We start from the raw sequence: 72089 nt of genomic DNA, 5'->3' as shown, positions 1-72089 counted from the left end.
ATTTCTCTGAATAAGCCTGATGCTTATTTTTCCCCCTTGTCTTTACTTAATTTAAACTGTTTCATTTTTAACAGATGCAGGAAATTGCATTATTATCTATTTGTCCTAACTTTTATCTATTTAAATCATGACAGCTGTAGTGTGTGAGTCAGGCAATTTCTGTATGACGGTATAATACAATTTTTGTATGACATATTTTTAAAAATTAATACATGATAACCACTACTATAAAGCACAAACAGGAAAATTATAATCATAAAAGATTATGGTTGGATGAGATCTTCTGATATCACACCCAAATCATTGATCAGTAGCAGGATCCATCTGTCCATTATTATGTGCCATAAGCAAAGGTCAGAAGTGACCAAGCTGGCCAGCAAGAAGTTCTTGAAGAACAGATAATGTAGTTTAGGAAGACCAAGGTATCCACAGGGTTTAGCTTGAACCTGGAACATTAAGTCTTCGCTCAGAACTCATTTTATATACTAGGGAGGACCCTCGAATATGTGAATCACAGGTGTAAAAAATAAGGCCATGAGGCTTTACCAGGCCCTTTGGGGTCCCCTATATAGCACAAAAGCACCTCTACTTAACTCTATACAATTCAATCACGTTTAGAGTGAAGAATCCACAAATGGCAGTCTGGTGTTCCTCATCACAAATTGATCCATTGTTGAAAAGCAACATCCATTATTTCTTGTGTTTGAAGCATTAATGTTCGTTGCATTGTGGAGAAGAGGGAAACATTAAACTAACTAACTAACTAACTAACTAACTAACTAACTAACTAACTAACTAACTAACTAACTAACTAACTAACTAACCTCTCTCAGCCCGTTCCTTCCACATTCCCAGCAGCTCTACCTGCCATCCACCCAGACTTCTCTAGACAAATAAAAAGAAGAGAGGAAAAGAGGCCCCATCTTCAGTAATCTGCTGCTTTAGATGCTATTCTGGGGTGAGAAGGGCAACAGTAAAGCATCGGTACACTTACCTGAACATACAAAGCTGCCTTATATTGAGTCAGATTGTTGTTTCACAACTCCCTCCCCCCCCCCCCACACCCCCAGTCTTTTATGTCATCTAGTATTTGATATGTTTAACTGGAGATGCCAGGGGCTGAAACTGGGACCTTCTGCATACAAAGGAGATGTTCTACCACTGAGCCATGGATGTTGCTTGAGATTTCCTGACTATACTAGTAGCTTCTACTATGTTGACAAAACTAGTGCTGCAGTGATTAATTCTGAATTCTCATACATTTGCAATCAGAATGTGCTGCATTATGAACCATGTATGGATGCTTTTAATTCCTAAACATGTAAAAGTATTCTCAGATATAGGGCACCACTCGTCATGATACACAAAAATAGATACATAGCTCCTTAGTCAATCTAATAATGGAGTGAGGGTGGGAAATCTTGAGCAATGAGTTTTTTCCTGCAGTAGAAAAAACTGCGTCTGGTCTTTCCAGACATGTCTTTTGTACAGAGGCCGCATAGTGCATTTGCTGAGTATGTCACAGGTGATGCTCCTCAGGGAGATATTCCCTTGCAAGCTCACACTGCTAAAATATAATATAAACAGGCTGTTCTGTATGTCATAATTATCTAAATGTTTCTTAGAAGTTTATCTTGGAAGTCACTTAGGGACAATGATCACATGAAATGATCACAAGCTAGACATTTGCTTTTTTAAAGAGTTGGGTCCATTTTGGGTTCCCTGCAGCCACACAACAGCTGTGGGGAATGTCTATAAATAAATCAGGGCCTATTGGGGGATGGCTCCCACCTTTCCTCAAGCTCTTTTCCCACTCCAAAACATCGGGGTGGGGGGAGGAATTATTTCTTTTGCTAATTCACAGGGAGTATTCTATGCACATGGAACAGCAAAAACAGAAATAACTCTTCTGCACTTTTTGGGCGCAGAAAATGGGTCAAGCAAGGCAGGAACCCTTCCTCCCTTCATAGGGACATTTCAAACCCAAACTGGCTCTGATTTATTTTATGTATAACCATTCCCTGTGGCTGCTGTGAGGCTGTGGGGAAAATAAGTCAGGTCTGGTTTCCCTGGACCCAACTTTTTAAAAAACAAAATGTCTAGTTTGGCTCTAAGATTTATTGCTATATCTATTTTCCCACCATTTTCTCTCTCACACTCGTACTTGTTTTCTTCCTTAAAATTTTTTGGCTAATTGGCACTGCTGTGGTGCTTTCTTCTAGGCCTGTGAGAGGGATCTCCAGTGTGGAGGTGGGACATGCTGTGCTATTAGCTTGTGGCTCCGTGGGCTCCGGATGTGCACTCCTCTAGGGCAAGAGGGAGATGAATGCCACCCCATCAGTCACAAGGTATTTATAAATAACTTCATCCCTTTCCTGGCTAGCCTGTTCCAACTGCTCTGGTTCCAGTTCCTCTTTGGAAGAGCTACTTTTGGAGAACGGCTCATTAGGCTAGAGGAAAGTTTCAAATGTTGCTGAGAAGAGTGGTACAATACAGGCCGCTGTTCTGTGTCTACACTAAGAAATGAGAGATATGAATTAAAAATGATTCCTAGATATTTAAACAATTCAGTTTCTTGAGAACTCTTAAGATGATTTTTCACCTTTGTATTAGCTTCTTATGTCCATTGTGTGTGCTCTGCCCTCCCCTGTGTGGGGTCTTACAGGAAAATCTGTGTGTGAACAACAATACATATAAAAATGCCAACTAGCGTCTAGCAGCCATTCATGTGATCATTCACCTCTTCATGTGCTATTTATTTCTTCCAAATGCGAGATACTTTAGTGGGCCTCGAAGGTTGGACCCGGAGGTTATGAAAGTAGCAAATGGAGCTACTGTTAAGTAAAAGTGAACCTCTACTGCTGCAAAATCAAAAAGAGTCCAGTAGCACCTTTAAGACTAACCAACTTTATTGTAGCATAAGCTTTCGAGAATCACAGTTCTCTTTGTCAGATGCATCTGATGAAGAGAACTGTAATTCTCAAAAGCTTTTGCTACAATAAAGTTGGTTAGTCTTAAAGGTGCTACTGGACTCTTTTTGATTTTGCTACTACAGACTAACACGGCTAACTCCTCTGCATCTACTGCTGCAGTTATTTAAAAAATGTGGCAAGTTGTTTATCATGGGAGTGGGCTGGGGACAAAATAATTCCTTTGTTCTGCTCCAAAGAATCTTGAGTTTTGGCCTGTGAATGCCAGTTACTGAGGAAAACTGAGGGAAATTTTGGTCTCTGAACTTGCTTTAAAACTTTCTGAAGTAATCTGGTTAGCCACTGTGGGAATCAAGATACATGATTAGACAAACTGATTCAGTAGGACTTTTTATGTTCTTATGTTCCTGATAAAGAACACTTGTCTGCTACTTCACTTATCTTTCAGTTCACTCTAAATATTCAACACCAAGCTACACCACAATAACATTATACAGTCATTTTTTTGTTATGTCAGGCCACACAGATAACGATGTCAAGATTTGGTCTTAATTAAACCCAGTGCTTCATTAAATACATGGTCCTCCTTGCCTTGTTCCATACACTATTTACTTTGGTTGCCAATGAAGGTATATTGTTAATGGTGTCTGTGTTTCTGTTCTGTTTTCTCTTAAAGGTCCCATTCTTTGGAAAACGACAACATCATACCTGCCCATGTTTGCCAAATTACATATGTTCCAAATTCATCGATGGCCGATACCGATGTTCGGTTGACTTCAAGAACATCGACTTTTAATTAAATGGAAAGAGTCTCCTGGCGCTTCCTATCCCAGATTCCCCACAGTGCACATCACTTAACTACATACTTTTCTCCTCAACACTTGTAAGGGCATTGAAGTTCCCATGTACACAAGCATTGTCTATTGACCTAAATGGGGTTGCAACAATGTAGAAGGTCAGTGAGTCAACATTTCAGTGCCAACATACAAGAATTGTGCTTATAAACGAATTGGGGAAGTTCGAGAGTTGCAAATGTAAGTTAGGGGCATAAGTGTCAGTGAGAGGTGGGTAGGTCTCTGTTTGTGGAAGTCTCCCCAATATATTTTTTAAAAATTCATTTGAACTGAAATAAATAATATTTGGGCTTCATCATATTAAAAAGCAGTGGTCTTCACAGCCTAAATCATGCATTACAATTTCACGCATAGAAATGAATCTTTATATGCAAAATAACTTACACATTGTAATGTATGAAGTGCAGTTTGTTTTTGTCACTGTGCATATGTTGATCAGGAAAGTCCAATGCAGCAGCTACCCAGTCCTTGGGGAGAAAATAATGCAGGGAATGCACATTATCTTTGTTGAAGACTAATGAATCAAGCTTTTTCACGTTATGTTATGGCCAGGTAAGTTAATGGATTCACAACATCTGAGCCTGGAAGCAGACAGAAGACCTCCATAGCTGCAGTTAAGCCATGTGTTAGTTTGCTGGCAGATGACGCACTTGCATTGGTGAACGTTTCTGCATGGAGGAAAGGAATTGCCATGTCTGGAGAGCATGACAAGGTAGTTGTAGAGGCACACAGGATACTAGTTTCACATAAGCACAGCTGTTGAGTAGGAAACAGCACTGGGCATGGGCAATGATGACACTTGGGCAGTGCCACTCTTACAAAAGACAGTGTTGTGCTGAAGTAGCAGTCTGCTTGCCTCTGCCACCTCTGCACCCTCTTTAATGCCAATGCACGCTATTTCTTCAGGTTGCAATGCTCAATGGTGGAAGTTGGTATTCTGCCATCAAACTGCTGCATGTAAGCCACCACTGGGTTCTGTCCACATGATCCCACACTTGATACTCTTCTACAAGAACAGAGAAATAAAACCACAGCCAACATGAGCCCATCACTGGATCTACAGTGGGTTTGCTCTCCGAATACTGAAATGATTTGATAAAGCTAGTTGGATTCACCTAGTTGTTTCCACCCTAGTTGTTTGCTGCTGTTCATTCATTTGTTTATTACAGTGATTCACTGTTAAACTGGTGCACTCCAGTGTTTGCTTGATTGTTCGTTTGTCTTTTTTAAAAAAAATGGTTTGTGGTGATTTCCCCCCTGATTTTTAGCACAATTGCTACACCAGCCATTCAGAGTGGACTGCCAAAGATTTATTGAGTCATTTGGCAAGGCAGTAGATGAAGCTCCAATTTCACTCATTGTCCCTCTTATGTATGGACAATTTTTTCTCTTTAAAAGTGAATATTTTTATGGGCAAAGTCCTAGGATGCACCCATCATCAGACAGGGGGTAGCAACAGTGGTGGAGGCAAGCAAAATCGGACCACCAGTAGTGTATGAGGAAAAAAGCTGCTGCTTGATCTTATTCCCTCCCCCATAGCCTAGCAGCAGGACCCCATGGGCTATGGCAGCAGACTCTGCTGCTCATCCTCATTTGTACTGCTACAGGGATGTTTCTCCTGCATGCCTGTCTCCCATCCTTCCTTTTGTTCTCTGCCTCCAGGACCAAACACAAGTACTAGGACACTCATCAGAGCAACCTTGGGGAGAGAAGAAGTGAACAGGAGCTAAGAAGGAGGGGGGGGGAGTGTACAAAACATAGCTGATACTAGGAGGGAGGGGAAGGTTGAGTGACTGTCACTGTTGACCATGCATGCCTGGGAGAGACACCAGGCAGCCAGCAAAAAGCCTCATCTGTAAAAAGTTTATGTTCTGTTGCAAGCGGTAAAATTGTGCAGATCACATTTTAAAAAAATTAAAGAAGGTATTCTTGAAGCTTCCTGAAACTGACTAGAAAATATGAAATTGCAGATGGCAAAGAGGAAACAGCTCAGTCCCAATTGTCTACATAGGACTGATTATTCCCGAGTAAACTTAATTAAGATCTTCCAGTGTGAAGACTGGGCTTTGATGGATTTCAGTAGGAACAGGAAGAGCAGTGCAGAACCACAATTAAAATTCTGCTTCCAGATGATTGGACAAGAATAAATCTTGGGCAGTGTAAGAGTACCTTGAGGACCCTTGCAGGGAAGCAGCTCTATGGAATGCCTTGCAAAAAAAGTAATTTTTTAAAAGAGAGTAAAAATATTTTGCTTTCAAACCCAGCGCACTACACTAGTACATGTGATTGGGACTGAAAGGTTCCCCTTCAGACCATTTGGTGTAAGCCCCTTTCAGTCTCTGATGCATATGTTCCATCTCCAGTGAAGGATTCCAGGGAAAACTCAAATGATATTGGGAGAACTATCATAACTTCCTTCCAGATGCTCTGCTACTATTTAGTGTGATCAATGCACATGCCACTGACTAAAATGTGAACCAGTTAATATTCAGTCTCTGCCAAGTTTCTGTAAGGTTGTGGAAAGGTTTCCTGATTAAGGAGGTTCTCTTATTTTCAGTAGTAGCGTTTAAATAATCAACATTGCTCCGAAGCTGTGGATAGCTATGATATGCAAAGAAGAGGTGGGCGTGAAGTGCCATGGATTTTAATGTTCAGTAAATATTTAAAGTACTTGTTTGTGTACACAAAGAACATTGCTATCAATGTGGATTGAAGCCCTGAATTACATAGATTGAATATGAATTGTTGTACAATATGGAATGTTTCCTCATAATGTCCTCTATTGTCATGTCATGTGTACTGTGCTATAATAAGAATTATTTTCCTGTACTTTATCATAAATTATGTATGTATAAATTTGTCTTTTCATGTAATTATCATTTAATAATCTTTGACTGGAGACAGAAAGCCAAACTACACATTTGGCCCTGAGCTGGGTAGTGTCCCCCAATTTAACTCCTTTCCCTGTAGCCCATCTGCAACTGCAAGGAATGAACTTACCCAAGCTCTGAAGCTACAAGGAAAAAAGCCCAGTCAGGGGAACTCCAAAGCTGATTTTGGACTTTTTGCATTGTTTCAAAAATCTACAAAATCTTGTTTGTGACAGTAGGACAAAAGAAATCTAGAAGAAAGAATCAAAAAGATCGACGTGAGATGAATTAGTATTAAGGTTAGTGGCATTTTCCTGCTTGCCTTTTCATAATGAGATGGGGTCAGATGCCGATCTTGTGCTTTCTTGCTGCTTGAAGGGACAAGAAGGAATAACTGACAGTTCATGTGGGAAGAAAGCAGATGAACACAATTTTGGAGAGATGTGCTGCTGCTATATAGAACTCTTCATATTTTGAAGTATCTGGATACTGATGGCGTGTGCATTTGTGCATGTATGTGTACGGAAAATGGGGGCCACATTTATCAGAAAAGTAAAAGTTTGAGATGATGCTGTTCAGAGGATGTGGGCAAGTAGGCAGAAATATATCCCAGTAGCTACAATGAGAGCCAAGCTACAAGTGACGTCTGACACAGGTTGGACACTTGTCAGCTTCCCTCAAGTTTTGATGGGAAATGTAGGCATCCTGGTCTTGCAGCTGTAATGGAGAGCCAAGCTGTAAAACCAGGATGCCTACATTTCCCATCAAAACTTGTGGGAAGCTGACAAGTGTCCAACCTGTGTAAGGCATCACTTGTAGCTTGGCTCTCAGTCTCATACAAGGACGTTCTGAAAGGACACTTTGCTAGCTCTCAACAGCAACTGTGTGGAGGCTGGAATCCTACATAACAGGAGGTGTGCTAATCTGGGAGGAATGAATTGGCACACCCTCAAGGGAGGTACCAGGAAACACTAGATAGGCAACAGAGTACATGCTGGCGTTACAGGGCCTTTAAAAATAATTCTAAGTCCTTGTCAACGTCTGCTGCTGCTGCTTCATCGGGGGAAGAAAGCAAAACCACCATAAATTGTTTTCATAGTAGTAGAGATGGTATGGTATAATAAAAGAATCCTGAAACAGAGAAAGAGGAGAGCCACAGAACAAATACCAAAAAAAGAGACAAAAATCTGGATCTGCTTCAAAACAAGTTTTATTATGGCCCAACACATTTTGATTTCTTTTTCAGAAATCAAACCAGAAACTTGTTTTGATGCTTGCTCGCTTTTAGAAAACAGCTTTCTCAAAGATGCTTATAATAAGTGCAGTGCTAAAAGAATCAGCAAGTGTTCTAATCAAGAGCAAGTGTGGATGCAAATCCCACCACGCTCTTGAATAAATCACTATCTCCTAGCCTCAAGTTTCAATCTGCAGAATGGGAATAATTGTGATGTTCTACACATGATTGTTGTGAATATGAGCATAATAAAAATTCTAAAGTGCTTCACAAATTTAAAATGATACACAAATGGCACTAGCAGCCTTTGTGCTCTAAACCTGGCAGCTGTACACAGGGGAGGAGGGTCTGCTGGTGGAATTTTTGCTATGCAACATTCTAATAAGGTGGAAGGCAGGAAAGGTGACCTACAACATGAGAGATCTTGCTTAATCTTTTGTTTATTCACTAAGATAAAGTTTCCAATTTGACTCCCATACTACATCAAATTCAGATGCCCTTTGCACCAGGACAAGTCAGGCACTTATCAGATGGTCTTTAAATTGGGCTTTTTGTGATGGTCTCATTGCATGACTGCCAAATATTTCCAAGATAAAGCCAAAGTGGGCTCTGTACTAATTCAGTAGCTGCAAACTGAAGGAAAATTGGACAATAAATTTATATTGCAGAAATATAGTCCTATATTCCCCTCCATTATTAAGCCTTAACATTGCCAGTAAAAAAAATTTATTTTGCAATCTGGGGCAAGACACTCAGTTCTTGTCTGCTTGCACTGTATCCACGGAATGCATTCCAGTTATGGAACTGTTTTGCAGCTTGATGCAGGAAAAGAAACTACATGGCAGGATTTAAAACACAACAAATTCAGCTTATTTTCATAGGGTGGGGCCTGGAATTCTCTTGATATGACAGCTGATCTCCAGCTTACAAGGATCACTTACCCGGGAGGAAATGGTCCCTTTGGAGGACAAACTCTACGGTGTCACATTCCAGCTAAGCATTCTCTCAACCCCACCCCAGCACTGCTCCCAAATCTCCAGGAATTTCCCAAACCAGAGTTGGCAACCCTATCATCTGCCCTTCTTTTAGCCTCTGTCCCCCATAAGGCAAGTCTAGTCTACTCTCCAAAGGGTCTAACTTCTAAACCCCTTCTGAATGAACTGTTAGTGTACAACAAACAAATTACACTTAGTGGGAATTGTCAAAATGATATTCAGAGAAATAAGGTAGTGAGCTGGATGATTTTTCATATTTCAGTGCAATGATTTGTAACAATTAGGTCTGTAACATAAAGAGCAGATTTTAAGGACAGCTAATTTGCTGAGGTCAATTTTGGTAAAGTCATACGTTTTAACTGTGTACAAACAGAAGATTATGGATGGAACTTGAAAAATAGGCTGCTATGCAGCAAATGCACAAAATTAATGGCATCAAACCTTGGCTACTTAATGCTTAGTCTCCAATGTGGACTTTTTCACAGGATGACCTTGAGCATGAGGAGGTGGTGGGCTCTTCTTCTTTGGAGGTTTTTAAGCAGAGGCTAAATGGCCATCTGACAACAATGCTGATTCTGTGGACCTAGGCAGATCATGAGAGGGAGGGCAGGAAGGGTTACATCAGTGCTTAGCTCTTGTGGCCCCTTCTTACATGCCCAGGGTAATGCCGATCGCCACGTTAGGGTCAGGCAGCAATTTTCCTGGGCCAGTTTGACTAGGGATCTTGATGGTATTTTGCTATTTTCTGTGCATGGAGCAGGGGTCACTGGGTGTATGTATGTGGGGGTAGGGGTGGGGGTGGGGGAGAGGATTGTGAATTTCTTGCATCGTGCAGGGGTTTAGACTAGATAACCCTGGAGGTCCCTTCCAACTCTATGATTCTATGATCTCTCTCTCAGCATCATCTACCTTTCAGGGCTGTTGTGTGGATGAAAAATGGAGACGTGTTGCTATGAACTCTTCAGAGAAAGGGCAGAATAAAATGTATTATTATTAATAATATTATCATAGGTGTTTAAAAGGTTATAGCAGCATGGGATAATTCCAGTTTAAAAAGCTTATCAGCTATTAAATACCATTAACAATATCAATATTAAATATTTGAGCAGGACTTAAAATTTCCTCACCTATTGTGTTCAAAAGATTAAGGCTGAGGATTTTCAAATAAGAACTGTACACTTGCTTGGGTATACCATGTCTGGACATTCACCAAGGGCATATAGAACACCGGCAATATTTCCCCTTTTTAATTTTATCTACCATCATAGTCTATGTGCTTAAGAACAATGAAGGCTGCAATCAGAGGCACACATTAATATTAAATATGATCAATGGAAATAAATCTGATTACAGTTAGTGGAAATTATTTCTGAGAAAACATGTATTGGATCAGTCTGTAAGGGATTTTTGGATGAAATTATACCAAAGATATACATAGAGCATTGCAGCTGCAAATGGGGAATGGCTTTATGAATGTACAGGGCTGGCTGAACTTCAAATGTAAACTAGGCAGCTGCTTGGGTTGCCCAAATTCTAGGGGTACCTCCAAAGTTATACCTATGCTGCAGACAAAGACCTTTTGGAAAAGATACAGAGAAAGAATGAAGAGCAAGACTCAGGTCCAGCAGCACCTTAAAGTCCCACTAGATTTCTAGGTATGAGCTTCCAAGAGTTAAAGCTCCCTTCATCGGTAGCTCATTAGCGCGACTGGTATCCTCCACACTCTGGGAGAGGTGGTTGAGAGCCTTTTGATCCTGCTGTCACAAAGCATAGACACAGTTGTAAAGATGAAAAAGAAGTGACATTAAGAAAGAAAATAGTATGTTGGTCAGGGAAAACTGGAAAGTTAAAATGGCCCAGGGGAAAAAAGAGCTTCATAATAGTCCCCTCTCTTTGCACTCCTTAGCCCAGTTCAGGACTCCTGAAGTGACTTGCAGCACAATCCTAGGCATGTCTACTCAGAAGTAGATCCCATTATGTTCAATGGGTTTTACTGCCAGGTAAGCATACTTAGAATGACAGTCTTGGAGAGGTTTAAAAACTCTACATGTCCCAGAGCTGAGATTCTTGAGGAGGACATTTACAGAATATCGTACCCATCCTCAACCACACTAATGGTCCATTCAGGCTAGCGTCCTGTTTCTTGCAGCATCCAAATGCCCCAGAAGCTGCAAGCAGGAGCACACAGGCCAAATTCTCCCTCCAGTTGTCGCCTTTAGCGATTGATGTTCAGGGGTGTGCTGCCTCTGAACATGGAAGTCCTATTTAGCCATTGATGGATCTGTATAATGTCACTTTAAAGCCACTTATGCCATCACTACATCCCGTGGCAATCTGTTCCACAACTTAATTACATGTTTTAACTCTGTGATGCTCAGCATATGATAAAACAGAAGGTGCAGAAGATCCATAAATGTAATTTGCCCTGGACAGCAAAAGTTCGTCGAGCAAATTATGTACTTCATTAAAGTAGTCATATCTAAACAGTGGGTGAAAAAGAACACACCATGACCAAGCAGGCTACTTTAGTAGTTGATATAAATATATAAAGCTGCCTTCTACAGAGACATTGGTCCATCTAGCCCAGTGCTCTGACTAGCAGCAGCAGCTCTCCAGGTTTTCTTCTCCAAGCCCTGATACCTGACATCCTTTAATTGCAGATGCCAGGGACTGAACATAGGATCTTTTCAATGCTGAGCATGTGCTCTGCCACTGAGCTACGGCCCATCCCTATGACATTCAGTGGGATGAATATATTTGTAGTGTCCCATCTCAGTCCATCATCTAGCTTTCAGATGTATTTATTTCTCTATTTAGAAAATATATGTGCCACTTCTCCAGAGACCTGCTTAAGGCAGCTTGCAAGCTAAAAAGAATGCAATGAAATCATAAAACCAACATCATAAAAACAAGCCATAAAACTCTACTTAGTAGCCTAACATGATATTCATAAAACAGTCATCAGTCTAGAAGCAGGCTGTTAAAAGGTGTTTAAAATGCCCCTCAATTAAAAACCTGGTGCCTAAATCACAGTAAAGGAGGTGGTAGGAAACTTCATTGTATCTTAGTCTGCTAGCTAAAATTTTATTATTGTACATCGGGAGATGTCTAAGAGTTGCATATCAGGACAAGTCATCTGAGCAAAACAGTAAATAAGAACACACAGCACAGCTCTTTGCTTCCTTCCCTCTGCAATACAACAGCCTCTATTTGAGGGACCAATGTGGACCTCTCTCCCCCTATTACAGATACTAGTCACTAGAAGTTTATGGCCAAAGGCCGTCACAATACAGAGTTAAGAACAGTAAAAGTAGAAATTTATCATACAGACATAAAATACAGTTATTAGAATGGCAAAATAAAATACAATTAAAATAGAACCTTAGTAGATCCAATTGTTCAGACCAGTATTAAAATACAGCATGATTATAAGCATCTGAGGTGAGACCATATAGTTATGAAGAAAATTAATTTTCTGAAGAAACAATCTTGGCCCTAATCTTTTTTGCAGCTAAGGCAAACAAGGATACTCTGCTAGTGACAAATGAATCAATATCGGATAACAAAAAAAATAATTTGTCAATATCAGAGGTAAAGTTGTGCCCCACTAACAAATTAGCAAGAAATTTAGCTCTAGCCTCTGCATACATAGGACAAAATAAAATGTAATGTACGAGATCCTCAGGAACTGAGGCACCACATATACAGACACGAAGAGCCATTGAGGTTGGAAGATATCTTCCCGTAAGTAAAGCTGTCGGCATTGTTTGAAAGCGCAGAGAGGTAAATGATTTTCTGAGATTTTGGGATATGATGTTCGCTAAATAAGGAGATCTAACGTGATCTCTCTTTAACAGTTTAAACCAGGGGGAGGATCTGGATTGAGAAATTGTAAGACTGTCCAATAGAGCATCACATCTGTAGACCCAATTTCGTAAGCTGGAGCCATTATTTGAAACCCCCAGCAAATCATCTGGGATGGAATAGTGAACGAGGATGCTGCTGTAGCAGGCTGCCCAGGGTGAGTCACTGTGTGCCATCAGCTGAAAGCATCGCTTGCTGAAAGTGTTGGTAATAACAGTATTACCCTTGATCCAGAATTTAAGTATGGCCAGATGGGCACGAGCTCTAACTGAAGGCAGACCAAGTTCCGCCCTCATTAGGTCTGCAGGGGTCCCCCTGGGTACTGCAAGCAGTCGTCTAATGAAAAGATTTTGAATTGATTCTAGACGGGTTATAATATGTTCTTTCCAGCCCCAGACCTCTATACCATAAAGAAGGTGGGGAGTTGCCTTGCATAAATACAGTTTTAGTGCAGAGTCTGTAAGAAATCCACCCTTGATATAGTAAAATCTCAGAATTGCCCCTATAATTTTTAAAGTGGAGGATTTGACGATATCCAGATGTGTACTCTAACTTAGAGTCTCGCTAAAGGTCACTCCCAAATACTTATAGGAGCTGCACTGTTCAATGGGAATTTCATGAATACTCCAGGTAGTCCTTCTGGACCGTCTTATAATGACCATAACCTTGGTCTAATCATAATTTACTTTGAGGGCTTCCTCTTTGCAGTATTCACCTAATTGGTGCAGTAGCCTTTTTAGTCCAGTTTGAGTAAGGGAGAGCAGGACCATGTCATCCGCATATAAAAGGATTGAAATTTTCTGATGACCAAATGAGGGAGCTACAAACGCAGGACCTGATAACCTGTGCACTATGCCATTTATTTACAGGTTAAAAAGCATGGGAGCAGGAACTGTTTAACCCCTCTAAGAATTGGAATTTCATCTGTTAAAGAGCCTATTACAGATACAGTGGTCAGGTGACCCAACTGCCAGCAAGGTATAGAAATGGCCACAGATAACTCACAAATCAAATATTTATTATTTTTCTTCATTTATACCCGACTTTTCTCCCCAGTGAAGACCCAAAGCAGCTTATATAATTCTCCCTTCCTCCCTTGTATCCTCACAACAACCTGGCGAGATAGGTTAGGCTGAGAGTGTGTGACTGGCCTGAGGTCACCCAGCAAGCTTCCATGGCAGAGTGGGGGGATTTGAACTTGGGAACCCAGATCCTAGCCTGATACTCTAACCACTACATCACACGGGCTCTCGGTTCCTAATGCTATACGTTCAAGAAGAATGAAATAATCTTTTAAAATGTAATGCAAAGGGAAAGTTATCAGGCCATTAATGACTCGCTTGCCATGAGCCTATTGAGTGCATGACAATATGTTGACTGGATTGACATTCACAGTATTTTTTACCTGAGACTCACCTAAGTTAGAATTTCAGTATATTTACAAAGTAATGTGTTTGATCTCTTGGCTCCTTTCCTAGGTCCCAGACCTGGGCAGGACTTTCTCTGCTAAAATATGATAAAGGCAAGCCCTTCCTAGGCTATATAAAATAATGAAATTGCATGCAACAACCATCAGGGCAACTGGACCAGTTGAATAAACAGGATGAAGTGCCTAGCAGTTCTCTTCACAATTGTTGCTCTCACCGAGTGTATTACTAAGTAAGTCATAAATTTGTTGCCGATATTAGCTTCACTGACAGCTAATTGAGCCGATTATAGCTTCAAATATCATATGTATAATTCTGAACCTGGCCCATGGAATGTGGATTTAAAAACCCACACAACAGAGGCAGGTACAGACAGGGTTATTTTCCTACAAGCCCAGAGGGGAATCTCTAGGTTTGCAGAAAAGTAGGCAGGGTTTTTTAAAAAATTGGGAAGGGTTTACATGGGTTTACAAAAAGGAGAAGCATTGTATGTGCAAGTGCAGACTCCACCAGTGTGGGTGAAAGTGAAAGGTGGCTGCCAGTGGTGTGAGGTGGGGGAAGAGAAGAAGCCTGGCAAGCACGGAGAGAGGGCTAGTAAGTGGGGCCAGACTGAGAGGGAAGAAAGTAGGTGGTGATGGGAGCCTCTGCAAGGCAGAAAAGAAGCCAGGTGGTAGAGGCCAGGAGGATGTCGCAGCAGTCCTCTTTCCTTCCTTCTTTAGTCACCACTCTCTCCCGGGAGAGAACGTGGATAAGTGCTGCTTCTTTCTCCTTTCCCCTACTCCATCCCCATGCAGAACAGAAGGCAAGCAAGTTGCAGTGGCCATTGCTGGGGGGAAAGGCAGGCACCACTGTTGCTGCTTTCTCTTTTCTTCCTTCCCCACCTGCACCAGACCCCACCAGAGAGAGAAGGTGAGCAAGTGGCAATGAGATGGAGGAGACTTACCTCCACTACCACCCCCAAATGTTTCTCATAGGCCCCTGCTTGTAAAATTCTATTGAAATAGAACACCCACACATCCACACACATTCAAAAGACTAGAATTGAATGAACCATAAAATGTATATCTGGCAGCTCCTATATGGTTGTACAGAGAATGAAAACAGAATGCCTATGGCAACTCAATAGGACTCTTTGCCTCCGATAACTTAGTAGAAGGATGCCGGATGGGGCAAATAAAGCAGGGGTTCAGTTCCAGCCTCTGTAGTTTATCATAGCACAAGTCTGCACTGCTGCAATGATGAAGGAAGGTGGAATTGCCAAGCTGTTCTCGGCAATTAAAGGCTTAGTAGCACGCTTTCAAAAACTGATCACACTGAGATAAAAAGCATCTTAAAAGGGATTGGGAAGAATTCAATTTATGTTAGTCAAATGCTCATCTCTTATAAATCTATAGCCTTTTCTCCTTTGATATTAAGGCAAAAATTCCATCTTTGGGAGCAATGCTAATGCCTGTTACAGCTGAGTAAGTCCCATCGAGTTTAATAGACCATATGTATGAGGAACTGTATGCAGATCTCTAGTTTACATTGGCATTTCTTGATATAATTTTCTGTTAGATCCCCTCAATGTCTTAATTTTAGAGGAGTTTAGATCAAAGGTATGAGAACCTTAAACCTGTTACACTGTTATGAATAAGATGGAAAAGCTGGTCTCAGAATGAGCACGTCTCTGCAAAGAGAGAATCTAGTAATTTTGTTTCCCATGTACCAGGGTACCCTTGGAGAGAGGGAAGAAGTTAAGGGACATTCTCAGAGAGAGAAATTTGCTGGAAGCATTTCTTCAGAGATATCGTTATGATATTGGTACAAAATATCACTCAACTTTGTCAAGTGCTGCCCAAGTGGTTGATGAACCACTTCTGAACTCTTTAGATGTGAGTAGATGCTTCGTTGTTACCAATTTATCATACTATAAAAATATTTTGCAAAGATTTCATGGTATTTGGTTCAGATACATCCTAATATGGCTGCAGCTGACATCCAGATGTTAGCAAAATACAGTAATTACTAATTTCCACTAAATGCAAATGAATGGAACATAGTCAAGACTAACATCTATTGTTTTGATTTCTGTGGGGTTCAAATTATGACTAACTTTTGCTGGGATGTATTCAATTACTGGAGGCATGAGCTAGCCAAAATGTTAAATCCAATTGATTTCACATACTTAACTGTCCCATTTAAATGAATTACAGTTAAATATGTTTAATTTTGGTTGTTCTTGCGCAAAGTTTCTGGGATACTTCCACATGGACAAAGTCCTTGAAGTACTTCTTTTCCATGCTTATATGTGTTGGTGCCATACTTTCTAAGGTGGGATCAGGGAAAACAAGAGATGCTAGGATTTGTCAATTATTACAGTTTAAGAATATAAGAGTAGCTTTGCTGGATCAGACCAGTGATCCTTCTAGTACAGCATCCCCTTTCACACAGCAGCCAACCAGTTACTCTGGAAGGTCAACAGACAAGGCATAGAGGCCAAGGCCATGAATAGCCCGTGACGAACCTACCCTTCATAAATCTGTATACCCATCCCCCTTTAAAGCCATCCATGCTCATGGCCATCGCTACTCCATTGGCAGTGAATTCCATGATTTATTTACTTGTTGAGTAAAGAAGCACTTCCTTTTGTCCATTCTGAATCTATTGCCCATCAACTTCATTGGATGTCCACAAGGTCTAGTATTTTGGAAGAGGAAGAAAAAGTTGTCTCTATCCACTTTCTCTATATCATGCATAATTTTATAAACCTCTATCATGTTCCTCCTTCACTTTTTTTCTGAACAGAGAAGTCCAGGTCTTTTCTCATAGGAAAGGTGCTCCAGTCATCTTGGATGACCTCTTCTGTACTTTCTCCAGTTCTGCGTTATCCTTTTAGAGATATGGTAACCAGAACTGCACAAAGTACTCCTAATGAGGCCTCATCATAGATCTATACAGGAGCATAATTCTGGCACTTTTATTTTTTAACTCCTTTCCCAATTACCCACAATATAAAGTTTGCCTTTTCATTGCTGCCACAGGATCTCTTCTTCCAAGATCCTTGACAAGCTGGGAGACTAGTTTACTATGGGTCTGTGCATTATGGGTTTGAACACAGTAAAGCTGCCACAAAATGATTTTTTTTTTTGCAGTGAATATTTGGTTGGAAATGCCTTTGCATAGTGAAAGGGGATATTCACGATGATTGAGCCATCCTTAGATTTTAGAAAGTAGCAGTATGAACCTAAACAGTTACATTATTTCAGTCAATTTAGAAGGGTATAAAGCTGATTAAGAATGCATTAAATACTGTTCTACTTGTGCATGTTACATTTTTAACATGTGAAACATATATACATTGTCATTTATCACATTGGTATGCATTTGGGTAATTTCCTTTCTACATAATCCCATAAAGTGTGTGTGCTTGGGTGGGACAGTCCTTTCCTTCTTTTTTGCTTTCTGATTTCAGTTATGTAGCATTCAAGTTTACTGCAATTATGGCACACTCTTATTAAATGAAAGTGTTCAAAAAGCTATAATAGGAAAGAAGACTTGATAATATTCATTTGTTTTATGAATGAACAGACTGAGTACTATGGAACAATCTACATCGGAACTCCTCCACAGAGATTCACTGTTGTTTTTGACACGGGATCATCCAATCTTTGGGTACCCTCTATTGACTGCAGCAGTTCAGCCTGTCGTAAGTAACTGAATGTATCCAAGTACAAAAGCCATGTAATACCATTTAGTAAGACTAACCAAAATAACTCAAAGCAGTATTCAGGTTTTTGAGTTCTCCAGAATTTTCATCCTGCCCGACTAAGTGTTCCAGAGCACTCTAAGGCTTCCATAATGGTGTATGTTATTTTGGTTGGTCTTTTAAAAAGGTATAACATGGCTGTTGTGTTCTGTTTCAGAACAATACAGCCACCTTTAATGTCAGAATAAATCAAAGTAATTCAAGCATATCCTCATACTAACTAGTGGCTATATAGTGGCTCTGTTTCTACCTACCATTGATTAAAAACTTTTTTTAAAATTAAATGCTGGTATTCTGTCTTTTAGGAAACCATCAAAGGTTCAACCCATCTCAGTCTTCCACTTTCCAGAGCACACAGCAGACTATATCCATTGAGTATGGCACAGGAAGCATGGAGGGTATCTTAGGATATGACACAGTGATGGTAAACTAACAACGTTACAGTAATATTCAGTCAGGGAAAGTGAATCAGACAACATCATCAATGGCCAGCTTCGCTGTAGATCACCAAGGCCAGTGTTCAGTCTTTCTGAATGCAGGAACTATAACTCCAAAACAGTGGATACCCTGAACTGTTAGGAATGCAGCTTTAAAGTTGCAAGATTAATGCTGCAACCCTAAATATATGTACCTGGAGGAACAAAATCATTTAAATGGATAGGACTTACTTCCAAGTGGGTTTAAGATTGGGTTTTATGTTTGAAGTATTCAATATAAAGAAGCAAGCAAGCAAATAAATAAATGACATTGGGAAAGTGGAAGTAACCCAACAAAAGGAAAGGTTCCAAAATGAGCACCATATAACAAACTCATTAAAAGTTGCACAAAGAATTTAACATACTTCATTAAACCAGAACCATCCATAGCCATAACCTTCAAATGAAGGTTCAAAGGGGGAAAAGATATATTTAAATCATGGCATCCTCTGCTCTATTTTACATACTTGTGGTTCAATCCCATAAAGTACTGAGTAGAAGTAAAACTCACGCTAGCTCTACATGACAGTGAATATTTGTTATCCAATCTCATGATGACCTTTTGTGCACATGGCAGAAAAACTGGCTGAAACGGCATGAATAAAGCCGCTCCACGTGGAATTCTGTGGATGATGCCAGCAGTCACATGGTCAGCTCAGCACACAGTAGGCACCCTGTGGTAGCTACAGATTATGCTGTCCACACACTGAAAGGGGTATGACAATTGGATTCATCAGAAGGGCAGGAAAATACATACATTGTCCTATCAATTCAGATGTTTATTGGGAAGTCTGTTTCTCATCAATGACTAGCTTATATGCTTTCCCTCTGTCCAGGGAAACTATTTTTCCATGGAATTTCTTGGTTCCAACACCCTCATTATTTTACCATGCTTTTGTTAAGGCAGGATAGGACATTGAATAAATAGATTATTAGGACATTGAGGAGATAGAGATTAACATGATTTTACTACAAATCCTGTGTACACATAGTACCACACATCTGTATGCAATGTGTGATAATATTTTCCTTACCAGATGAATAGCTGACCAATTAGTTACATGCATACTACAGTAAAGGTCCATTTGGTTACTGGCCATCAATAACTACGCACTGATGAGCAAGATTCAGGTCCAGTACCAGTAGCACCTTAAAGACCAACTAGATTTCCAGGGCATGAGCTTTCGAGAGACAAAGCTCCCTTCATAAAATATGAGGAATGGAAAAAGGAGTCCTTATAATCCAAGATCCAGAGGAGTTCGCTGTGTTAGTCTGTAGTAGCAAAATAGAAAAGAGTCCAGTAGCACCTTTAAGACCAACCAACTTTACTGTAGCATAAGCTTTCAAGAATCACATCTGACAAAGAGAACTGTGATTCTCGAAAGGTTATGCTACAGTAAAGTTGGTTAGTCTTAAAGGTGCTACTGGACTCTTTATAATCCAAGCAGAGGATGGGAAGGGTATTGTAAATTAGATTGTCAGGAAGCTAGCTATAACACATGTAGTTAACTTGATAGAGCCTGAGTGTGAAGTGCAGAAAATTAGCATCTGTAATGAGAGAAAAATTCTATATTTGGACAACAGAGGATCTGCACAATAGCATTCTACTGACTCACATTTCACTGAATTGAATGGGTTTTTCTCTCAAGCAAAGGGCACAAAAGTGCAGCCTTATTGTTAGTAGCAAAATCCTATTCTGTACCTCATCAGCTACATATAGAAGTGAAGGAATATTTTGTCTCTCCTAGGTGTCCAGTCTTACTGATGTCCATCAGATGTTTGCTCTGAGCACAAGTGAGCCTGGCTTCATCTTTGTCTACTCTAAATTTGACGGGATCCTGGGATTAGGTTACCCTTCCTACGCTGTTGGTGGAGCAACTCCTGTCTTTGATAACATGATGAGCGAAGGCTTAGTGCAGCAAGATTTGTTTTCAGTTTATCTCAGCAGGTAAACATTAGTTTGCTATCCTAAGATTTATATAATTATTGATGAGTGGATTGAGCATCAATTGATTGAGAACATACCTGGGAGTGAAACCTGCTTTCCTCTGCAGCACATTACCTACGCTGTTCTAGACTTTTGAAAAAGTAAATTGTTAGGATTTGGTAGATTCTCCAAGTTTTAGTCTCTGAATTTAAAATTTTGATCACAGTGCTAAGTGCAGCAAGGAATTATTGTTCTCTTATATTTAATGAGTATTTTATCTCTTCATATGCAGAGCTCCAAGAGAGCTGAAATCCTCTATAAACCACCAGCAGATGCTGATCTAGCATGAGATATTACACAGCCACCTTCTCTCGGTCTCATAATGGAAAGATTTGAACAGAAATGTGATACTTTTTGATATGCAGTTCAATGAATACTGATTGAATGGCTTACGAACAACCTATTTATATACACATATTTCAGAGAAACAACTGGGAGTGTAGTTATTTTTGGTGGAATCGATGAATCGTATTTTACTGGTTCTGTTAACTGGATTCCTGTCACAGAGCAAGGATACTGGCAGATTGCCATGGACAGGTAAGCAATACAACAACAACTGTGCTTATATACTGCTCTTCTAGACAGATAAGTGCCACACTCAGAGCGGTTAACAAAGTCAGTGTTATCATTATCCCCACAATACAGCTGGGGAGCTTGGGCTGAGAGGAGTGGCTTACCCAAGGCCACCCGTTCAGCTCATGGCAGTAGGGGATTCAAATGAGCAGAGTGCTGATTCGCACCCTGACAACCATCATGCCACAGCAGCAGTATTGGAATAATCAAGTACCCCATATTACAGACTACACTGTAAAATTTGAAAGTACTATCAACAGGATTTCTGCTTAAAATTTGCGTTTTATTTATTAATGGGCAGTGCAATCCTAAGCCTCGGCTGCCTGCCATCCTGCGGGTGCCTGCAGATTTCCAGCGCCACTTGGTCTCTCCCAAAGGACTTTCACAAGCATGCAACCCTGGCATGGCAAGCCTGGCCAAGCATGGCCAGGTGCAACCAGGAGAGAACACTCCATAGTTGCCCCAGCAACCCTGGCAGAATCCACCAATTGCAGGGTGGCTGCAGTTGACAGTACCATGAATAGTAGGAAGAGGTGTAGCCACTCTGTGGGCTGGGCTGCATTTGCTGTCACCAGCTGCCAATGCTACTCCTGCGCTCTGCAGAGAGCAAGCGCACAGGGCAGAAAGACCCCCGCAATTGGGCTCAACCCACCCTAACAGAGGCGTCTGCCCTGAGAGGATCCCTGCATCTGGCAGGGGGGGGGGAGTTAAACTGAAGGTGCAGACAGGGCATCTGCCCACCCGCTCCCCCAACCCCCATTTCTGACAAGGGCCATGCTAGCAGTTGAATCACCACTTGCTTGCAAACTCCTCCCACTGTCACCACTCCAAGAAATACGCCCCCCTTCCCCAGAAAAGTAAGACAAGAAAGGAAGTGGGACTTGGTGATGGTTGCACCTGCAGCCCCTGGCACTCAGGACTAGCCTCCCAAGTCTTGGAGAGACATCTCCTTAGAGACAATCAAGGGGAGGGTCTGAAACAAGTGATGTGAATGCCCATTGGAAACAAGGGGAGAGGTCTGAAGGCCTATTAGATATGATGGGGGGCATGAATGCCCATTGACTTACTGTAGCCCCATTGAAATACATTGTTGTATCGGAAACACGCAAGGAAAATGCATGGTGGACCTCAAGAGTCATGCTCCAGTGCTGGGATGATGGCCTCCTGTGCAGAATGAAGGCCCCCGGGACCCAGAGAAACTGCTCTGAGGGCCATCATCTCATCCCCTGTGGGGAGGATCCCCAGAGATCCTGGAACCTTGCTCCAACCCCCCCCCCCCCCAATCCTGGCATCATCCTCGCCCCCCACAGGCGGTGGTCTTCCAAGCTTATCAGATGCCAGCAGAGCTCCTGTAGAATGAGAGTCCTCTGTGCTCCCCATGCCAGACACACACAGGCAGCACTCCAAGTCCTAGACCACCACCTGCAGTGAATTTGAGGGGGGAAGCTAAGTGGGGCTGGAGCCTCCAAGGTGCCACTGGATCCCCGCTCTTTTGGGCACAAGAGCCGCATGAAGGTGAGGAGGCACCTGGAGCCTCTTTGGGGTCACCCCATTCTTATCAGCCCAGAGCCAGAGACTACCCTCTGGGATTAAAGGGCAGCCCTAAGGGGAAGTGAGGGGGGAGCTATTGTCATTACAGGCAAGCAAACAGGCAGGGAAGGAGTTGTTGTTAGGCTTTATTGAACTGACAAAATATTAAGAGGATGCCTGGATGCATATTTCCGACTTCCCTCACCCAGGAAGGGAGTTGCGCCTGTTTACGCGGCAGTCAGAGCCACAAGAGCCATTTCTTGTGTTGTCTTCTCAGGAGTGAGGTTGAGTTGCGGGCTGCCTTGGGAACCATTCCTGGGGCAAGGCTCGAATGGGGGCTGGAACAGCCATGCTCCTTGATGTCACTGATGGGTCACGACTTACCTGAAAGGGAAACAGACATGTGTGACAAGAGGCCTGGCCTCACGCAAGCAACGTCCTGGGAGGGAGTCCATGGCTGGGGGCAGCAGTAGCAGCTCCATCATGACAGGTGCTGCCAGCAGTTAGCAAGAAAGTACTCCTTGTTTGCATCTGGATGTTCTGCTCCCATGGCTGCTTGAAGCTCTGATCTTGTAAGGAAGGCAGTTGAGGAGCTGTGAGCCTGTCGCCACAGGGGAATTAATGAGAACAAGTACCTAGTCACCCTGACCTGCGGCCATGCTTTCTCCTCTGCCCAAGAGAGCAGCCCAGCTAAGGGAGTCTGAACGGAGCCCAGCATGGTCTGCTAGAAGCCGTCTCCCCCCCACCCCCAAAGCTGTGTTGAGCATGGCTCCCTAGGCAACTGCCTCTTTGGCAGGCATGGGCCATGCCAGTTCACAGGGAGGGGCTGCATCCTCCCACACCAGCAAGCCTCAACCGCAGAGGCCAGCATGGGGGGGGGCACCAGTGAGGGGAGAGGGGAGGCCTATGTGAATGAGCAAGCTGAAGCAGCTGGTCCCTCAGCTCCTTCTTATCTGTTGCTGTGCCCTCCCCTTCCTTAACAACAACAACAACAACAACATTCGATTTATATACCACCCTTCAGGACAACTTAACATCTATTCAGAGTGGTTTACAAAGTATACCATTATTATCCCCGCAACAAAACACCCTGTGAGGTGGGTGGGGCTGAGAGAGCTCCAGAGAGCTATGACTAGCCCAAGATCACCAAGGTGGCTTCAAGTGGAGGAGTGGGGAATCAAACCCGGCTCTCCAGGTTAGAGTCCCGCACTCTTAACCACTACACTAAACTGGCTCTCCTTGAGCCAGGACTCAGGAGGCGGATAACCTTTAAGGCAACTTGGGTGGTAGTTGTTAGATATTCTGGACTTTGCTCTCCTGTGTGTGAGTGCAAGGTACACCCTGATTTTCACAAAATTCTCCCTGTGCACTCTTGACTTGCCTCACACTCTAAGTCCCCATGGCAGAGGGCTGTTGGGCAGAGCCTGTGGCCATGTTCCTACTTACATGGGTTCATGGGCACCCCAGCTGGTGTTTATATAGGGTGGGTGAGGGACTGATTGGCTTCTGGAGAGGGAGCTCAGCTGTCACGGGGCCATGAGTGGATTGGTCACAGTAGTGCTATCCAAGGGCCCAGCTATCATATTCCATTGGGCTGCATCCATATTGTTTCAAGTATATACAATTACCACTATGCTGTCATTTCTAATTTCTCAGTATTTTAGTGAATGGCCAGGAGATTGCCTGCAGTGGTGGTTGTCAAGCGATAGTTGACACAGGCACCTCTCTCTTGGCTGGCCCACCAGCTTCCATAACCAAGATACAAAATGCCATTGGTGCTACTCCCGGAAACTATGACCAGGTAAGATCATGTTAAAACCATTTATTTGTTGCCTCTGATTTGCTACTGTTGATGTAAGGGTCCCAAAGATAACCCTTACCACCCTGGCATCAATTTTCAGGCATCAATCTTCGTAGACTATACACTGAACATGAGTCAGCCGTGTGATGTGGTAGCTAAAAAGGCAAATGTGATTTTGGGCTGTATCTAGCATCTTCTGGGTATGTCAGAGTTAGCTGATAGGGAGCAACGACCATGGGAAGAAAGGCTTAGCTGGGCTGACATCACATGTGAGAGTTTGTGGCTCAATAAAATAGTGCATGCTTTGGATGGAAGATCCCAGGTTCAATTGCTGACACTTACAGTTAAAAGATCTTAACATACCTAGACCCTGTAGAGCTGCTGTGAGTTGGAGTTGACAACACTGGGCTAGAAGGGCAAGATGGTCTGATTTGATATAAGGCAGCTATTTCTACATTCGTATACCAACAGAACTATACCCAGAATGGGAAAAGTGTTCTCAGATAAGACTCTACGATGTATGATGTGGTCAGATTATGGCTTTGTAGGTAAGAACATGATAAGAAGCTATAGGTTTACTGATCTTTAATTTTATATACATCTATATGCCACAATATGATGTTCAAAGTGGAGCATTATATTGGATGGTTATTTGGTTTAAATTCCACAACATTCAAGAGGTGACTTAAGGTGGAAGATCTGTTCTCCTGAGAATTCCTGTTTGATTCCAGGACAAGAATATTGAATTCTAGGACCTTCCACTAACAAGGTGACATTTGCTAGTTTTTACTGTTGGAATAACCCATAAACTCTCTTCTTCATCTCTTGCAAGTATGACATCAACTGCAATAATCTCTCCAATATGCCTGATGTTGTTTTTGTGATCAATGGAATCCAGTATCCACTTACGCCATCAGCCTATACTAACCAGGTACAAAATGGATGAACTATGAACTACTTTTACCCATCATAGGGATGCAGGTTTGAATGGCTGCCTTATCCTGGCAGCCTTTGTTGCAGAAGTGCGATTGAATTTCTTCGTTGGAGTTGGTATCTGAAGTCTTGGAGCAGGGTGTCTGTAAGGGGACTGAGGGCCTCAGTGATTCATCTGCCCTTCCTACACGGGTTGTTAACCTCAGCTGTTTGTGCAAAATGCACTCTGTGCATGAAGCGCCCTTTCTCCAAAGCTCCCCATCACCCTGTGTGTACTCAGAGGATCAGAATGAAGGAGATCTGAATCGTGTAAACACAGTATATGCTAGTGTTCATCACTGCACCTAGACCGTTTCCCCCCTTCTTTCCTTGTGAAGGCCACATTCATTCTTCCCATGCTTGGGATTCAGATACCTTTCTTCCACTGCATTTCTCTTTCTTGCTGTTCTATCTGCTAGCTCACAGTGTTGCCTGTTGTGCTCTTGCTCTTGTACTGTATGCATTCTTTCTTTCCCATGTAGCCTTGATCACTTTGCTACAAAAAGATTGTTTCCCTTCACTCAGATACTCAGATGTGTTTATGCAGTGTTCTCTGAAAAGTCTCCATATGCAAGGTGCTTTACAGAGGCTCAAATCCCTGTTGCCTACTGGTTCCAGTTATTGGCTTTCTGTCCACTTTGTCATGGGAAGCTCAAAGGGGGACACTGAAGAGCTTTCTCTGAAGCCTGTTTATGCATTGCATACAGGAGGTCTATGGGACTGGTCCCATGATTTTATGCTTGCAATCTGGTGGTTGCTATATATATTGATTAGTATTAAGCATGATCTTCTTCTTCTTTTTTACTTCATTTATACTCAGCCTTTCTTCCCCAATGGGGACTCAAAGTCCTCTCCTCTCCTCTTCTCAATTTTATGCTCACAACAGCCTGTGAAGTAGTGTAAGCTGAGAGAGTGTCACTGGCCCAAGGTCACCCAGCAAGCTTCCATAGCAGAGTGGGAATTTGAACCTGGGTCTCTGAGAACCTAGTCCATTATTTTACTGTACCACACTGGCTGTCTATCATGATTGGAGAGCGGCAGTAGAGTCACTAGGGCTGCTGTAGGAACAACTGTTAGGGTTGTTACAGTGGTTTTCCTTCTGCTGCTATTCTTGTACTTTTGACTTTGCTGCAGCTACAGCACTGATGTAGCATCCAGCCACCTAGCAGGTGCACAGAACTGTCCTGTCCCATGTCATACTTTTAGCATACTGAAAAACAGAGTATATGCTAACAACAAGAAAATGAAGAATCACCCATATCTGATTGCTATCCTTTCCCTCCCAATTCTAGGTCATGCAAGCAGATTGCACAAGTGGTTTCCAAAACACATCTGGGGACCTCTGGATCCTAGGAGATGTGTTCATAAGAGAATACTACAGCATCTTTGACAGGGCAAACAACCGAGTGGGATTGGCAAAGGCAGTTTAAAATTATAGTGCCTTTAAACAAACAGCATATCCATGTAATCAACCTACTCAAATTGTATTGTAGCTTCATAGCACTGCATTTATGGTAATACAAACACTGATTATATCCTTTTAAAAATAACATATGTCTAATATCTTTAAAGACAGCCTGCAGGTAAAACATATTGTTAAAACGTGTATGATTACAAAATTATCAAATCCAAATTGGTATATAACAGATTAAATAATAAATAGCCCAAAGACTGTTGTTTGGATATATTTACTTCCAAAAGCCTTTAGCCAATATCAGTGAAGCTGGCAGGGAATTTGAGAAGATGTATATTTGGGAGGAAGGATGAGGGAAGACAAGATTCAGCAAGCATCTCTCCTGGATTCATTCAAGTTGACATTATAACTAATCTGTGTATTTTAAAAACATGTGCTATGCTATAATTTTCATGCTTTACCCAACAACTATTCAGAGTGAAGAATTTATTTATTTAATTACTTCACTTATATCCCACCTTTCTCCCCAATGGAGACCTTAAGTAGGTTACGTCCTTCTCCTCTCTTCTATTTTATCCTGACAACACTGTGACTGATCCAAGATCACCCGACAAGCTTCCATGGCAGAGCAGGAGTCAAACCTACACCTCCCAGATCCTAGTCTGACACTCTAACTACTATACCATGCTTGGAAAGAGATTTAAGTGCTACTGAAGGATAATCACGTGTTGCCCTAAAAGAGGGAAAGATTGAACTGTCCCCAGCCTCTTTAAAGGGGAGGAGGTATGACTTTGCCGCCAAAGCTGACAATACTGCCCTTGATCGACTAATTGTCCAATTCAGAGCATGGCACCTAGTAAGGTTGCCAGACTCCAGGTGGGGACTGGAGATCTTCCTAAAGTACAGAGATCAGTTCCCCTGGAAAAAATGGCTGCTTTAGAGGGTAGACTCTATGGCATTGTACTCCAGTGAGGTCCCTCTCCCCAAATGCCACCCTCCCCAGACTCCACCTTCAAATTTCCAGGAATTTCCTAACCCATAGTTGGCAGCCCTAGCATCAGTTGTTCAAAAACCTTCCAGGAATGAAAATTTCCCCCTTCCTCTCTCTTCAGCAGACTCTTATAAGCTGCAATGTGCCCTTTGAAGGCACAACCCTTCATCTCATTGTTTTCAGCACACTGGATGGGCATAGTCCATGTTGCAATTGTCATCCAATTGTCTCAATGCACACCCAGTCTGGAGGTCTTATTTTTTCAGCAGACAACCACTTTGTCACATGCCCAACTGGAACTTGAGCTGAGGAGGCCTAATTCACATTAGTCATGTGGTTTACCGAGCTCTAATATTATATAACTTGGAAAAATAACAATAATATTGTGACATTCTAAGTATTATATTAAGTGTGCTTCAAATCCTCATTTTTATTCCTACGATAGCCCTGTAAGATAGGCCAGTCTGATTTGAAAAGTGGAGAGTAAAATTAGTTTGTGATCATGCTAATTCATTCATATGAACCCTAATAAAAACATCATGAATCCTGGATTTGTTTGATTCATCTCTACTGTTTTGTTATGAGTGTCCATTCTTTTCATTAAAATGGAAGGAGCAACATGAACACTAGAGATCTATTTTCCATTGTTTTTACATGACAGGAGCTGAAAAAAGAAAGGTTGTAATAATAATAAAGAATGACTTTGGAAAAAATCAGGATCTCAAAATGATTCTGATGCTTTCAAGATCAAGGAGATTAGAGGCAGTAAACAATTCTTTTGATATGAAGAAGATGAGGAAATGCAAAATGGCTCAAGTCCCATCAGTTCCATTCTATTGAAGTTGAACAAGGGAGGAAGAGTCCAAATCAAGGAGTCAGTGGATAGGAATATTGGATTATGGATCTCACTCCCATGTTACTTTTTGTTGCTGTGCTGGAGCAGTATTTTGCAAATTTTCCTGAAAAATAAAAATAAAAATTCTACAGTACTTGAAACAAACCATGAACTAGAGCCAGAAGAACATAGTGTAAAAATAGGAGAGGTGGTGCTGCCTAGCTTTGTCACAATTTTTTAAATCAGCTGCCTCACCTACAAAAACTATTCCAAACTACAGCCATTTCAATGAAACAATCATGTTATGAGAGAAGAATCTCATCCATGAAGGTGTACTTTTTATGAAATATTGGATTTCCTAAAGAAGTCCATTAATGATATATCAGGATATGAACTTAAGATGATTTTGTGGCAGAGTTATAACTGCATAGTTCAACTTCACTGACAATCTACTCCCATAGAGTTTCTTGTGGTCCTGGTCTGGCACCTTACTGTTAAACCACAAAAGTGGTCAGAAGTTCCAAGAAGGGCAGATATAGTGTGCAGTGTAAAAGAATATCTGCACCAATATTTCTCTTTTTGGCCCACCATGGGCCAGCTGCCTCCTTCCAACTACAGAGCAGAGATGCAAGGGATCTGAGCAATGCTGCTTGCAGTATGATGATCAGATTTCTAGAAGAGCAATTATGATCCTTAAAAATTGCCCTGGGCCAGCATATCCTAAGAATACTTTACTATTCAAATATGGGGGATGAAGGAAACAGGTTATCTGTATGATAGCTGTTTTGATACAATCTTTGGATCACACATCTGCCTTACCGTGGTAACGCTAGAGGGAGCAGCAGTCATAGATATCTCAGTAGTAGAAGGCTGGATATATTTGTGGCGACAAATGCAATTCCAATATGACTCTCTCACCTGAAGATCAAAAACACACAATGAGATTTCTTCTCTCAAAAGGACAAAGACTCTGGAGCTTATGAGCCTTGGCAATAGCTAAACGAGTAATTGTTCAAAAGAAGAAAGCAATAGCTACACCCCATATTGCAACATGGTCTGAAGTATTAGATATTACAGTCAAAGAAAGTTGCCTTTAATAGACAACAAAAATGTGAAATATCATGACATTTGGTCTGAATTTGTGGATTCATTTGGACATTAATATGTGCATATTTGATCATATAGCTGGTTGCTTCAGGGCCAAGCAGGATTTTCATAGAATCATAGTTGGAAGGTGTCTTAGAGACCATCTAGTCAAATCCCCTGCCCAATGCAGGAACAGTCTAAAGCATCCCCAGCATGTATTCATCCAACCGCTCCTTGAAGACTGCCAGTAAGGGGGAACTCACCACATCCCTAGGCAGCCAATTTCACTGTTGAATTACTCTTAACCTGAAGTTTTTCTTCATGTCCAGCCAGTACCTTCCCTCCCTAAACAATAGGTTTAGTTTTGAGCCCCAACCTCTGTTGCCAACAGGAACAGCTCCTTCCCCTCCCCTAAGTGACAGCCTTTCAGATACTCAAAGACAGCACTCATGTCTCCCCTCAACCTCCTCTTCTCCAAACTGAACATTCCCACGTCCCTGAGTCTTTCCTCGTAGGGCTTGGTCCCCAGGCCTCTGAAGTGAGGCCTCCAGAACTGCACACAATACTCCAGGTGGGGCCTGACCAATGCAGTATATAATGGGATAACCACATCCTGTGTATGTCTTTGTTAATACACCTCAAGATTTTAGGGGGAATGTTTCTAACTGGTGATGAGAGAGTACATTTTTTGCCTGCTTCATACTGAATCAGGGATCTTAAACTTATTTAAATAAACCTGGTTAGTATATACTGATAAGGTCCTCCTAACTGAGGGGGCAGGTATAAAGCCAGCAATACCTATGGTCAAGTTTGGAATCAGGGTGGACTCTCGTCAAGTTTGGGCAGGCCACTTGCTGATGTGAACTCACACTAGAGTTAAGGTTGTTTATTTAAAAACAAATTGGTTTTAAAAAAAGATGGGCAGGGGGCAACCATTCAAACAGCATTCCTGCTTAGTGACCTCTCCTTCTCCCAAGCTCCTAAGGAATGTGGAGGAAGTGTAAGCTTCTTCCTGTCCCCATTAAACTGCTTTATATATCATAGATTCTTCCACTTTTTAACTTGCCTTTCCTTTGCCATGTTCCCCATCCAACTCTTCCCTCTACGCTTCCCACTCTCCCATTTCGATCGTTTTGCTCTGCTTTTGAGCTTTCCTTTTCCTTTTCATTGTAGTTGCCTACCTTTAGCTTGAAGGACTTTAGTATTCACATTGGTAATCTTACTTTCTCACCACCATCTTGAATATCCATCTTCTCCTCTAACTCATCATTCTGGTCCTGTCTTTGACCTCACTCTTTGCATTGATTTTTTTTTGTAATGAATCAGGTCACCCCACTCCCCAAAGTCAGAGGGCAGCTGCAGGGAACTAATTTCTCAAGCACTGCAGAGGCTGGACTTGGATTGAAACAATAGAATGGAGAGAAATAGGCTTCATCCTCTCCTCTGCTCCCAGCCATTTTCCTGACCCCAAATGGCCCTGAGGGGCATTATTTACATGTGCAACATCACTGTGTCATTCAGAGCTGCACGCATGAAATTACTGAACTCACTGACCTAGCAGTCTCATTTAGATCTTTCATCTCTCTAGCTGTAATGTCTAACACTCATTTGATGCATCTTCTCATTCCATGTCTTCCCACTCCTTTCTATGGTTTCCAGTACAGTGATAACTTTCAGTTTTCTCCACCCTTTCCCTTACCACCATACTCTCCTCTTTCATGTTGTCTCTTGCTTTGATGGATATTTTTGCTTCCTTCTCCCCTCCCCTTAAGAGTGCAGTTGGATACCCCATTATCCATTTTCTCTGCACCTCTGGAGCCCTGCACCTCAGGGCTGCATACATAAAGGGGAATGGATGGTAGAAGAAGGCTTTAACATAGAGACAGGAGAGTGGTATGAACCAACAGTGTTTACTACCACCAATTTGATTTCCATTGGACTCTGCACAAATGAGATGAAGAGCATGGGTCACTGTTAATATATAAAAAGTGAATTGCATTTGTGCACATACAGCTCCATTTTGGATTGATACATGTCAGAGGAAGAGAGAAAAGAGGATTTAACTATTTAACCAGCTGTTCAGTTTTGTTAATCAAAGTCAGCCTTTTGAAATTGCATAGGGTACTAAAACAAGCATCATCTTATAGCCTGTTATGCCAACTAGGTATTGATGCCCCCAACTTCAACAGTGTTTTGTCCTGTACATCACCTTTTTGTTGAGCAAGCAGTGCACCAGGAAGATGAAGGCTCCCTGCACGCTGTTGGTAAGGGTGAACAGGTATGCCATAATATCAGCCAATGGTCCAAACTGAAAGAGGCCTAGGCACCAAGACAGGCCCAAGATGAATAGATGGGCTATGGCCTTAAATGTCAATGACCTGTATCAAAGAAAGACAGCACTGTACATACAAAAAGAATTATCAGGAAGACAACAGGTGATTCAATCTGAGCTATTGAAAGGCAGTCAGATCCTAGTTGTGTGTATGACTTTTGTAGACAAGCTGCTTTGAATTGTGCATCTAGGCCCAGTCTCCCCCCCCCCCGCCCGCCCCACGTTGATAGTACCTGGCTGGTTGGGCTGGTCAAAGGTGAGGGGGTAAACAAACACCTTGTGACTAGAGGTATGCACAAATTGTATTTTATCTTGTGAACTTCCTTGAGTAGGTCTCTGGAGAGGCAGCATATATATTCTCTAAATAAAAAATCTGAGGCCACTTTCTGAATCTCAGTGTTTTATTTTTGAAACTCTATGTCTCCACCCATGTTACATGGAAGGAGACCTGAAGCTATTGTAAGGAGCAAGCTTCACAAGACATGAAAGACAAGACATGCTGATTGGTGGTAAGTAAGATAAAACATGAACAGCATCTTCACACATTATGAGGGACATAAGTTGGGTCTGGGGTCCCCTGTGTTAGAAATAACACAATCACACATGAGTTGGGTTGTGCTCTGTTCCTGTGCATGTGGTACCTGCCCAATTAGGATTAGGACCACTCTGGAGGAAGGAGAAATGAAAACCTGAATGTCTATGGGAAGAGTTCTTGTTCTCACACTAATTTCCTTCTCCCAAAGCTTTTTTTCAGCGGAAATGCAGTGGAACAGAGTTCTAGCACCTCTTGTGTCCAGTGGCTCTGCCCCCCTGATCTGCAGACAGAGATCTGTTCCCTGGAGGAAATGGACGTTTTGTAAGGGGGCCCATGTGTTTCTCCCTCATTTCCCTCTTAAGAGTTCTACCACCTCTTTTCCCAGAAAAAAAAAGTCCTGCCTTCTTCACAACCCAGCCCCCTAGCCATGTTTAAGAGGTGCCAGGGCTGAAGCCTACAAAGTAGTAGTCCATCCTCCAATCAAGGACTGGGTTCTGATCTTCTAAGGTGAGGGGAACGCATTCTGCATACGTTCACAGCCACTTTTTTATTACTACGGTTGAGCTTTGCGTTTTGATTACTGTAAACGGGTCTACATTCCACTGTGGTAGGCATATTAGACTGAGGTAGCAAAAAGAAAAGAGAGCGGTGGCACTTAAAGACTAATAAGTTTGTTGTAGCCTAAGCCTTCATGAGCTTGAGCCACTATATCAGATGTGTGAACTGAATGGATCTATCAGTATGGCTTGGTCTAAGTGCCATCTAATACAATATAGCACCTTTGATGGAACAATGTTAATATTCTTTAGCAGCTGTGGGTGTTTTATCCCGATAGGTGGGGAGCATGTATGTGAATGATTTACCCATTAGAATGTGGAGAAACTATCACCCCTCTTCCTGAGGAGAGGGGGCAGGTGTGTATGTGTGCTTGAAGAAACAGTAGTCAGCGGGAGGGGGCAAGGGGGCGGGAAACAGTGAGAGCTGTGAGCTGGCTAAAAGAGTCACTGTGGGCCAAGCTACAAGTGACGAATGACACTTGAACAGCAAGTGAACAGACTCACGTGTATTCCTCATGTAGCGGAGTGATCAAGTGGAGTGCAAGTGGAGCGCATGTGAACCGGGAGGAATACACGTGAGACTGTTCACTTGCTGTTCAAGTGTCATTCGTCACTTGTAGCTTGGCTCTGTGTCTCTGAGAATGACAGGAGTAGCAGATATGCTGCCTTCAAGGAGTGTCTGTTTGCTTTCACTTATGCTCTACTTGCATATATGTAAATAAGGCAAATATTACCAAGACAGCACAAATCCCCAGTGACTTTTTTCATACAAATTCCCCCAAATCTGGAAAGTGCTAGCCCTGAACTTCTCACTGTGCAGAGAAGTGGGGAGTAATGCTACTACACAAACACATATCCCAGTTTATTTGCCCTGTTGATGAGGCATAGTATGGAAGCAGCAGAGAGGAAAGAAAATTCTTGCACTTGCATCACTCTTTCTTTTCCACTTTCATCTCTCCTGCAATGTCTTCTAACAACTGTAGCTCCCACAACAACTGACATTAATGATCAGGCATTTTTTATTTTATTTATACCCTCCCTGCCCTTTCCCTCAATGGGGACCTAAAGTAGCTTGAATCATTCTTCTCTCCTGTTCTATCTAAGAGCAATGCTCTAAGGTAGCTTAGGCTAAGTATATGTGACTGGCCCAAGGTTACCTAGCAAACTTGCTTGGCAGAGTGAGGATTTCTGGCACTCAAACCAATACCCCACACTGGCATTCTGAAATCTACATCCCCAGAATGTACCAAGCACCTCCTTTTCCTCCCTCAAGTGACTTCTGGGAGTTCTTGTCAGGGAAACAACAATTTCCAGAATTCACTTCAGGGAGGGAAACTGAGGAATAAAGAAAGTTGGGGTTGAGTTAGGGAATGCCTGCTCATCTCTGCTTACAGCTTGCTTTTTCTGTGGAGCCAAGGACCCAGGCTTTCATACACCCCCCCCCAAATTGGCCCTTCTGGAACTCCCCCCAAAATTGGCCCTTCTGGAACTAATTGTCTGGAACTCTTCAACAACCTAGGTGCTGTTACTTACCAGCAGGGCTTTTTTTCAGCGGGAACGCGGTGGAACGGAGTTCCGGAACCTCTTGAAAATGGTCACATGGCTGGTGGCCCCGCCCCCTGATCTCCAGACGGAGGGGAGTTTAGATTGGCAATCTCAACTCCCCTCTGTCTGGAGATCAAGGGCCGGGGCCACCAGCCACGTGACCATTTTCTCCGAGGGCAACCCACTGAGTTCCACCACCTCTTTTCTTGGAAAAAAAGTCCTGCTTACCAGCATGGTAATTGAGCACCTATATTTTAATTTGGAGGTTTGGGCTATACAAAACCTTCACATTTAGTTTTTAATGGTGAGTTATTATTACTAGTTATCTATTTGCTCACATTCTGTGGGTTAAAGAATCCTTTCCTGAAATCTCCCGGAAGATACATTTTAGTCTCTCTTCACAAACAGACACAACACACACACATAAACAGAGTCTGTGTGTCCTTTCTAAGGGTCACTCTAAACATCACTTCCTTCATGAGTTCACCATAGAGCCAACCTGGGCTTCTGCAGACACACAGCAGATCTGGGGAATGGCTTGCATTAAAAAAGGAGAGCCCAAAAGGGCTTGGAAAACTGCCACCAAGGGAGGGAAAACTCCTGCCTTTCTCTCAAGCATTTCCCCCCATGAAAAAACAGTGAGGGGGGAGCATTCCCATTTATGCTGCCGCACGTGCACACAATACCTCCATGTGCAGCAGCAGAAATGGAGGGAAAGCTTGGGAGAAAGGCAGGAGCTTTCTTTCCCTGGCAGCTTTCTGAGCCCATATGGGCTCTCCTTTTTTTATACAAGCCATTCCCCAGAGCACTGTGTGTCTGTGTGAGCCTGAATTGGCTCTATGGCAAACTTGTGAAAGAAATAACATTTAGAGTGACCCTAAGGGTCAGGCTATACATGCAGGTTTTTAAAGAGTTGGGTCTGTTAAAAAATAAAGGAGAGCCCAAATGGCCTCAGAATGCCTCCAAGGGGGGGAGGGGCTCCTTCCTTCCCTCTCAAGCCATTTCCTCATGTCACAATAGAATGGGGGGAGTTCCCCCCATGATTTTACTGTTCCATATGCACAGAATACTCCATGTGGCGCAGAAAAAGCAAGGAAAAAAACATCTCTTCTGTGCTATTTTGACATGGGGGGAAATGGCTTGAGGGGGGATCCCCTCCTCCCCCTGCAGAGGCATTCTGTGGCTGTTTGGACTCTCTTTTATTTTTTAACTGCCATTCTGTACAACTGAAGGGTGCAATTGCCATTTGGAGCAGACAAAGGGCTGACTGATTAAACACAGACATTAAGACAGTGGGAAGCTTTTAGAATGCTGTAACTTGTAAGTTTAAAGAATCTACATCTTTGTACGTGCCCTAGCTGGTCTTGTTCTCAGTGAGGGGCAGAAGAATTGCATGTTTGCACCTTTCTTTGATAGTCCTTGCTCAACTGGCTGCTGTACTGAGAGTATGCATGTGGACATTTTACTTTTAATAAATTCTTTACTGTTTTAAACTCTGATAGTTGTTCTCTGTACCATATAGATATCCACTGTTCGAGCATGTTATTATAAAAAGGTTCTAAGGGAAGGGAGGTGGTCAGTTGGTAAACTGCTAATCCCCTCAGAGTGTGCAAGTGCAGTAAGCTGTCCCCATGGTAACCAGTCACTAGGTAACAAGAAACACAAGCATTAGGCAGAATAGCAGCATGGAAAGGGAAGCTGGTGGCCCTCTTGGCAGGTAATTCCTAAAATGGCCAGATAGTGGCAGTGGTACAAAAAGGAGGAAAGAAAACCCTCTGAGGATCAGACAAGCCAGGAGAGCAGCGCCTTGCAGGCATAAATTTGGGCAGGTGCTGGTGCCTAGATGTCTCAGAGTGCTGGAAAGAGCAGTGCCTGCCAGTCAATGGGGGTGTTCTGCCACACCTCCTATGTGTCATATCTTTATTTGTAGTTTGTCTTACCTGGTATTTTTCAAGGTAGATACTTTTGAATTGAGAGATGCAAGCTTCTCATGCAAAATCTTCAGAATAAGGCAGAAAAACACTGTATTGATCTGATATAGAAAATGGAATTTTAAAAAGGTCAAACAGCTTCTATTGGAAATGATTATACAACATTCTTAGCTCTTAATCTGATGTTGCCTTTAATGAAATGATGCAGTTTATAATTATGTGAAAAATGAGAGGATCAATGCCACAGATTCTTTACTTAATCTAGTGATATCAGTGCAGTTATTTTTAACTCAATATCACCATATAATAGGCAATTCTGCCTGATAAACTAGTTGTGCAGATAATACAAGGTCGATCTAAGACTAGAGAGTCTGCCACTGTGCCAAGGTTATATCAACTTTAGATTGAACGCACAAGCAAACCAAAGTGAGTTTACTAAAACCTAAATCCTTAGGAAACTTTTGGATTAGTGAATGGATTTCTATTTCAGTCCTAGTCCGGGGTGACAATAAGAATTAAGGTTTCTGCCATCCAGCACTTAAAGGGCCTTCTTTTCCCTTACAAGTTGTAAAGCAGGGAGGCAAGATGGGAACTCCCAGTGGAATCTGGAGAGCTCCCTCCCTCCTTCCCTTCCCTTCCCCCATCTCCCGAAAAGTTGCATGTCTGAGTAGCTGGCCAGGAACTGGATGAACTTCCTTCTATGACGAGGAAGTTGTGTTTTGTTCTATATTTGTTATAAAAGTTGAACCAGTTTTGTTGCTATTTATAAATTTCTTCCTGCCTTATACTTGATAAAAAAATAATCTTCTCTGTTGCAAAATCATGTTAAAGAAGATTGCAATGGAATGTGAATCAGGTTCACGTTTCTCTGTGTAGGGTAGATTTTTAAATATCAATTCATTTTTCCTCATCTTAGAGAATACAAGAAACCATTTTTACCCACCACAATTATGGCACAGACTGGTCCCAGAAAGCTCCAGTGAAACCCGTTATCAGTATTAAGCCAACAGCTGAGGAAAAAGAAAGGAAGATCATCAGCAGAATTTTAGGAAAATCCTCATGTAATGAAACCGCAGAACAGTTTCTACAGAACATGTCTGGTACTCATACTCAATGAACTAGCATAGGCTAGCATTAATTTATTATCTCAGCTCTAATTATTGGAATTGCAAAATCACAACAAGAACTCCCAGCCTGGATAAACATTTGGAGATGTGATGGATTCAGTTCTAGGTTTCAGGACTGAGCAGTAGTAGTTCTAGGCATTGCTTGTTCTTGGCAGAACTTGTCTACCAATGCATCTTGATACAGCATTGGATCACATGATACTGTATACAACTTAATTAGATAGTATTATGTTCTAGACCTACCTTCCAGTCTTCCCCCACTGACCTGGAAGTCATTTCTTTAAAAGAGCCCTTTATTTTAATTTTAGCACAGCATTGGCTATGATGAATTAATAATGGCACTACACTTTGGATTATAGCTCTTTGCCTTGAGGGAATAATAATCATCACAAGAGAAGAATATGTCTAGTAAAGGACATATAAGGATATAGGTCACATTGCTCCTTCCTATATCCAAGATCACCTACCCATGAGTATCCCCGGTGCCACTAAAGAATATCAACTCATTATTTGGGAATCACTGTGACAAAAGATCCCTTGTTGATTTTATTACAGAGTCAGTCTAAAGATGTAATCTCAGATGCAAATATTTGGGGAAAGGTTCCATTTAAATGAACAGTATTTACTTTTGAGTAAGAAGATGGGGTGTGTTCCACTGGCAAACATGCTTTAGTCAGTAGGCTTTGAAAAGAGTTTTACAAAAGTTAACATTCGTTCTCACTTAAAACTAGCACTTACTTATAATGAGTCCCATAGGCCCACGGAGCACTGGCTGCAGAAACTGCTACTATCAGAGCAGGGATGCCATAGCCACAAATGTACATGAATACCCTCATGTGTTTGTTGGCCCTGCTGTAATTTGCAACTTTCAGATTCTTGACAATGAAGTACAGGTTCACACCTTCCAAGAACATCCACACAAAACAGGCCAGGAAGAGGTAATGCAGCAATCCAGCGATAACTGAGCACATGACCTGCATCAGAAATAACAGCTGTCTTTCCTCCAAGATTAGACTCTTGTATTGCTTTTGCTCTCTGAGTTTTGGATTAGAATCTGAAATGGGCTAAAACAAGCTTCTAGAATTCTACCATGCGGTATTGCAATAGAGCTGTTCAACATCCCAGTCAGAAATATGGGACAACCTGCTCTCGAGAAGTCAAAGCAAACTTCTTCCATTTTACATGATCAGCAACAGCTATGATCAGAAACAAATGGAATGCAGACCAGGCTTGATGAAAAGGTATGTTTTTTGCCCTTGCAACACTATCTAGAGAAGGTACAATGGCCTGGATCACTCTATATTATATCAAGTATCTTTCCATTCCTAATATCTCCCACAGAAAACAAACCATATTCATGGCTACTTGTACATGGCACATATGTAAAAAAAAATGCCTCCCCCCCCCCGCCCCGGTGTCAGAAGCAGTAAGAGGGACAAGAACAGACAGTAAGGTCTTCTAGGGGAGTGTGATTCAGAATTAGTGATCTGGCTTTGTAGCTGGCTTTATGCCGATCCAGCATATTCCGACTATGCCATGTCACATATGAAAATCCCAGATCAGATCCAGGGAACTAAACTTTACTGGGCTGGATTATTTGGCTGCAAGCAGCTGCAGCCAGCCACAGCAGAGGTGGAGCAGCAGTGAGCGAAGCGGCACAAAGTCGAGGCAAGCTTCGCACTACAGCAGGAGAGTGGTTCAATGCTGGTGGGAGAAAGGAGGCAGCAGACAGATCCCATCCTGCTCCTCCACTCCCTCCCAAGCTCCAAAAGAGCCCTTCAAGCCACCACCATCCACCTTTTAAACTCTGTGACTCCAGAAAGCCTCCCCTTCTTTCAGTTTGATTGGGATTCTTTGCTTTGACATTGTGGTTCTCTGTTTCTACGTTGGTTCCCTTGCTTCACTTTGGTTTTGTTGAGATTTGTTGGTTCACCTTGCATGGGAGTGGGACATGCATTTGGGACTGGCTTTTGGGCATGGGTTGCCTTTGCCTTGGAAATGTTTCCCCTATAGGAAAAATAGAGAGTGGCTGGGGGCAGCTTATTCAGGGACCCATAAAACTGAACCCCGGGGTCCAATCTTCCTGAAACTTGGAATATCTTTAGGGAACAGGAAGGAATAGGTTCCCTGCAAATTTGATTACAATTGCTTGAAAAATGCTCCCCCCCAGCCCCCGCCCCCAGATAGTTTCCCCCATTATTTCCCATAGGGAGTAATGTCCGGATAAATCCGGATTCTCTAATCAGATTAGAGAATCTTACCCAGATTTCAGGGATACCAATTTTGTTTTGTTGTCCCTGAAACCCCAGTTTGGATCACTCAGTTTTGGGTGTGTATCCCAAAGGCTTCTATACACTGTATGGTGTGTGTGTATGTAAAGAGAGAAGAATAAAGCTGGAAAGCACAATTCTAAAATCTACAGGACAGAGTCTCTGAAACTCACACATAGCCTTTCAGGATGCATTGTGTTGGAAGGAATGGACAATACAGTGTCATTTAATGCTAGTATAGACATTGGCAGATGAGGGCAGTAGAGAGTCAATAAAGGCTAGACTGGGTGCTTCCTGATCTTTTTTTCATCCACTCAACTGTCCCTTTGTTACCCAAAATGTTATTCTTATGGTTTGTCTCTGTTCTTCTGTTCACCATGAGGGTGGGATATGCTTTTACAATCTCTCTCCATCCTTTACTCTGCCTTTCCTATCTAGTATGGAGTTCTCTTACAAAAGAACTTCAGTTTCTTTTCTAAACAGCATGAACTTATTCCTCAAGCAGCCAGGCTATAGAATTTCGTTGGGCAGAGACCTGGCTCTCCTTTCATTGAGTACCTTGTTATATGTTTTGTCTATTCCTGCGATGAAGAGGATGTCTGCAAAGAAGAGGCACAGGCTCAACTGTAGGTGGATGAATGTGCTGCTATTTTGGATGGAGCGGCAGTATAGAAATGTGACAATGGATACGAAGAGGCAGATGAGTGAAATGATCAGTCCAACATAGCTGATAAAGAAGAGAATCAGATCCCCCTGGAACACAGAAGAGCTACTCTCAGACTTGAACATCGTCATGTGACAAACAAGTTTCTTTTACACTTCATCCCACATAAATTTGTTGAAGGAACACATTCTCAGCTGGCTTACATCTATTTCAGTCCACTCATTGCATTGCTTGAAAATAATGTGCCGAGCAGCTTGCTGAAAATATATTTAACGTAAGTATATTTAATGTAATGAAATAATTTATTCTTGAACTGTCATGGCAAGAAAGGGCTGGAGGGGTTCAAGACGGGTTACAAATCTCTTAAATGTTCAGTCTGAGGTTAGGATTGTTAAAAACAATAACATTCATAGCCTCTAAGTTAACATCAATAAATGGCTCAGCACTGGCTTAAGCTCCTGTTTTCATTCTTTGCTACAACAACAGGGAACGGAGACATTTTCAAACCTAAATACCACATACTTGCTTGGGCTTGGTGGCCATCAACACAGCAAAAGTAGACAGATACTGGCAACTGCATTTGGAATGAGAGACATTAGAATGGAGATGCCAGCAGCCTTCAGGAGTCCAGGCACCATCCTTGCTTGCAGAGTTCAAATGGACACAAATGGTCTCTTTCTGGGGATCCTTATCCTGCAAGGAAGGAGAATGTTTAGAAGGAGATGTCTGATTCATTCATTTATGGGATTTGTACCCTGCCTTGACTCAGTTCAAGACAGGTTACAACTCCTGTAAATAAAGTTCCCAAAGAACTAATAGTTATGTTCTCTACTAGCATACAGATTAGACAGCATTCAGTAAAACAGATAAGTGTAAGATGAGCTAAAGGAACTATGTATGGATTTTGTTTCAGATAGGCTACCATAAAGGTAAAAAAGGTTTTAAAAAAGGCTACCATACTTCCTCACATCTGGCACAACTGGTACAACTCTGATTAGCTTAACTTTGCTCCTGGGAGACAGTTCAGCTTAGGACATTAGGCCAGCTCTAAATCTTCCTTGGCATTTATGTTCTCTATCATATTTTAATATGTATTCACAGAAAAATATGATAAGCTGAACAGGAAAATGTGGTTAAAATTAACCAGGTGTCTTCAACAGACTTGATTCACATACCTCAACATGACGAAAAGTGAGGTTGATAGGGCTGGAAATATTTCTCATCCAGCTGCTGGTAGAAGCGCTAACTACCCTAGAGTTCATATGAATGTCTTCCACTGTTCTGCCATTTCTCAGAGTCATATTCTTCAGGAAAGAAGAATTTCCTAGGACAGATTCCAGCCCATTGTACGATAAAAAAGCCACAGCAATTAAACCTGTGGGAGACATAATGAAGATCAGGGTTACAGGAGGGAAGGAATAAATGGCTTAGGTGAAAATATATACATTTCTAGACACTGACTAGACCCTGGAAATAAGTGAAGCAATGAATTAAAGATGCACATCAATTTCTGAAGGAAGAGCCACATCTGCTTCAAGAGAGTGCACCAGGAGGTATACAGGCCAGCACATGCAAGGTGAGACCTCCATCCCTCCCTAAAAGCTCTCCTTTGCCTTCTTATCACCCTCCAGCATGCCTGGCTAGTAACATGATCTTTGCATAAATGTTACCTAGGAAATAAGGAGACTGCATACCTTGGGTTGATGTCCCAGCCACTGCACTTGAATGAATGGCCAGTTGGTCTCCTTGAGCTTCTAACCTGACAGTTTCTCTTTTGGAAATTTGTTCTTCATTAATAAGTTGTGTTTGAATCACTAAAATGTGCAGAGAAGGGACATGAGTTTCTGGATAAGCATCACAGCTAAAATCATACCAGTTAATGAGCGTACACTGCAATAAATACAGAGTTTCTACTGCTTTGTTATGAGAGAGAGACAGACAAGTAGTGCTTCTAATGGAGATATGTTTATATTCTACTTTTCAATTTAAGTACCAGAAAGTTAATAACCATAACATTAAAAAATCAATACAATTGCAACATAAAATTCTGCAGCAGCACCAACAGCACTAATATATTGCAAAAGGCAGCATCTATTAAAATTTAGGGAGAATTACATTCTTTTATTCTGGCACCTAAAATCCAGTGTCCTACATCCAAACTTGTAAAAGTAGAACTCAGTGAAAATAATATAACTACTACAGCCCACAGGGCACAATGTGGGTTCTACAGTGAGAGAGGGGAATTAGTGAAAATGGCTCATCTTCTGTAATGGTGGAATATCCAACTTTTGGTAGAAAACAAGGTTTGGATACAAGTAAGCAATAGGTTTGGTGTCTGTCAAGTGAGTAAGGAGAACATTCCACCACCAGGTCTCATTGCTGAGAAGGCGCACTCTCTGTGGTCATCCCCACATAACTTCTGAAGGCAGGGTCACCTGCTGGATATGATCTCTTACAGGGGATCTCAGATAGTTGGCAGGTTCACGTGGGAACAGGTGGTCCCTCAAAGACTTTCCTAATATTCAAATAGCTGAGCAGATGACTGAGAAAAAATGTAATTTCCCTCCAGTATTCTCACTACTAGTATTTGTATCCTGCTTTTCATTTAAAAAAAAGACAAAGTAGCTAACAAAAATATCAATTAAAATCCAAATAAACACAGAAAAATACAGAATAAAAGCACAAAATACACTTAACACCTGTTTAAATGAGACTGTTTTTAAAACTCTTCTAGAAAGCTATAATGTTCATCTCTGAAGATTATTAAAAAAACATTCTGGGCCACAGCTACTATTTGGAAACTCAGAAAGCATTTTGGGTTCAGTAATGTTTCCAGACTACGAACAAGCTTGGTATGTAAAGCAGGATCCCATCCAACAGAGCAAATCACAGTTCCCTCGGTCACCAAACCATCGCTTTCAACCTGTCTGGATTCAGTTTCAGACTATTAATTGGCCCCCAGCCTACCACAGCCTCCACTGATTCAGAACTAAGCTAAATGCCCCCCAGATCTGATGAAAAAGGAGAGAGTTTTACAGAAGCATATGACATCTCATTCCAAGCCTTCAGACAACCTCACCCACTAGCTTTACATAGATGGTAAATAGTACTTGTGTGATATCCAACTGGATAACTTCCAAATGTTAGATAAAGAATAACTCAACATTTCTCTCTGAAAGAACTAGAAAATCATCTTATGGAAGCATTATTAATATCCCCCAAACATGGACATTATCTGATGATTTGTGATTAAAAGCCACGGAATCATCTTGCAAGAATAAAAGGGTCATATATCTCCAGTCCACTTCTAGACTCAATGCAGTGAATTGGCTGAAGGTATTGCACCTTTGCGCAAAGGTTTTAGGAATCTAATTTATTCTATTAGGCTCTGCTTATATATTCACAAACACATTACCCAATACCATAAGTCTTCAGTGCTCCCTCATCCTGAGGAAGTCACACCCTACGGTGCTGCCCTGCACCTTTTGCCACTTGTGGGAGTGGAGAGAGATCAACAGTAATCTCAGGAGTAGGACATTATTTCCATAAGGAGAAGCTGTCAGTTGGTGAGTGAGCAATGATGGAATAATAGCATTTCTGAAAGTCATATAAACATTCCAACAACAAGTCCATCTCAAAATGAACAGTGATAGCTTAATGAGGACCTTAAAGGATGCCTGAGCAGCACAGAGCCCTCTCAACAGAGCCACTTTAGGGCAAGCCAAAAAATCCTGTTAAGATCTCTCAAGAGCAGCAGAATGAGAGCCTGAAGTCTCCATGTGAGGAAGTGATAGCCTTGCTAGCAGAACAGCTATAGGGTGCAAAGGTGATCTCATCTACAGAGGTGCTGTTCAGAATTGTCTCAGGAAACCCACAAACTTGATGTGCAGCTGACTGGTCTAAACCGTTTGTAGAATAATACAACTGGCATCTGACAGCCAACAGGCTTGGTTTACCTTGTAGCTTGAATACACAAAGGGACCACTGGTCCCAGAAGACCACACTAACAATTTATAGTTTTATTCTTCAAAGTGCAAGTGCGATGTGCAGATTTTCAAAGGAAATTATAAATTATGTCCTACTCCATACATAAATATTCAGAACCAATGCTCAGCAGTCGAATGTTGCAATTCCTATATAATAAGCACCAAGAGTCTGCTCCGATGAATACTAAATTCATTTGATGCAATGTCCGATATTAAATCTGTTGTTTCTTCTTCCTGTAGGCAAAAGCTGTCAATGAAGAACGACAGTGATATCCCCACAGCAGCCAAGGTGGAAGATAGGTCTCCCGGGTTGTTGGCAACGGGTGCACCAGCAGTTGTAACAGCCCGTTTCACATTGTTACGCTTTGTCAAGCCATCATTTAACGCCTACAATACAGAAATTAATGTAACACCAAAGCATCCACTCCATAAACAATACCAAAATAACCTGTACAACATTACATTACTTACATCTTCTTCAACAAGTGTCTTCACAATCACAAACATGTGATTCTTAAAGGTCAACTCAATATACATCCACTGTGTCCATAACAAAGTGGAGGTCTTAAAGCAACATTACACGATTTGTTTAAAGTGACTGGTGCTAATAAAATATTTACAAAAGTGCAGTGAAGTCTATTTCATTATTCATTCCTGCGGGAGCCAAACTCCCCAATCTAAAGATCCATTCAGCTTCCATGCGTAATAACAATTTTTGACTAGCTAAATTAGTTGCAGGATCTGCTACATATGAAACAGAGAATCTAAAATCCCTTTCACAGGGGTGAAATTGATTAAAGTGTTGTGTTAAAGGTGCCTCAAGAGCTCTGTTCCTGATTTTCGACATATGCTCTTGAATTCATATTTTCACTCGACATGTTGTGTTCCCTACATATTGTAGCCCACATTTACATTCTATTATGTAGACTACATTGGGGGTAGAACAAGTTGAAAAGTGTTTGGTGAATAATTGTTTTCCATTTTGGGGATTGATGATAGCATTTGTGTTTACCGAGCGAGCACACACATTACAATGCCCACAGGCATGGTGTCCTATAAGCAAGGGGTCTACATTTTTCTTCTCCCTAAAGTCTGAATGAACTAGTCTATCTTTCATGCTGCACGTACGTCTGTAACACACTGTGGGGATGGGGATCACAACCCGGAATTCCCTGAATCACATGCCAGTTTCCTTTAATAATTTTAACTATCTGTGGTGCAAGAGAAGTAAATTCAATGGACCATTTGATATTAGGTTCCTTGTCTTTAGTACGATGTACAAATAATTTCTCTCTAGGTGTGTTACAAGATTTTTCTTTTGCTCTCTCCATTACCCTTCTCGGGTAACCTCTAGCACTGAAAGCTTCGTCCATCCTTTCCACTTCTTTCCTAAAGTAAATTTCTCTAGACGAATTTCTCTTTATACGTAGAAATTGACCGCAGGGAGATCGATTAAGAGATCGATTATGGAAGGACTTACAATGCAAATAAGCACTCCTGTCAGTGCTTTTGCGGAAAGATCTCACTCCCAGCTTGTTCCCAAATAGTTTATACACAACTACATCAAGAAAATTAACACACTGCTCATGTACAGTTCCTGACAGTTTGACGTTATTGTCAATGGTATTCATCCAGTTAATCAATTGATTAGCATAGTCCCGTCCATCAATTATCATAAAGATATAATCAATGAAGCGCCCGTAATGGAGGATCTTTTCAAAATAAGGTTTGGTGGAGGAATTCAAAAAGGCTGTTTTTTCTAACTGAGTCATGTACAGGTTGGCAATACTGGGTGCAGCAGTTTTTAAAATAACTTTTTGCTGTTGTTTAGAAAAACTCCTATCAGAGGCAACAGAAAATGATACTTTCATTTCTTAGTCCATCATGCATAACTTCTTGGTTCAGTAAACTTGACTCTAGTCCTGATCCAAACTGCTGATTGAAGGCTTTGCACAAGTCTTCGCCCAGACACACCATGTGCTGATACGGAAGGGATGAGTCACTCAGTCCAGCTGCCAGTAACTCTCCTTTTTCTCTATCATCATAATAGCTTGTATAGGGGTAGATCTCATACCAAGGCAGAAAAGTGCATAACTAATAGGCTCCTGTATTACTCCCACACTATGGGGCTACCTCTCCAGTATGTCAGCTGGAGAGGCCTGCCCTGGATCCCTCCACTAAGGCCTTCACAGGGTGTAGATTGAGTAAAAAGTCTAATCAAAATTCCCCCACTCCCATCACTCTAGAGAACAACTAGTCTCCTGCTGACCCGTGCACATCCAGTGCTGAGTTCCACTGGAATAGGATTGTAGTTTTTATTGCAATATTTACTGGACATATCATCTTGGTTTTTCTGCCTTTGTAGTCCACTTTCACCACTATGGTATACCATGCCTTAGACAGGTTTTTTTCCCCTTTTAGTTGTGTTGTTTCCCATTTCTGTAATCCTAGTTATTGCCTTGTTGATTGGATATCTTGTGCTGCCTGATTGAATAAATTTTTATATCTTGTAATGCACCTTGAGTCACAGCAAGAAAAGCAGGCTTTAAATGAAGTAAATAAATAAAATACCTCCCCTTTTGGCTAGTCCCCACTTTGGGCGCAAAGGGTGCTTGTTAGGAAAGGGCTGAAAATAAAACAATATTATAATGCCCTCATATAATGCAGCTTCAGTTTGAATTCCGTATACAGTTTTGTTCTTTAAAAAAAAAAAAGATATTGCAGAGCTGCAAAAAGTACAGAAGAGGGAAACCAAAATGATTAAAGGTTAAAGAGTTTCATTTTAGAAAAAAGATGGCCAAGGGAGGGGACAGGTTTCTCAAATTATGCATGGGATATAGAAAGTGTAAAGAAAGCCACAGCCTTCAGTTTGCAAGACATTAGTAAGACTGTTAATGATAAGATGTTTCGGAGGTCATTAATTCATAGGATCACCATAAGGCAGAAGTTACTTGACAACACGTAACACACAGAGAGAGCAAGCAGATAGGGAGATGTTTTTCCCCTCTTCCATAACTCTAGAACTAAGGCGCACCTGATAAAATTAAGGCTAATAGCCTCAGGATGACAAAATGAAATACTTCTTTATTAAATGACTAATTAAACTGAGATTCACTGAATGACTGGCCATGAGCAGGGATGGCTTTAAAAGGGTATTTTGGTGGTGGTGATGATAATGATGGAGTAGGTGGAGGTGGAGGTCATCTATTTTCCACAGTCTTTCAGATGTTTAGACTAGAAGTTTTGATTCCTCACTGGATTTCATCTAAGAATCTAGGAGTCAATCAGGTACTGCCTTAGCATATGGCATGTTTCAAGTAGTGTGGCTATTTGCAACTGACCAGCTGTTATCCTGTCTATGCTGATATCGTCTATGTGGTTAATTAGTCCTTTTGGAATCACACCTAGCACTCCTGTCACTCACTACTGGAATAACTACTATAGGTTGAGTATGTAGGACGAGATTGGCTGTCATTATTTTCCCTTGTTTTGCAATCTAATGCATCCAATTTAGCTCATGTCCAATCTACAGTTCCAGCGCAGGATCAAATCAATGGGACGGCCCAGGTGTCTATTGCACAAATTATATTTCCACTATTTAGTTTCAACTTGAGTATTTTTTAAACACTTTTTATATATTCAGCACAAGTCCTCTTTTTCACTAGTATCATTAGCTTGCAACATCTTTCCATCCACAAGTTGTATTCCAACTGATTCAGTAATCTTCCCTCATTTTATTGATAGCATTGCACATTTTCAGTTCCATAGCTATATCTTGGCTAAATATTTGAACTGTATGCACTAGCAACTTGATTTCCTCTTCAGATTTTCTGTATAATTTAAGGTCATCCATAAATTGAAAGGGAGGTATTTTTTCTTCTCCCTTCAATATTTCATATCCACGATGTGTTTTATTCAGTATCATTGTTAGTGGCATAATGGCAATGACAAACAATAAAGATGACATGAAGCCACTTTGAAATATTTCACGTCTGATACTGACATCTCCTAGTTCCACTCCATTGGCTGTCAATACTGTGCACCATTTTCTCATTGTTGCTGACCAGAACTTTCTAATATTGCTGATGACTCTGAAAATTACTAATGTTTTTTCAATCCATAAATGCAGCGAGGAGACAAGCGACTTTTTGTAATCAATCCAGGCTATGTGCAAATTTGTTTTTGTTCATTATTGTTTTTATTATTATTATTGGGATTAGACAGAAATTAGAAGTATACATCAATGGCTACTAGCCATGGTAATGAGCCCCCATATTCAGAGGCAGTAAATGTCTGAATCCCAGAACTAGGAGGCAACATTAGGGGAAAGTCTTGGTCTCTATTCCTTGCTTGTTGGCCTTCTAAAAGAACTGCTTGGCTACTATGTGAATCAAGATATTAGATTAGATGGGTTGCTGGTCTGATCCAGTAGGGCTTTTCTTCTTGTGGTATTTATTTATGAATAAATGTACCAACAGAACCTTGATTCTGAAAAATCAGACATCAAACCTTTGAACATTAGATTTCCCAAACCAACACTATAGATTGCAAGAACTTCCAGGTTGCTTCCTGGCTAACTAAAAACTCTTAGTTTTATCTATGCCTGTGTCCACTTTTCTTGTGTTCCCACTAGCTAAAAGAGTGTCATCTTCCATTGCCAGGAGGGAGGTCTTTGGCCATTAAAAACAAAACAAAACAGACATTTGTTCCCATTGAGGAAATATCAGCAATCCAAAGGCAGGGTGGGGGATTGCTCAGGGAGCCAACTAGGCCATATGCCAGCATATCGCAGAGATATGCTGGTGGAAGCCAGAATTACACCAATGCAGAGCCCCAGTATAAGCATGCTGATATTGGCTGCCAGTACAACTCTGCCACAGCCACTCACTGGGGGGACACTGGCGTAAGGCCTTGTTCCAATGGAGGAACAGGCAGACCCAGGGGCATGGCAAGAAATCATTAGCTTCTGAAACCACTCCAGCCTGGGAACATCTTCAAGTCCAGCAGATAGCTACACCTGAAAAAAGCATGGCATGGCCCATAGATACCCATGCAAAGGAAAAGACCAACCCCCCCCCCCACCCACACACCTAACCATAGCCTCTCTCCAAAGACCTGGTGGAGCACAAGATGCCTACTACAGCTGCAACCAATTACCTCTCTCCCCAGCAGTGGAAAAACCCTCTCCCCAGCACCCAAACACTGCCCCCCCCCCAGCTTTATATTAAACCCAGTCCTACAGGTCAGTAGGTAAAGTTCATGGCATCAGACTTTGTCTCAGAGCCTTCTGCCCTGTGGACTTAGAGCACACACAGAATAAACACTTAGCACTACTAGGGGATCATTTAGCACTAATACCCAAGAGGGAGAGCAAAGTCCATGCTGGGTGGCTAACATGTCTCATTTTATACAGACTCACCAGAGCCTGAAGCTGAAAGGGTCACCACACACTGACAAGTAAGCCTGGAAGTCTGCACCTGTCTTCCCCGGTCCTCTTCTACAAGGCTGGGCACTGCCCTGGCAATGCTGGCACCCACAACCAAGGCTAGTGTGTGTTTTTGGGAGGGCAGCCTGAGCCAGCCCCTCCTGGCACCATGGCCCGTGTCATATAGTGGGACATATCCCCAGGAAGTTGTTCCTGGGAGGGTTGCCTGTGATGAGAGGGCAGGGGTGCTTGCAGCTCCTCTCTGGGCTGTTAGCACACTGCCTTGCCAGGAAGCTTCCCCTCTTGGTGGGGGACAGAGAGTGCAACTATGGCCTGGCAGCTGCCTCATTTTGCTCTGTGGACCAGCTGGCCAAACCCACAATGGAAAACAACAAATTCCTTAGAAGCACAAAAAAGTAAAGATCAGCACAAACCAAACATTAAACTGCACAGAATCCAAAATAACAAAAATAACACCTCTCCAAAACTCATCCCCTTAACAACTCCCAGGGGGAAAGGATGAAAGAAAAGCTACCTAGTAGTAACAATACATTAATCAGACTAGTCTGTTGAGAAGCACAATCCAAGCAAGATCTGCCTTGCCAGGGTCAAGCAAGACGTCTCTCCCAAGATGGAAGTGCAGCACACATGAGGCCAACGTAACAGATGACTGCAGTTGAAAATTTCCTTCTCATCCAAGCAAGACTGTGTGACTGGCCACGGCCACTCACCTGATTAGTCCCAGGTTTATGACTGGCTGAGAGAAATGCTGTTTCATGGGGAATGGAGAGGAACATTTTTAAAAGGGGGGCAAGCGGTCTCATTAAATTCCAGACAATTAATTCATGATGAGAGCTGCTGCAACATAGTGGTTAAGTAGTGGAGCTGTGAATCAGCCAGTCTCCTGGTCTGACTCCCACTACTGCCATGAGCTCTGCAGGTTGCCTTGGGTAAGCCACTCCTCTCAGCCCCAGCTTCCCAGCTGTATTGTGGGGATAATAACAACACTGACCTTGTTCACCATTCTGAGTGAGGCACTAATCTGTCCAGAAAGGCGATATAGAAGCACACTGTTATTGTTATTATTATTAAGGGAAGCCTTTGACTGTCTTAGATACAGCCTACCCAATCCAATGGCATGTAAGTTGGATAACTTTGAGGGTTGGCAGTATCCAACTGCACACCCTTACACAAAGCAGGCTGAAACTGATACAAGCAAGTGTAAGAAAACAATGCCAATGATATCTCTGACTTAGGCATTGCCTCCATTGTGGAATTGAATTGGTCATTTATTAAAAACATTTTTTATTCTGAAGACTCAAAGACTGCAACCTTTGCTCTTAGATCCATTCAGATTCTGCAGAAATTTCTGCCCTTTGTACATTTGCCTTGCTTCTTCAGTGTCCTTAGCTATCTGGTAAACCAAAGAGATTTCTGGGGCCTAGATCATAGGAAAAGGCACAAGTTACAGTCCATTTAGAAACAGTAACTTTCCATTGCAGGGATTAATTAGACAGTGATCAAGGAAGTTATTAATATCAGGGGAAAGTTTCCTTTAAAAGTTTTAGAAACTATATAGATTGTCCAAAGGAAGACCATGCTAACTGCACCCCAAGGTAGGGTTGCCAGCTCCAAGATGGGAAATTCCTGGAGATCTAGGGGATGAAACCTGGAGAAACCTGGAGAAAGAGGGGTTTGGGGAGGGAAAGGACCTTGGCATGGCATAATTCCATAGAGTCCACCCCCCAAAGTAGCCATTTTCTCCAGGTGATCTGATCTCTGTGGCCTGGAGACCAGTTGTAATTCCGGGGGATCTCCAGCTACTACCTGGAGGCTGGTAACCCTACCCAAAGGTCATGGTTCTTTGCCATGTAATTGAACTTCAGAAGCATAAAATTGGCAAACTGATTTTTTTTAAAGATAAAATGAAAATCATTTTGCTCCTTCTTACCTACTGATTTAGTAATCACAGTCTGAGTTGGTGTCTCTGGAGATGAGAGAGCTGTTGTTACAGCAGCTGAGCCTAGCCCTTCCAAAACCAGCGTCACAGCAGACACAACTTCCTCCTTTGTCTCAATATTCCAGAGGGAATTGTTGACAATGAGCTTTTCAAACGATTCTGCTGTGTCCTGCAGCATTACAAGAGGCAAAAATTACAAAAATTCAGAATGTCCCTTGATTATTTATAAGGATGTCACTGTCAAGAGCCAAAAGAGGATCAGGGATAATTGATTTTAAAAACTTGAACTTTTGTTTTAAAAGCTGGACAATAAATAATCATTGTCTTATGAACCAATAACCCATATGAAAGCTAACCCATATAGTGGCTATATCAGGTGGTGGTAAAACAGATAGTTCAGATGGAACTTTTAATCAAGGGGACAATGTCGTGGTTTTACTATCTATGAAAAAAACTGGGGAATATTTTATTTCATTGTTTATTGGTTGTATTATACTGTTTTTATTTATTTATTTATTTATTTATTTATTTATTACATTTCTAGACCGCCCTCCTCATTGGACGGGCTCAGGGCGGTGTAACAACATACAATTTATAACATACAGTTTAAAACAATAAAAACATTATAAATAAACATTTAAAAACATTTCATTGTTCTCTAGTTTTGTAATCCAGTTTTATTACATTGTTTATTGTACATCATATACTAGAATTTTCTTTATTTTCTTTATTTAAATTATAAACTATAAACAATAACATAATAACTATAAACAATAAACATACAGGATAAGAAAACACAACATTCTAAACAGAAGATACACTAACAATGCATAAATAAGTAAATATATATATATAATTTTTAATTATACTAGGATCTTTTTGCATGGTTCTCAAATTATGTAATCCATTTTGAGTCTCATTGAGAAAGGCAGCTTATAAATAGAATAATAAATAGACTATCAGAATGTACATAGTAAATAAGCAGATGACCCGTTGGGCTTTATTTGATTGTAGGTATGAATGCAGAGATCTAGACAGGTACAAGAAATAATGGCTAGGAGCAGAAGAAAATATCAACTGTCTGTCTGTCTAGTATATTCTGTTCAATTTAGCACCTTAGCAGTAGACTCAAGAAGTACCTGAAAACTGCCTCAGAGCCTTTCAGCCATCACTCACCATAATCTACAGTAAGATACCATATAAGAAAGACACCAACACTTTAGCAAGGGGAAGGTACAATAAAATGTCTCTTTAATTTTGAGTAAGTCTCACCTCCAAGGAAGATGCCAGGCTGTCATTTTCACAGGATGATGACAAGAGGCTGTAGGTAGACCCCACCACTGAGCAATAGAAGCTGTTATGATCCAAAGAATTCTAAGTGAAGAGAAAAAAAATTCTCTGTTGGCAGAGGTTAGCTAGTAAGAAGAAAAGGAAATCTGTGTAATTTTCAGTGGGTGGGTTGTGAAAAAATCTAGTTTAAGTCTGATGATGAACACATAACTCTGCCTAAAAGCAAGTCAGAGCACTGCCCTGTCTATTTTCCATGTTACCTACATCAACTAGGGGTCATATTCCCCCATTGGGGGCGGGGATCCCCTGGTCCCAGCCTCTACCCGCCGCCACTACTGGCTGGTGGAGGGGAAAGGCAGGAGGGAATAGGCCCAGGAAGCAAGAATCCTCTCTGGTAAGCATGCAGAGGACACTTTCCTGGTGAAGGGCATGCTCCTGTGCTTCACAGGGGCCAATTTTAGCCCACACTGGGCTGAATTGGCCCTGCGCAAAGCGCAGGAACATGCCCACTGCTGGCACAATGACATCACTTCCTGGTAGGGTTGCCAGGTCCCTCAAGTCTCCTGGCGGGAGACTGGGATGCTGGCTCTTACCCTGTGGCTGCTCCGGAGGGTCTGTCCGCGTGCACACAAAGCACATGCGTGCTCCCGGCGTACATGACGATATCATTTCTGGAAGTGACATCATCACACAGGGACAAAGGGTGCCCTGTGTGACGATGTCATGCATGCCAGGAAGGGACAGAGAGAGCAAGCAGCTCACTCTCTTGCTGCTGCCATGCCCCTTGTCCTGCTAGCGTCGGCTGCACAGGGGTAGCGGCAGTGGCAGCAGCAGCGGCAGCAGCAGCAATCACAGCGAGGGAGTGGGTTGCGGCAGCCATGGCAGTGAGAGCAGCCTGCTCTTGCCACCACTGCCTGCTCTCTCTCTGCTGCTGCTGCTGCCCACTCTCAAGGCGCGGGAGCGCGCCCCCCAGTGGGGGCGTACCATGCCCCCCGTGGAGGGGACGCCCCAGGGAGTGCACCCCCCCACCCAGTGAGTGGGTGTGGGGGGAAAGGGTGGGATCGGGGGATCCCCCATCCCGGGCAGAGGGATGGCAACCCTACTTCCTGGAAATGGCATCATCACATTGGTGATGGGAGAGCATGCACATGAAGTGACCTGGCAACCTTTACTCCAAGTGGCACTAGTGGCTTTCTAGAGTCTCAGGCAGGGGCCATCACCTATTAACCTAGGCACTTCTGCAGGCAAAGTGAGTTATGGTTCTTCTCCTAATGTACATTATCACATGAATAAGCAGAAAACCTTTTCCTGGACCTACCATTGCTGCAATAGTCTGGATAACTTTCTGATCCAAATAATACTTCCACAGGCAAAAATGTTTACTAGAAGAAACTGACTGATAAAATTTCTGGGCATGGTTTGCTACAAAAGAAGGAAGTGAAAGCAGTGTGAGTTAACTAAAGGCTTATTTGAAGAAGTAAGGGAGAAGTTTGAAGAAGAAAGGGTTTTTGAAGTGGTTTTGTGTTAGTTTCTCTTTTGAACAGTGCTACCCACACAAACAGTGGAATCCTGAACAGAGTTACTCCCACCTAAACTCAATTATTTCAACGGGTTTAGACTGACATAATTCTGCTTAGGATTTCACTGTAATCCTGCCAACCTTTGGTTTCCCATTTAGACTAGCGAGAATCCAGACGAGAATCATAACGGATCCCATAAGAAAGCTACAGTTTATGATCTCAGATTACTTCAGATTATGATCCCACCCCCATATTAAAATCTACTGATGTTTGTAATGCTGTGGGGCATTTTAAACTTGACACAGCTTAGGACCTCAGCATGTCTTAATCAAGAACTGTAGGCTTGGTTGGCAACCCCCACCCTTGACCCCAGGTGCCTGCTCCTGATACTCAATGAAACAATGGGAGCAAGGGGGGGGCGGGTGGACAGGCAACAGGCAATGATCTAGGAATTTCCAAAATCTCTTTTTGTCTTTTCAAATGAACATATTATTTAAAAACATTTTCTTGCATACACACAGCTTCACTGCATGACTGAAGGTAAGATTCTTGTTCTGTGGTGGCAGCTGCTGCTGAAATAACTTTTTAAAAAATCTGCACAAATAATCAGATCTCCAATGGACAATCAGAAGTCCTGATGGGCAAAAGCTTCATCTATGTATAAAAAACAGTCTGCAGGTGCCATGGCACCCACGGGCACCACATCAGGAAACCCTGAGTTAGATTAATAAGAAATGGTGTGACAGCAGGAGCGACACTACTGAGAAATCTACTTTATTGTATTTTATTGTTAAAAATACTATATTGCGTATTACTGTTTTTATGGATTTTTCACCAATATATCTAAGTTTCAGCATTGCCAGATCTGTGGATACTTAAAACCAGAGATTGGAGCCATGAATATATGAGTCAGATATTTCTACAAAACCTGAAAAAAGTCCCAGGTTTGCAGAAAAATCTGAAATCTACTCAAATCCACCTCCCAGGGCTGTTGTGAGGATAAAATGGAGGAGAATGGTGAAAGTGGCATTGAGTTCCCATTGTGGAGAAAGGTAGTGTATAAATGAAGCAAATAAATAATAAACGCTGCTGAATATGGGGGAGGGCAGATAAAAGGAAGGAGAGAATGAGGCAGAGAAAGTTAAGAATATGGGAGTTACCAAGAGTAGTGCGGGGAGGGGAACCCGGGGAAGGTGCAGTGCTCCCTGCAAATCCTTGTTGGTTTCCTACCATGCAATTGGGCCCAGCCCAGCCTGGTGACCCACACTGTGCAACTGAGCCAAGCACTATGCAGCTGGGGCCATACTTTTCCTGGATAGAGGTTGCCAGGGGGGCAGGAAAGCTGAAGTGGGGAGATAACGGTGGGTTGGCTGGTGGCTGGGAAGAACAGAAGGAACCAAGAAAATGAGAGTGGTTGGGGTCTGCCATGGAAGGGAAAGAGGAAAATGTGAGGAAGGGGGGAGGGGAAGAGACACCCCCCTGCAAGTCCTCCCGCTCATTTTATTTTATTGGGCTGTAAACCAACTTGGGGACTTTTCTAGTTGAAAAGCAGCATATAAATAAATTAAACTAAACATTAACAGAAGCAGTTTTCTAATATTCTCTATTTCTCTATTCTGTGGAACCAGCATGACTGTGAACCTCCTGATCTGAAAATTATATAGCAGAGCCTTGCCATTTGTGGATTCATGACTTGAGAAATCACTTGTTTGTAGTCCATGGTCTGATCATGTGATACAGTTTCCAGCCTCTTTAGTCCCACTGCACCATCATAATGACGCTTACACTTAAATTTTGAAGGAAATTTGGTCGTTTTGCTATTGGGAACTGCTTCCAATATTTGTGAATTTTGCCATTTGTGGTGATTCTGGGAATGCATCTCTCATTAATGGCAAGAGTCTACTGTACACATATAGTATGGCAAACTTACTTGTTTTGTTGCATTTAAACACTTCATTATATTGTCATTTTCTCTTAGTATATCAGGTCGGCAGTGGTAGGGAATTTCTGTGAAGGAGAACAGAATATCAAACTCTAATGACCATGCAATGGAATGGAAATTGCAATTGAATGTTAGATTGTTTATTGTCTTTGTGGATTTGAACAACAAAAATATCCTGATAGATCTGGCGTCATTATTATTTTCTGATCCAAAGTTTATTGCTTCTGATGTAGCCTATTCATTTATTTCTCAGTTTATTGGATTGGAACCTACATGCATTTAGGTTTCTCAATACTGGACATTAGCATGGGTTCGTAGTCCAGGCTTCATATAGAAACAGGCATTTTGTTGAAGGACATAATTATTTAAAGATGACTTCCCAATATTTCAGGTATGTACTGACCATTATTTTACTGATGATATTTCATCAAGGGCCAAACCAGCTTGATGAGACACGTTTGTGTGTTGGGACTCCTATGCATTTTTCCTAAATGTTGCTTTGCAGCCTTGCTTTCAAGTTAGGGGAAGAATCACTGGAGGCAGAGTTCAAGCCGTTTCGTCTCCTCTCTCTTCCACAAATTAAAAGAGCTCACCAAATGCATCATTGGATGTTGTGGGAAAATATATTGATTTGGATTCCTTTGAACAGCTCGGTCAGCACAATTCTATACCCTTTGCCAAAAGCACAGACTGGCAGGGATGATGGGAAGGAGACAGAGAGTGGGTGTAGCCAGGGTGCCTAGTGCAGAATGGGAGGGGGACTGGGTTCCTGAAGACACTGCTACCTGGCCCCCACATTGGCTCGACTGTCCCATGATCCTGTCCTCGCCAAACAAGTGAAGGCATTAGGGGTTAGGTATACCGCCCCCCCCAATATGGTGCACATGGAGCTGCAAGTGGCAGCCTCCCCCCACTCCCTGCTCACCATATGAGCAGAGAAGCCAGGTTAGGCAGAGCCTGCAACACAGCAGCCAAGGAATTGCAGACCTGGCCATGGGAATAGTGATCAGGCAAACTTTAATATATAACTAACTGGGGGAAGAACAATTGGGTGCAACAGGAAACACAGGCTGGGGCAGGGACACTATATACCAAGTCTGTGGACTATGCTCAGCCCAAGCTCAGACCCATTCTGCTGGCACTAGGAGCCTGCTGGGCACCAACATAGAGAAGGGGGGCAGCATGGAGCAAGACTTCCATGTGGGTCATGGCCTCAGCCCTGCCTCCCAAATGGATGTAGCCTGGACAACTTCCAGTTCCACAGCAGGCCCCTTCAGGAGCAGCCCAGAGACCTTGGCCTGGATGGCACTGTGGTGCTGCTCCAGCTCTCTGAAAAGGTGCTATGGCCTTCCTAGGCTGCACTGTTTCTTCAGCAGGGGGTCAAGCTATTCCTCCACATGCTGCCGGCCAACCAGAAAGGAAGAAAGCCAGTCAGGTATGAATGGGAAGCAGGAAGGAGGGTGGGGAGGCATCAAGGTATGGACAGCAATTGGGTCATTTTCCTGCTGCATGCCCATAAGCTGAGCCTAAGCAGACCATGGGGCCGTGGTCAACCATTTGCCAGCCCATGGCTAGGACTGACCCCACAGAGCAGCCATGGCTCAAGACTCCAGGCATAGTTGGGCTGAACAAACCAACTAGACAGGGAAAGCATACCCAGGTGTCTCATCATCTCCTCTCACCCCATGCCCACACTAACTCACGGATGGCTGATTCAGGATACCCAGAGGGCTGTCTGGTGCTAAGCCATGGGCCCTGGGGCTGGCTGTGTGAGATCCCAGTGCTGGCTTCTACTGTTGCTGGTCTGCTGGTCTGCAAGGTCTTCTCTGTAGATAACATTGTCAGCAACATCTCTGTTGGCAATGATGTCAAGCTCTGGATATCTGTGGGGCCCTCTGTGGAAGTGGCTGAGATCCAACTGGAAGAACCCAGGCTTGCTGGAGGTGTTGAGCTGCTAGCCTTGTATATATATGTAGTCTGTGTTGTCTCCATCTGGGTCTGAAGGGACTTTGTTGTGGCTGTGACAGTGCTTGTCACCTCTGTAATAGCTGTAGGATGGCAGTGAGAAGATCCATAATGGTGCTGCCTCCCTGGACTGGGCCTGAGCTCACAGTATCTACTTATCACCTTGTGTCTATCTACGACCTGAAGCATGGCAGGGCCATCTGGGCAACACATCCTCACCAGGGACAGCAGCTGTGCCATCTTTACCAGCTTCCTAACAGCACAGAGGGTTCTGACATAACCAATACTGGGGCTCACCCTCAGACACCCTGGCACACACCCCCTCTCAGCCAGTAGACCACTTTACCTGTATGCTGCCAGTCCTCATAGCAGGACCACCTGTACACTCCCAGAGGGCCAGTATGGCATCATCAGAGGGAAGTAGGTGCCTGGTGGTGTGGCCCAGCAGTGGCACTGTTTCACTTCCCAGTGGGCATCAGTTGCTTGGTGCTGTGGGCCAGCCCCTGTTTCCCACATTATACATGTGGGGTGGTGGTGTCCACAAGACATATTGGAGGATCCCATCTTAGCATTACTTGTCAATTGGCTGGAATCCCCTACCACCCATAGCCGTGGCATCACAGGACACACACACCTGTGACACTACAGTTGCTACAGACACTGCCATGGTCCATACGCTTTTGGATCCATTGGCAGTGGGACAGAGACATTGGGATCACCCAGGAGGACAACTTTTGGATGCCAACTAGCAATGCCAGATCTGTAGATCCTTAAATCCAGAGACTGAAGCCATGAACTGACAAAACAGATCTTTCTACAAACCTGACAAAAAACTCCCTGGTTTACAGAAAAATGTGAACCTATCCACTCCCAGAGAACCAGCATGGCATCAGAGGAGGGTAGTAGCTGCCTGGTGGTGTCAGCGCCGGATCTAGGGTTGCCCGCGCCCGGGGCTCCCCGTGCTGCATGATGATGTCACTTGGGTGACGTCATCACGCAGGGTGTAACAGAGGCAGCGTGTGGGTCTGGGAAGCCGCCCGCACCATTCGCCTCCCGGCGAATGGCGCGGGCGGCTTCCCAGCCCTCCACGCTGCTTTCACCTGCCCCGCAGGACAGGGGGCAGCCGGTTTGCTGCGCACCCCCCTTCCCTGCAGGGCAGGCAAAAGCAGCGCAGGGGGCTGCAAGGCTGCCCGCGCCATTCGCCTGCCCCGCGGGACAGGGGGTGGCCGGCTTGCCGCGTCCCCCCTTCCCTGCAGGGCAGGCAAAAGGCAGCGCGGCGTGGGTGGCCCCACAGCCTCCTGCGCTGCCTTTTGCCTGCTCTGCAGGACAGGGGGTGCGTGGCAAGCCGGCCGCCCCCTGTCCTGTGGGGCAGGCGAAAGGCAGTGCGGGGGGGCTGCGAGGCTGCCTGCGCCCTCTAGCAGCTGGCAGCTGCTCCCGGCACCCCCTCCCTGGGGGCGCCAGGAGCAGACTACCCCCCTGCCCCCCCTCAATCTGGCCCTGGGTGGTGTGGCCCATCACACCATCAAAAATACATAGAGGGTTTAAAACCCCCAAAATAATAGGAGTGCCTGCTGCTTTAAGAAACAAATGCCCTCATTGGCTATTACTAGACAACCACAACTGTATTGCCAGTATTCAGGCAGTATATCCAGTATTTAGTTCTGTCAATAAAAGACAGGGAGGAGCAGGTCCCTTTCCAGGCCTTTTTAGACTTTGATGGAGGTCTTATCATGGCCAGGCCTGGCAGCAACCACGGAGCATCTTGCCACTATGTGACTTGCATGACTCTCCCAGGCCCAGCTGCTTGCCAGTTCGGTGTAGTGGTTAAGAGCAGCAGGACACTGATCTGGAGATCTGAGTTAGACGTCCCACTCCTCTGCTTGAAGCCAGCTGGGTGACCTTGGGTCAGTCATAGCTCTCTCAGAGTTCTCTCAGCCCCACCCACCTCACAGGGTGATTATCATAAGGAAAATAATAACACACTTTGTGAACTACTCTGAGTGTGGCATTAAGTTGTCCTGAAGGGCGGTATATAAATCAAATGTTGTTGTTATTGCTGCTGTTCAACAGCAGCCAATCTGCAATAGCCGGTCTGGTGTAGTGGTGAGAGTTTCACATTAGGATCTGGGAAACCCACGTTTGAATTCCCACTCTGCTGTGGAAGCTCACTGGGTGACCTTGGGATAGTCGCGTGCTCTCAATCTAATGAACATCACAGGATTGTTCTGAAGATAAAATGGAGGAGAGAAGCATAATGTAATCTGCTTTGGTTCTCCATTGTGAAGAAATGTGGGGCATTGTCAAGATGATGGCAGCATCTTGCCAGACTCATATCAGGCGGGTCAGGGGGAGCTGGAGGTTGTGATGTTACGTTTATCTGTTGCAGCCGTGGTTCTCTACTCTCCCAGGATGTGAATTCTGTCTAGACTATGCTGGTTCCTAGCCACTGGGAAAAAACCTTCAACTTTTTGTCCTCCCTTGTGCAGATAGTGACCAACCTCTAGGAAAGGTGGGGGAGGGAGGGAGGTTAGCCTGTGAATGATGTAAGCTTATGAAATGTGATTGTGTTTCATTCCTGACAATTGTCCTTTGTAAGATCATGATACTAAAATTTTCCAATAAAGCTTTTCTAAACCAGGGGAGTCTTTTGGGAAGATTCTTGGCAGATCCTTATAGGTATATGTTAAATAAATAAATAATAAATGGAAATGGAGATGGGGGACAGATAAAAGGTAGAATGGTGTGTGGGAAGGAGAGAAGGAAGCAAGGAAAGATGAGGATATGGGAGTTGCCAGGAGGAAGGAATGAGAAAATAGTGGAGGGGATTACAGGGTGAAATGAAATGCCCCCCACAAATCCTTTCAGGTTACCCACTGCTCAACTGGAGCTGATGGTCAGCACCACACAACTGGGCCATAATTTCCCTAGGTAGAGAGTCTGGCAGTGAGCAGGGAGGAGAAGCAGAAAAGGAAGAGAGGCAGTGGTGTCTTTTAGGAAAGTGAAAGAAGAAATGGTGGGGGAGAGGAATGAGATCCCCCCTTCAAGTCCTTGCAGGTCCCTCACTTTTTTCTACTATATTTCTTACCTGTTATCATTTATATGTAAGTTTTCCAGATTTTACCCTAGATACTTTTGACACCTCTAACAGTAGAAGACCAAGGCTAAAAATGAATACACTTACCTTCACAAATACACTTATAAATTCCTACAAGGGTCACCATCCTATATCCTTTTTCACAGGCACAGCTGGGCACAGTATAAGGAGTATCGTCAGGGTCACAGTCTAACATGCTGCCACTGAAAACACTGTCTTCATAATCCTCTGGATTACAGCCTGGAAAAAATAAACAAGCAACTTCACTGGCAAAAATTCAGCTCCAGCTAAATTGTATAACATGCACTTTGGATCTGAAGCAAAGCTAAGCAGTGAGATAATGTGTGTGCTAGGTCTGCCCAGGTGTGCCTAAACAGGACACCTATTTAGTTTTGAGCCTACTCATTAGCTATAAAATAAATCTTAGAGGTGGAGGAGTAAAGTGAGCCCAGAAAAGGCACTGTAATATACCTTAAAGAGAGTGTCACATCGATTTTAGACGACTCTGTGGTTCCCAGGTATAGACATGGGCACGAACCGCATTACGAACCAAAAAAACCCACGAACCACCCGATCTTCCATTCGCGATCCGGCAGTTCGTGAGTGTCCAAGTCCAACGAACCAGCGTTCGTTAGAGGCGTGGTTCGGTGCGTTCTTCCGTGGTTCATGAAGCCAGACAGTCAGGCACCATCAATCAATTCCCTTGGAAATGGAGCCTGGGGAATGCCTGAACTCTGTCTGCACTCCTTCTGTCGCCCTGGAAACCCGAATGGAAGCCCAGCTTACCTTGATCGGCAGGTCTTCCTTCCAACCATGGAGCTGCAAAGTGGTTACAACCTGGGTGAAGACACTCGGGGGAGGGAGGGGGAGGGGTGTTCTGTAGCCATGGGCACTCTAATCTCATCCCTGCAAACCCTGATAGGCAGCTATGATGGCCAACCACAGACCTCCTGTGTTGCTCAATAGGCCCTCAGCTTATAAAAAGCAGTGGGCTCCCAGGCTGGGTTTCACTTTCAGTGAGCAGTGGAGTGTGACAGAGCTGTTGCTTGCTACTTGCTAGCCTTTGGGGAGAGAGACAGAGAGAGTTTAATTGGAGCTTGGATCCCTATTGCAATCTTGACCAAACTTGGGTAATGGCTGGAGGAGAGCTTGTTAAACACTTTCCGGGAATATGGGCTCTCTAATTCCAACGGGGGCCGTTCTGACGTCCACGAACCATGAATCTTGAACCAGTTAGGTAATGGGAAAAGTTCGTTGCGGTTTGCTGGTTCGGGTTCGTTGTTGGCATCAAACCACGAACCACCAGTTGGTTAAATTTTTTCGGTGCGTGCCCATGTCTACCCAGATATATTCAGTGGCAGAGGTGCCCACATTAAAATTAGTGAGTGTGGCCTGTGTTGGGTAGGTGAGGGGTGGGTAGGTATGTTTTAAGCCTTATTTAGCTTTTACCAGAAGAGAAGTCGAACCACTTCTCTTTGGTCAGCTAGTTCCATGGCACTCAAATGTATGCCAGTGCACAGATCATCAATCTGTGTCATGAGGTCACATGTACATGGGCTATATGCAGATGCATAATAATTTCTGGCTCGGCCTCTACCTAGTTCCAGGAGTAGTGATCAATAATTTTCCCTCTCAGTTGCAATCCATCCCCATACTTCCTGTGGTATAGGATTTACAAATGATGACATAGCTAAAACATACCTTGGAAACTCAAGGCCAGAGCTTGAAAATACTTCAGAATTTCATCATACCATGCTTGGTGTTGTCCAACTATTCCTATAGTTAAGAAGCAGTTCTAATAAGTGTCCAGTTTAAGCTGGGTCCGACTAGCAAGATGGGTTAACATGATAGCACTTCTTTGTGCACAGAAGCAGCATTAGTAAAAAGCACTTCATAGAAAACAGGGACTCATTAGCAGAAGAGGCAAAGCAAGAGGCAATAAGTTGGACTTCAACTAAGAGCCAAGCTACAAGTGACGCCTTACACAGGTTGGACACTTGTCAGCTTCCCTCAAGTTTTGATGGGAAATGTAGGCATCCTGGTTTTACAGCTTGGCTCTCCATTACAGCTGCAAGACCAGGATGCCTACATTTCCCATCAAAACTTGAGGGAAGCTGACAAGTGCCCAACCTGTGTAAGGCGTCACGTGTAGCTTGACTCTCAGGATACAAATGATACCTATAGAATACCTATGAGTCTGCAGTCTGGAGTGTCCCAGTTTGCTGGGTTAAACACCCATAGGTCAATTAAAAAATTGGTTCAAAAGTATACAGTAATTAGGTTGTATTAGGCTTTTGAATGTGGAAGACTACCCCCTCCCCACCCAGATATACATTACCAGCCCCACTTTTAAAATGTTGAGTGGTTATTTTAACTCTCCTTTTGTTTATGGAGAAAACGGAAAATGAGCTAGACATCATGCTGCCCTTCAAGAGATAGGAAGCTATAAGGTAGGACACAACAGAACAAATGACAGAGAATGACTACTAGAATCTGTTAGTTCTTTCTAAATGACTTTAAGCCATTGAAATTGGACTTTAGAAAGTATTAAGGCAAGGGCGTCTGGGATTTTTCATTTTTAAGCATTCCTATTCTGCTCTTCCATAAACTTGGAGTGATTAACAGTAGGAATAATAAAATCCTTTTCACAGCTAAACTGGTTACTTATAAGCAGGGATGCTGAGAGCTTAGGTGTGCATATGATCACCAGGCAACTTACTTTGAGGAAAATCTGTCTTATGCATATCAGATCAGATGATTTGTTACTGAAATCTTTCTGAGGATGCATTGCAATGAGCATCTATCTGGCAGTTTTCTATGTACTTTCCTTGCCTCAGCCTCCCCATGGTTGCCACTTCCCACAGAATGCTTTTTCTCCCTCAAAATTCATAATTTCAGAGATATTACACATATGTACAACATTCAATGTAATCACTGTCGCAGAACTTTAAAATGAAAAAGAAATAAGACCACAGCTAACATGATTACCCAAATTCATATTCTCTTAGGAATTTATGTCCTACTGGTCTCCAGGCAAGATTGTGCGTGTGTTATGGGTCATCAAGTCATCTCCGACCTATGGCGACCCTATGAATGATGTCACACCAGGTGGTCATTCCTGGCTGGGGGTTGGGCTGTTTAAAGGATCCCCCCTGCTGCCTGCCAGCTGATAGTTTAAAGTGACCTGCTGCTTGCAAGTGACAGGAAAAGTTTAAATGGCCATTTCCTCCAGGGAACTGGCCATTTAAACTGGCCCTTTAATATGAACCAAACGAACCAATAGTCCAGTTTGTAGAAGTTTGTGGAAACGAGCTTCCGCGAACCCCAAACCAGGCTGGTTCGTGGTTTTTTTTGGTTCATATTTAGGTTTGTGCCCATCTCTAGTTATTATATGGACCTGTCTTGAAATATATGGCATATTTTTTCCAGTGGCTCTGCTGTGGATCTTGTTAAATTGGCCCATGGTATGTTGTTAGAGGCCATCAATGACATACATTTTCTTCTACACAAGAACATCCAAAACTGAATGGCCCATAAAATCTGATTAATAGTCAGATTCTGAATTTGGACATTTCAGAGCTAATTCGATTAATGAATGGAAGAAAACAGTAACTATCTGCCAGGCAACAAAACTTCACCAAATCAAACAGATGTTTATAAATGTAATCAACCAACAACCCCACCATAACTGGCTGGTCTGCTGAGCTTCAAGTGCAAAAGGCATTTATAATGCTTTCTGAGTAAAACTTGATTAAAGTAAAGCAATCTCAGTCCTATATGTACATTCAAACAGAGGGGAGGTGTTAGTCTACTGTTCTTTTTCTGAAGATCTAAAAAATTAGATGTATTTCTGTTTTTATTTATATAAATGACTTTCAAAAGAATCAAATGTGAAGAATTATTGGAACAATTGATCACAAGTTAATAATCATCATAATAACTGTTCTTATATACTGTTCTTCTAGGCAGATTGCTGCCCCACTCAGAGCGGTGAACAAAGTCAGTGTTATTATTATCCCCACAACAGAGGCTGAGAGGAGTGGCTTACCCAAGGCTCATGGAAGTAGTGAGATTCAAACCAGCAGAATGCTGATGTATAACCCAACCATTTGTTTTGTTTGTTTGTTTGTTTATAGTCTTCCTTCCTCACAGAGATCCAAAGTGGACTACAACAGTATGAGTGAAAATGCAATATAATCAACACTTAACCACTATGCTACAGCAGTTATGAAAAGATACTATTATTTGAAAGAGCCATACGGTTCAGAGAATCAGCTCAGCCAAATAAGCTACATGTTATTCATGATGTAGTAAATGAATGTTTGACTCACTCTTTAAACCATGACAATATAAGTATCCTTCAGAATTTTAAAGTTTGATCCTTTTCTGCACCAAAAATCACTTAATCAGTTTAACCTCAACTTGAAAGTTGGGACAGGAAAAAGCTCTTTAATGTAAAATTAGTCCCAGTGGTTAGTTACCATGTTTCATTTACTGAACCCTTGAATTCCCGCTCATCTTTCCAGGAAGTATAATCCAAATGTGCCCTCTCTCCTAATCCAATATGGAAATACACTGCCATTTATTAATAATCACAACTGGATAGATGAGCAAAGTAAATAATGTTAACTGGGGGCTTACAGGGCTGGATGAACAAAAGCAACCATTTGCTAGAAAGGCTCCTCCCTCTCAAACACTTGTACATGTGACTTATGTCTGTGACTTAAGCTAGTGGCAAGGTCTACCGGTGCTGTGGGAGCATAGATGGACCACAAGTCTCATTGTCTCAGGATGGAACTTCAAATCACTCATCTGTTCAACAGATTTCCTACTTTAAGTTAGAAGAGAGATCCCGGGGGTGAGGATATCTGTGATGGCTTCTACTCTGGCCATTTAGTCTAGAACAAACATAACTTGTTCACTTAGTATTAAAAGATAATCTAAATGACATCATTGCCAACCTGTAGCTTTCCAGAATTTTCCCTATTGTTAATCTCCTCCAGAAAGAATTCTCTGCTCAACTGCCAGCTACCCAAATGTGAAAGGAAGGACGGTCCAGCTTCTGTCACTGTCCAGGGGCCCAAGGGCTCCAGAACAGGACTTGTAAATATTGTATTTACGTTGCTTAAGCCACCCTGAGAATCATCTAACTGAAAGGCAGAAGTCTTTAACATAAGTAGTGGGTTGGAATGGTTTATTTATTTTAAAGCATTTTCTCCACACCCTTCCATCCTATATCAGCTCTTTATTCCATTCCCCCACCTGCCTACCATTCCTGCAAGATAAACATCCTGTCTTGGTTACGTTTACCCCCTTCCCAAACAGTTTCTTAATTAAGTAACCAAGTAATTTTTCAATGGCATCAGTTTGAGGATGATTTTCAATATTTGATTTTGGGTGTCCCCCCAACCCCTCACTAATACTTATACACAGTGGTGATAGGAAGTGATTAGTACACATATTTATTCAGAAAAGTTATGTACCATTTTGTAATATCCAAGCCAACATATCAACAAAATACCATAATACAGAGAAAATAAAACATTTAAAAACTAAGCATTTCTAAAAAGAATCTAGCCAGCAAGCAGACAGCATCAATCTAAAGCAACAACAGACACAGTGAAGTCAGCAAAACTGTAACACCAACAGAAAGTCAGAGCAAGTAAAAGGGTGCATGGCCAAGTCCACAGGGGACCACCAGAGGCCTTGGAGTAGTCTCTCCTCTGCCATTCCCATTTCTGCCTTGAATGACAGACATCTAGCTATTAAAGGGTCAGCTGTTGCCAATCAGCTGGCCAGTAGGCAGATCATTAAAGGATGCATTTGCAGCCCCATTAGGCCTGATGAATGCCAAGCTTGGCACCACTGGGCACCAAAGAGGAGGGGAAAGCATAACTCTAAAGCCTGTACTGGAGGCATCTGTGACAAAAAATTAGCGGTCAGACTTGCCCCCATAATACTAGAAGGCGTATGATTGTGGTTATGCCATAAGCCCATTCTCAGAATGTGCTTCAAGCACTAAAACTACTGCAAAAAAACATGGAAGCTGATGCCCAAGCAGGCAGATACATGGAAGCCAGATCCGGGCCAGGAGATGGAATGTGCAAATGTGGGGAATGACAGACAAGGCCCCGGAGGCACACTAAGGATCCTGTTATGATAGTGCCTTCCTGGAGTTTCCAAGTTAATCAACGCAACACATCCGATCAATCTCGCCTTAACCACTTTCCCATTCTTAGGCGATTCAGGGAGCTGATAGCCTTACCCATCCACCTTGCAGGTCGTCACTCATAATTGATAACCTTAGTTTCATCTGGGGAGACCTAATCAAACCTTCCTAGTTCATTGTTGCACCTCAGAGAGAGTTTACCAGCTTATTATCTCACTTCGGAGACAGTTCGCCAGCTCTTTGTCTCACCCCAGAGACAACTTCTCAATCCCTTGTCCAGCCTGCAAACAGCCATTCAAGCCTTTGTTTTGGGGGCAGAAGATGTAATCTTACCTCTGAGTAGGATCTATGGTATCAAATAGATAGCCCCTCTATGAGCTGTGTGCATGCTTTGGATCCAGCATCTACTCTTGAACCTCTGTTTGAGTCCTTCCGCCTTGAAGCACAGGCTGCTCAATACTTCTCTCTTCTGGACGTCTGGATGGTAAATATAACCCAATCCCCCCAACTCTATCCAACTTTCACCCTTGCTTTCTAATTAGCTCTGAATGCATTCTGTGTGCTGTTGACCTTTGTTATTTTCAATAAAAATCCCCTTTTTGGTTAAATATCTGTCTGGTTATTGAAAAGAGTTCTCTAGCTGGGACAATCCTCGTATACATTGGTGGAGATCCCTCAGTTACTCCCTCTCACTGCCTTCTCCTTGCTGCTAATTCCCCCCAACTCACAAGGAGATCTTCCCTTTGGATAACAAAAAGGCATGTGAAAGTCTGGTTTGTATAGGACCAGAGTCCGCTTCAAGAACTAAAAGATTGTTGTGCGTTCCAGGGTCCAGGGCTGACCTTTCCAGAGCCAATCAATCAATGGATTGGCCCATGTAGCAAAATATGGTATAAGCTGTCTGTAATAGCCCACCAGGTCAAGGAACCATCCTGTTCTATCCATCAAGGATCCAGCCTGTGGGATGAGATACTGTTTTAGCAATACTGACTTTTTTTGCGAGCGGGTGGCCTCATCTATCCCTTATTAGAAATCTGAAATACTGCAGTTCCTTGAAACCCATATGGCTCTATCCAGGAGGGACTGGCCACTGTGCTAGCAGCCATACCCTCCCTCACACTGAAAGAACAGCTTATGAATATGGACATATCATAAGCCTTTTCCCCCATGTACTTCAAGCACCAGACATGCTGCCTGGCTAAGCAGAACGGTTCCCAACTCTGGTTGGAGATGGAAAAATACTGCAATGTAACTCATGAGTCAAGACTAACTATCAGCCCCACACTCCAGAGATATGCAAATAAGTAAGACAAAAGAGGTCTTCCAGAAGCTCCACCCTGGAGATGTGTAAAGGTTTAAGACAAAAGAGGTCTTCCAGAAGTTCTTGCTTTATCTCACGCACACCCTTCCAAATCTCCCCTCATCCTCTTTCTCACTCTGGGCTATTAAGGGACTGCTTTCCCATTTCCTCATTGACTTTCCAGATAGATCTCTGTGTGTGTGCTGTGTGTATTCTGTGCAATTTCTCTTTTATTGCTCCTTTGATTAAAAAAACCCTACTCTTGTTGAACACCTGCCTGTTTATTAGAGAGTCCTCGAAGGGAAAAATCAACCCATCAGTCTGAGGAGGGTATACTGATGTGAAAAGTTGTTTCATGCCCATGTTCAGATACAACTTATGACAAGAGCTGCTTTAAAGAAGGAGGGGGGCTGGGGGGCTACCTAGGTGAGCCACCTGAGTGAAGAAGCGTAGGGAGGATTTCTCCACCACTGAGGTCCACATAGTGCAGAGAAGCACAGCACTGGGATACCTGATAGCATGATCCGTCAGGACAAAAATATTACCAAATTCCCTTGAGGAAGGGGTTAAGAGTCCCCAAAAGTCCATGGCCATCTATTCAAAAGGCAGGGAAGTGAGAAGCAGAGGGGAGGAAGTGGCAATAGGACCCTCTATTGAACGTACATTAGCATACGTTGTAGGCCTTGCAGAAAGTCCTTATATTGGAGAAGATGGAGGGCAAAAGAACCAATTCAATGTTTGGGCTAGGGTTTTGTTGGTGCCCAGCCCCCAGAGTACTTTCTCCTGATGAGCCTGAAGAACCAACTTGCCATCCTGCAGTGGAAAGTCCCTTCTGTCACCCTATTGAGGACCCTTCTCTCACATGCCTAGTGGTCTCCCTCTATCCAGAAACTCTGCAGGGGTGTGGCCAAGCAGCTGATTGTCAGGCAGCCAACTGTTAAAGGGCCAGCTATTGCAAATCAGCTGGCCAGCAAGCAGAGCTTTAAAAGGCATGTCAACAACTCCCTTGGGACTGGTGACCTGTGCATTCAGTTCTGCAGGATACCAAAGAAGAGGGGGTCTGGCACCACCAACTCCACCCCCCACCCCAGCAGCAACTATAAAGAAAAATCAGCAGGAGCAGGTAAAAGCCAAGGCACTGTAACTGCAGTTTATCACATACTCCCTCTCCCAGGAAAATAAATAATTTTCTACCTGATCCATTTGTGCGGAAAAGAAGAAATCCAAGACCTGGGATAAATAAACAAATAACTATATTAAAGGTTGGTGGAATAGAGAGCCCTTTATTAAGTTTAGTTAAGGCAAATAAGGAAGAATGGAGGGGCGGAGACATCCAATGAAAACTTATGAAAACTCATAACTCATGCCTTAATCCTTAAAGTTCCAAAGATCTCCTTACCTTTTTGCTGAAAGAGACTTCCATTATACGCAGGTTATTTTGTAATGAACCTTAGTCTGCTGTTTCTGTTGCAAACAGAACATGCCAAAGTTGCTTTGGCTAAATAACCTTCAGAACAGCTTATGTCAGTTTAACACATGATTTCAGAGACTGCAGTGATGATGACCCAACCCTAACAGACGTGATATGAAACTAAGGGCCAAGCTAGAGGAGACCAGAACAACATGTTATTAGGATCTTCCATAGCTTTTAAAAAGCTAACAAGCAGCTTCAAGCAGTCGATCGAAAGACTGGGGAAGGGGCATGGTGGGAGAGCTATTTAACCCTTTCATCTCTTTCAGTCCCTCAGTGAAAAGCCTATGATTTAAATGGGTCCTCTGAAGCCACAATTATCTCTGCTTGGGAGAAAGAGAAGCACAAGGACTTGATTTGTCACCACTAATCAAATCCCAGTTTGTTGTATCCAAATCCATTCTGATTTGTTTGAAGGAAACAAATCTCAGTTTCCCCAGACATTGTGGCACATTGGATCATCACTGAAGGCTTCCAAGAAAGCTTTCAGTCATGTTCTATACATTAGGGGCAGTGGTAAGTAGCCATGCTTGTGCCTGTTGAAGACAGAGATTTGTCTGAATCCAGCCTGGGGCTGCTAAGAAAGAAATGTAAAATCCTACAATCTTATAGTTTGGCTCTTAGGCTGAATTCATACATGGTACTTAAAGCACTTCTTTAAAAAAAAAGAACAGTAGGCACAAGATGGTTTGCAATAATCCTGCACTTTTATTCCAGTGGCACTTTGAATAGTACAGCCTGTGCATCGACCACATTATAATTCCGAAGATCATCTCAAAACATGTGTAGGATGCAAGGATCAGATGCACTGCAGATGGGTACATATATGTTTTCCCCATTCCCCAAGTCCCATACAGGCACAGCCTTTGATACTAATACAATAGGATCTGTAGTAAATGGAAGGAACTAAATGAGATACAAGGCCTTGTTTACCTTTTGAAGTGTCAAACTCTATATCTTTACATAGCTTTCCCCCTTTCTCCCTACAACCCCCTCCTCTTGCATATTTTTCAGTGGGAGTGGGATGTGGATTGCTTTCCCATGGCTCTAGTCTGCTTGCCCTGCATTTTAAAACCTGCAATTCCTACTCACCCAGAAAAAGGCAGATGAATGTGCTCCTCATGGTCTTGTTTGCAGCAGGCTAATGAATTTTCTATCTGTAGCTCTAAGTGAAAGGAACTTCTGAGTGCTGAGAGCAGCTTCTTAGAGAAAGTTTTATTGCAAATCAGCACTTCCCAAAAAAGGCATGGGATGGGGGGGGGGGGAGTAACATTCACCAAAACATTGGGCCATCTTGTACTGCACTGTGTCTACTCTAACTAGTGCTTACTCTTCAAGGCCTTAAGCAGAGAGTCTTTCACTACACTGCCACCCTAGATTCTTTCACTTACATGCCAGGGGCTGAACATAAAATTGCAA

The 72089-nt window shown here is 42.7% G+C and overlaps 3 protein-coding genes across 3 annotated transcripts in view; 2 read left to right on the top strand and 1 right to left on the bottom strand.

Moving 5' to 3' along the window:
- PROK1 (prokineticin 1) overlaps positions 1 to 3726 on the top strand; it is an 8073-nt gene extending 4347 nt beyond the window's left edge. The window contains exons 2-3 of the mRNA XM_054981808.1: positions 2223 to 2348; positions 3607 to 3726. Coding sequence (XP_054837783.1) covers positions 2223 to 2348; positions 3607 to 3726 — 246 coding nt within the window. The remainder of the gene's footprint in view (positions 1 to 2222; positions 2349 to 3606) is intronic.
- Positions 3727 to 14350: 10624 nt separating this feature from the next.
- LOC129330864 (embryonic pepsinogen-like) lies at positions 14351 to 26691 on the top strand. The gene is made up of 9 exons (XM_054981100.1): positions 14351 to 14406; positions 15886 to 16048; positions 17745 to 17862; positions 18228 to 18346; positions 20147 to 20346; positions 20809 to 20922; positions 24145 to 24289; positions 25122 to 25220; positions 26554 to 26691. Exons 1-9 carry the CDS (start codon positions 14351 to 14353, stop codon positions 26689 to 26691), a joined length of 1152 nt encoding a protein of 383 aa, XP_054837075.1.
- Positions 26692 to 26947: 256 nt separating this feature from the next.
- On the bottom strand, positions 26948 to 61889 carry LOC129330709 (adhesion G protein-coupled receptor E2-like). Its single transcript, XM_054980865.1, has 14 exons — positions 61818 to 61889; positions 56660 to 56736; positions 53192 to 53293; positions 51911 to 52088; positions 42243 to 42362; positions 41724 to 41923; positions 41071 to 41241; positions 40443 to 40637; positions 38353 to 38588; positions 37431 to 37497; positions 36497 to 36588; positions 31797 to 31965; positions 29321 to 29419; positions 26948 to 28625 (listed from the first exon to the last, which is right to left on the bottom strand). Exons 1-14 carry the CDS (start codon positions 61855 to 61857, stop codon positions 28572 to 28574), a joined length of 1800 nt encoding a protein of 599 aa, XP_054836840.1. The 5' UTR covers positions 61858 to 61889; the 3' UTR covers positions 26948 to 28571.
- Positions 61890 to 72089: the final 10200 nt, after the last annotated feature.

Source organism: Eublepharis macularius, chromosome 5 (assembly GCF_028583425.1).
Source record: "Eublepharis macularius isolate TG4126 chromosome 5, MPM_Emac_v1.0, whole genome shotgun sequence".
NCBI lineage: Eukaryota > Metazoa > Chordata > Lepidosauria > Squamata > Eublepharidae > Eublepharis > Eublepharis macularius.
The sequence above is the reverse complement of the archived record's forward strand: the minus strand, read 5'-3'. Positions and strand labels throughout refer to the sequence as shown.

Bases quoted from the DNA above. Each gene is read 5' to 3' on its own strand.
- LOC129330864 (XM_054981100.1), top strand. From the start codon at position 14,351: ATGAAGTGCCTAGCAGTTCTCTTCACAATTGTTGCTCTCACCGAGTGT. The intron at 16,049-17,744 runs GTGAGTAGATGC...ATGAATGAACAG, and splicing joins CACTTCTGAACTCTTTAGAT to ACTGAGTACTATGGAACAAT. The intron at 17,863-18,227 runs GTAAGTAACTGA...TCTGTCTTTTAG, and splicing joins CTGCAGCAGTTCAGCCTGTC to GAAACCATCAAAGGTTCAAC.
- LOC129330709 (XM_054980865.1), bottom strand. From the start codon at position 61,857: ATGGTGACCCTTGTAGGAATTTATAAGTGTATTTGTGAAG. The intron at 42,363-51,910 runs GTAAGAAGGAGC...TGCACATTTTAG, and splicing joins TGTGATTACTAAATCAGTAG to TGATTCAAACACAACTTATT. The intron at 40,638-41,070 runs GTATGTGGTATT...TCTGTGTTCCAG, and splicing joins TGGCCACCAAGCCCAAGCAA to GGGGATCTGATTCTCTTCTT.